This window comes from Muscardinus avellanarius (assembly GCF_963383645.1).
Source record: "Muscardinus avellanarius genome assembly, chromosome: 9".
Lineage (NCBI taxonomy): Eukaryota > Metazoa > Chordata > Mammalia > Rodentia > Gliridae > Muscardinus > Muscardinus avellanarius.
The window spans coordinates 28,577,896-28,649,984 of NC_137795.1; the positions used below are offsets into that span (position 1 = coordinate 28,577,896).

Consider the following 72,089-nt stretch of genomic DNA (forward strand, 5'->3'; position numbering starts at 1 on the left):
TACTGGGGATGGAACCCAGGGGCATTCTACCTCCGAGCTACACACCCGGCTTTTTTTTTTTAATTCTTTATTTTGAAACAGGGTCTCACTGAGTTGCAAGGGGCCTCACTAAGTAGCTGAGGCTGTCTGCATACTGTGATCCTCCTATCTCAGCCTCCCGAATGCTGGGATTACAAGCGTGCGCCACCACGCCTAGCTTGGCAATTTTATTTAATCCAGCCTATGTGTTCTTTCATGACTCACATGCTATGTACTGCCAGAGTAGCTGTATTCCCTTCCTAGGGTCGTTGTAACAAACGACCACAAGCTGGGTGGCTCAAAACAACAGGAGCATATTCTCTCACAGTTCTTGTGAGTAGGAGTCTAATTAAGGTGTCAGCAGGGCCATGTCCCCTCTGAAACCTATAAGGGAAGTGACTTCCTTGCCTGGTCCTACCTTCCAGTAGTTGTGGGAAATTCTTGATTTCCAGCTATGTCTCTCCAATATCTGCCTCTCTTTTCATAGGAGCACGGGGGAGCAGATCTTTCTCTGAGGCATGGGGATCTCACCAAGTTGCTCAGACTGGCCTCAAACTCCTGGGCTCCAGAGATCCTTCTTCCCCAGCCTCCTGAGGAGCTAGATTTTAGGGGCACTTCATCATAGCCAGCCTCTGTCTTCATATGCAGGTTTCCCTGTGTGTCTCTCGGTGTCTCATCTCTTCCCATAAGGCTCATCCTAATGGCCTTTTCTTTTGTATTTTGGTTATCTCTGCAATGATTCTATTTCCAAATAAGCTCATATTCTTTGAGGATTAGGACTTCGACACATCTTTCAGGGGGATATAATGCAACTCATAACCATAGCACACATACTTAGCACATGGACAGTAATCACTTCTGTAAATTTCTTCCCTTAGACTGTAAGTTCTTTGAGAGCAAAGACTTGTCTTTCTTGTTGACCACTTGATCTCTAGGACTGAAGAGAGAACCTGGCACATTATAGATGTTCAGAGAAAATCTGAATAAACGAACATTCTCAAATCCCAGATCTTCTGTGTGTTTACTTCTGCATTGAACCATCACTTATCTTCTTCAGAGCCTCCAAGTGACCTCTGGGATTCCCATCCTTTGCTCAGTGGCCACCATATCTTACTGAACTATCTCTGATCTTTCAGTGATAGATGCAACTGCCCTATCTTCCATTACTAGCACCACCCCTCTCCATCCTCTGCATTACAGCGGAGGGCTCTGGAAAGTTCTTCCAACACCCTCTTCCAGCTGCTTTTCCATACATTTTTCACACTGCAGCCTTAGTGAATAAATTAGAATGTAAGTCTCCTATGCCATTCTGCTCCTTAAAATCTGTCTTCTCCGCCGGGCGTGGTGGGGCACGCTTGTAATCCCCGCGCTTGGGAGGCGGAGACATGAGGATCAAGCAGGTTCGAAGCCAGCCGCGCTGGCTTAAGAGACCTTGTTTCCAAATAAAAATATAAAAAATAGGTCTGGGAGTGTAACCTGGGGGTAGAAGGGCTTCCAGGAACCCCAGTACCACCAAAAAAAAAAAAAAATCTGTCTTCTCACCATGTGTAGGATACATTTTAAATTTGTGAATATGATTCTGATGGCTTTTGATGATGCTGGTGTCGACCTAGCTCCAGCCTCACTTTTCACCCATCCTAACCCCCTGTCTTGGATGAGACTTAGTGGAGTTTTCAATGCATCAATTGTAATATGCTTTGGGTTCATTCAGACTCTTAAGCATACTAAACCCTCTGCCTGTACTGCTCTTCCTTTCTTGGGCCCAGTTAACATCAACATATTTTTCACATCTCAGCTAAAACTTCTCTCCTTCCAGGAAGCCTCCATGCCTTCCCTCCTTAAGTTTAGTTAGACCCCCCTGCTTTCATGGTCCCCAGGATAGGTTTTCAATGCACCTCATATTTATTTTTTGTAAACCTCCTAACATTTAATTCTTTGTTCAATGTTTTCCTTGCCATGGTGTAAGGCACACGAGGGCAGGTACCATGTGTATTTTGTCCTTGACACTCAACACATTTTTGTTTGAAAATGTCAACTGATATTTCTTGGATTTGACCTAACTGTTGGGAAGCATACTGGTGATGCATGGTTTCTAGAGGTCAGAGTATGTGGCTCTTTCCTTGCTTAGCCCTTCTCGGTTCTTGACCTCTGTGGATTCCCCCTACCCAGTGTAATTCTTTCCCTTGAGGAAGAAGTTTACGGTGGTTAGGGAAGGGACAAGCTTTATCAGAAGGCAGAACTTTTACACTGCTGGGGTTCAAAAGGGGAAATCTTTACTGAATTCCCAGTGTTGTACTGAAGTGGGATGGAGGAACCAGTGTAAGCGGTCCAGGTTGCCTTGCTCACCATCGCTCTTGATGTGGGGGAGAGGGCAGATGAAGGCTACTGCCAGTGGGAAAGGAAATATACAGGCGCTATTCCCTGCCTCCTCTAGAAGCCCTTAGAGTGTTTCTTCCAAATCCTTGATATTTTCTCTTAAGATGAAGATACATAAGTGCATAAAATTAGCAATTTCCCTTAATATTATATGTCCTCAAGAACTAAAGTATCTTGTATTTCATTATCTAAGTGTGTTTTCTTTGTTCAGCAGATGTGTTTTTGGGTCTCCTTTATTTAGTTTCTGGACCATGGGTTGAGGATAAAAAGATAAATGCAGTAGAGTCTGTTTTCTTAAGGAACCAGCATGCTGGAAAAAAAGAAAAATCCACATTTTAAGATGTGATACATCATGGTAGATGCTGTGGCTGATGGGAGTGTGCAGTGTTGGAGGAACACAGAGGAGGCAGACAGAACTTCTGGTTGTTATTTGGAAACTTGTGTGTTGCTTTTATGAAAGTGGTTGTATAATTTCAGACTTTGATTGCATCTTTAAAATGTATTCTCTATATTAAGAGGCTTTGGAATTTTCTTTTTTTGACAATAGTCAGGATTTTTATTATCGAAACAAGAGATCATGGTCAGGATTTTTACTATCAAGAGATCATAATCGAAGACAAATAAATGAGTTATTTTGACACTTTTAGATTTGAGTGCTTCTCTATGATCAGATCAGCTCCATATGTAAACACAATACTACCTCAAATAAAAACAAGTATTTTGAGACAAACAACATGTCCATGGTGACAAGAAATAAAAAGTAGTTTCTCTACTTTCTTTCCTAAGTAAGATGTAAGTTGTGTAATGCTATGAGGCTCATTTTGGTGAAATAAGCTTTTATGATAGAAATTTTGAACTCTTTCACCTTCCCTCAAAAAAAAAAAAAAATTCAGGCCATGACCTACATAGATCAAAATAAAATGATACTTACTTCACATGTACGTCAAATCTATAATATAAATATAATACCATCTTCTTTAATTCTAAGAAAGCTAAACATTTTCTAAACCCTAAAAGAGCAGCATTGCACTGCAAAAAAAAAAAAGATTAATATCCATTCATTGGTATCAAATCAATACACTTAATTTTTTCCCTTAGGCAATTTTCAACCAAATTGAAATTGAACTAATCTCACTTTAAAGTACAAGAAGGGATATGCAAGACTAGTATTTGTTCTGTGATATGTAAAAGAGAAGCATCCATCCAAGACCAGTGGCCCAACAGGCAAGAAGAACTGGCTGCAGGACAGAGCGCTCCACTGGGTTGAGCAAAGAGACAGAGGCTCCAGTTTCAGCCTAGAAGGATGGGCGTCCCCTAAGTCTAGCTGTTGACTGTGCTTAGATCTCAAACAAGCCTTAGGTACTCCCGACAGAGCTGGAAAGCAACACAAGCACAGTCACTCAAACTTGTCAGCAGGCATCTCTACGCCCAGACAGGTCAATGCTCGCATGGTTTTAGTCTGACTTTAAAACTGTACAAAATGGTTTCTTCCATAAGAAAGAAGACAGCTTTGCACCAATGTTTCTCAAAATAAATTATGTATCTAGCACTAGCCTCATAGACTTAAAAAAAATGTCACTCCCATGTCAGAGCCAAAGTAAAGGGGGAGTGAGTGAAGTGTAAGAAACTCTCCATCCAACATCCCAGGAATAGGAAGCACTCTAGTTTTGTTGTTGTTGTTGTTTGTTTGTTTGTTTGTTTTGCAGTACTAGGGATGGAACCTAGGGGCATTCTACCTCCAAGCTATACCCCCAGCCTTATTTTTTATTCTTTATTTTGAAACAGGGTCTCACTAAGTTGCAGAGGGCCTCACTAAGTAGCTGAGGCTGGCCAAGAACCTGCCATCCTCCTGTCTGAGCCTCACAAAGTGGTTACAAGTGTGCGCCACCACGCCTGGCTAGAAAGCACTCGAGAAGCCAGGGGGTGTGAGCACATTCAAGTCTCGGGTTTGAGATTATGGGTCCATGGTAGTAGTTTCTTCCCTACTATCACCGGGACATCCATCCTCCCAATGGAGGTTTGAAAGTTGTGGGATCTTCACCATCCTGGTGGCTTGGACACTGAGCAGCTCCATGGGAGAGGGCTTCTGGGCTCCTTTGTAGGCCTGGATGGCAAAACCTCCAGAGAGGCTCCATTTATCTGACAAGTTTCTATCCTCATTCCCACTTCCAGGGTCCATGGTGCCAAGATCTGGGCCTGGGAAGGCTGTAGAGGAAGCAGAAGCAAACCAGCCTTGGTCCTCTGCTTCGGGGAAGGGTGAGGGTGCTGCTCGGGGTAGACTGGGCGGTTGCGGCTGCTTCTCTTCTGTTGTCTCTCCACAATGCAGCTTTGGTTTGTGGGGTGCTTCTGCCACATGGAGAGACTTGGTCTCCTCGGTGGTAAGGCCCTTGTGAGGTGGTAGCCAGCATCTCTCAGGACTGCCTGTTGCTCAAAATGATGAATGCTGTCCTGGGTCTGTTTTGTGAGCAGAGAATGCATGATGTCATCACCACTGGGACCTTGTCTGTACTGTCAGTGACCATGGACAGGGTCACGGCAGCAGGGATACACTGGCCTCTCCTGCCTCTGCCTCGGTGAGGTGCTGATACTTGCACCCTAGAATTGCTGTCTTCCAGGGATGCTCCCTGTGTCAGATGGAGAAGGAGTCATGGCGCAGTGTCCTTGAGGGCATCATCATAGCTGAATGCTCAGCAGCACATCTTGATGGGCAGGGACATCTTGCTTAGAGGCCCATTAGGCCCAAGAGCAGGCACTTTGGGTTGTCTTGAAGCCACTGAAGACTGGAATCCACGTGCTTTTTCCATGTAGAATTCAGAGCTGAGTCCCTGCCACCACAAGGAAATGTCACCACTATGCTGATAGAGAGATATTAATGAGAAACATTTTCCAGCTGCTGCAAATTAGCCAAGTTTCCCAGGAAGAGTCCATCCATTGGTTCAGTTCTCCTGCTGCCATCTAGCTGCCTGTGGCCACAACCCCAACCCTAGAGAGGCTCTGAGGACCTGCATCTGCCGAGAGGCCCAAGCACCAGCACCTGACCACGGAGCATCTGCCTGGCTTTGGGATTTTCTACATTTCCCTTTTAGTTTCCTGGGAGTTAATGGGACCTAAAGGTTAAGAGTGGGAGACCTGGATGCAGGTAGACTTAGATTTCAAATCTGGGCTCGTGCCTTACCAGCTGGGTACTTAGGTAAATCACTTACTCTCCTACATCCAGAAAGGAATGTACATCCAGGCATGGTGGCGCATGCCTGTAACCTCAGAGACAGGAGGATTGCAGGTTCCAGGCCAGCCTCAATAATTTAACATGACCCTCAGCAGCTCAGCAAGACCCTGTTTCAAAAAAGTGGGGAAACTAGGGGGTATAGCTAATAGGTAGAATGCTCTTGAGTTTAATCCCCAGTACCAAATAAATAAATTAAAATTAAATAAAAAGGTCTGGGGGTATAGTTTAGAGATGGTATGTACCTGGGTTCAATCCATAGTACAAAAAAAAGTATGCAAGTGCTGGATTAAATCATATAATGACTACAACACATTAAGCCTGTGCCTGGAATGTGCTTGGTACTCAATTCTATCTTTCTTCATGTGATTTTAACTTTTTGGGGGTGGGTGGGTTGTGTAGGTGGTGATAAGAAACTCATATGTTTCTTATATGTTATATGTTTGTGAATGAATAAAATAAGGTAAAAATAAATGCAAAGGCTGGCAGGGTGTGGTGGTGCACGCTTGTGATCCCTGTGCCTGGGAGACTGAGCCAGGAGGATTACATAGGTTTGAAGCCAGCCTCAGCTACTTAGTGAGGCTCTCAGCAACTTAGTGAGACCCTGTTTCCAAATGAAAATATAAAATAGGTCTGGGAGTATAGCCTGGAGGTAGAAAGCCCCCGGGTTCCACCCCCAGTACCACCAGAAAAACCCAAAAAACCCAATCAAAGACAGTATATTTGGGTGCAGAATAGAGCCAGCCTGGGTTGTTGAAGCAAGGAAGGGCAGTTTGGGATTTTGTCAAATCCAGTAGTTGGGAACTGATGTAATAAGGTGTTTGTAAACTTTCTGAGTACAACAGAATTGTACCTGCACAGGCAAAGAAGCAAAACTGACCACTCTGGCATTTCTCAAACCTTGCAAGGTATCGTCGACCCTGAAAACTCAGTACTGCCATGATTCTGTATGGCAGCCTTCCTCCTGGGAGCACATCTAGAAGGCTCAGGAAGAATTGTGCTCTTTCTGTTGTGACCAGTCTGTAGCCATTCCCTCACTCTTTTTTGTTTTTTTGATGCTGAGAATTGAACTCAGGGGCATTCTACTTTTGAGCTACACTCCAGCCCTTTTTTATTTTGAGACAAGAGTCTAAGTTGCTGAGAGTCTCATTAAGTTGCTGAAGCTGGCTTTGAACCTGTGATCCTCCTGTCTCAGCCTCTCAAGTACTGGGATTAATAAGTGTGTGCCATTGCCTCCAGCCCATTTTGACTTTATTTAGCTTCACATAACACACATGAGCATAACTGCTGATTTCTTAAACAACGTGCTTTTTTACGCATAAAGATGGTTTAAACATTATAAAAATGACACAAACATTTTTTTAAAAAGTGTATAAATTGGCAATTTATTGAGGTAAGTTTATTATACATTCCAAAAAATGATCTGCCTCTGAAACAGAGGATATTCAAACTGCCTAGATTCTTATAATATCATTTAAAACCATTGTACAAAATATTTCAAGTGGTACTTTATAAAATTATAAATATCAATCACATATAAATTAACTCAAATTTCACATATTTAAATTATCAATAAATTAAAAATAATTAAAATAGTGTTCTAAAGCTCATACTGTCAGTTCTTCGTAGAGAACAACATAAGGTAGGTGCCCAGTGGACAGGGCATGTTTTCTAACCACAGGAAGGAATGCCCATGAACTGGTAATCTTGGATGCCCACACTACTGCCGAACAGCCCTCACGCCGTACTGCATGAAATACTCAAGATCGCGCAGGACGAGGCGGACTGCTGTGTTCTTCTGCCAGTCGTTCAGTGACTCCAGCTTCTTCATCCGGGCGGCTTTATCATCTGAGCTAGGTTCGACTACTTTTTCTGGATGCTCTGCCTGAAAGGGAAAGAAAAGAAGAACCACTGTTTAAATAAATACTATACAGATACTTTGCAGTGGAGGAGTGTTCTGGGCCATGGGAAATCATTCAAATTCAGGGTAAATAAGATAAACTGGGGCCACTTTCCCTGACTCACTCAGGTCAGGGGAGGTGGTTTTGCTCCAAGCCTACCCTGAGAAGGACCCTTTCATTGCACCTAAATTCTAAGCATCCTTTTATCATTCATTCTCCCAATAGATGGCACACATCCAGATGACAGTACCACGACCCTTAGATATCTTCCCTTCTAAAAACAGCTCCTGACACAGAGTTGTTGCTTAATAGATGAGTGAAGAATTCATAGCTAGAGGCAATTTACTGGGCTCTAAATCTAGTACTTTTGTCCAATCTCCCTCTCATTATTCATCTGGTATCTGTTGAGAGCCCACTGATCTGGTGATGCAGAGATGACTAGAAAGATCTTCCTGTAGACCCACTAATGGGATAAGTGACTCAACGCGGCCTCGTGCCCTAGATGTGGACCCAGAGCACCGCAGCACTGGCGACACCCGGAGCTCCTTAGAAATGGGACTCTCAGGCTCCATCCAGACCTGCTAAATCAGACGTTGCAGCAAAGCAATATCCCCAGAGGGACTCCTACGCACATTCAAGTTTGAAAGGACTTAGTTTAAGACCAACAACAAGCAATGGGTGAGGAGGAGGAGCACGGAGGGTCTCTGTCCATTGCACTTTGCTTGGCTCACCCATTTTCTGAGCCGTCTACCCTCCATGGTCTACTGTTTAGTAGTTACCTGATGGAGGACAAAACCCTTGGACTTTCCTCTTCTAGTCCTTAATATTTGGCCATTTCTCTGCATTAACTTTCAGGTAACAAGAATATCACTTGGCAGTGATTAAAATACTCAAGTCATTTCTGTGCTTTCACTTTTTTGATAATGGCTCCCAGGAAGGTATTAGATATACTTCCGCTTATCTCCTACTGATATTTTTATCTTATCTCTTTCTTTTTTATCTCTTTTGTTGTACTGGGAGTTGACCTCAGGAGGCTCATGGTTCCTCAGAGTTACACTCTCAGCCCTTTCTCTATTTTGTTTTGAAATTAGGTCTCACTTGATTCCTAAGAGCCTTGCTACACTGCTGAGACTGTCTTCAAACCTGAAATTCTCCTGTCTCAGCCTCCCAAGTACTGAAATTACAAGTGTGTGCCACCACATCCAGCCTTTGTATCTTTTAAGCTATTAGAAATGGATATTAAATCCATGTCATTAAATATAATTTTTAAATACAGACGTTCTTTGCAGAAGAGGCCCCCCAAAACTAAAAAAGTCTTAGCTATTGGGAACTATCTTTCAGATCCTCTCAGATCTGCAGCTAGCTGTCTTTGTCAAAGCAACTGCACCCCTGAGTTGTCAGGGGTCTCGGGCCTCTCTTCCCCACGCCCTGCGAAGAGTGAAAATCACTCACCTGTTGCTTCAGGACTTGGGATAGGGCTCTGGTGCTGATCCGCAGAACTCTGGCTTTTTCCTTCTTGCTTCCCTCAAGTATTTTCTCGGAGTATTCCATGTAGAAGTTAAATTCCAGGAGTGCAGAGGCGATTTTGGTCAGGCAATTGTTCTACAAGCAGAGAGAAGATGGGGAAATTGGTTGTCAGGAGACAGAAGGGATTTTAAAACTTAAAAGTCTTATAACAGTGTATCTTCTCCCTCTGTCCCCCTGGAGAATCAGACATCATGTTTTGGAACATGCACCAGCCACCCATTTTGAATATCTAGAAGCACCACTTCATCAATTCCACCCAAAGCCCGACAGATGCTAGAGTGTGGCGGTGGGGATCCCTTTTGGCTCCCTCCTCCCTGTTCTTCTTGCGATCCTACCCTTAGCAAGGTTGGCCTGAAACCTCCTTTTCTGGGGTATTCAGAAGCCAAGGCAGGTTATCTCACCCCTGGAAGGAGAGGGGTGCGAGAATGACCTCAGCAGGGAGGTTGGGCCTGGATTTTGCTAGAGGCAATCAGAGAGGAGCGCGGCCCCCAGGCCCCAAAGAACCAGATAAACTTGTCAGATTCTAATGTTCCGCAGTTGGGAAAAATCCCAACATCTCCGGCCCTGCCTGTTCAACGATAAACTGCCTTTTATTTTTTTAATTTTTTTTTATTTTTAAAAAAGCTTAAAATTGGCTTCCTCATGAAATTTACATAATGTGCTTTACATCTACCTCCTCTGTCGCCCGCCTGGATCCACCTGTAAGCAGCCTCTGCATGCAGAGGGGAGAACGTAGGCTAAGGAGAAGCTAAATGTCTATGTGATAAGTTCATACCTTGTTGAAGCCCTTTTGGAAGCATCCATCTGTGGCTTTGAGGTCGGGAAGGTTCAGCTTGTTTTCCAACACTATCTCCTGGCTTTTCAAACACTCTTCGTTATTGTTGCACATCTGGAAAAGAGCACCAGAACTACCATCATTCAAGTGCCCCCAAGACAGACACCACTAGAGGGCCGATTGCATTGTACCACAGTCAGGGACGTCTAGGAAACTGAACTCACAGCCTCTTGTCATCCTGGCAAGCAAAGGCTAGTGGAATTAGGCACACTTGGACTCAATCCCAGGCTCATCTCTGACTTTGAGCCTATTACTTATCCTTTAACTTCAAATTGGAAACCATTAAATACCTCCCTTACAGGTTTATTTGTGAAGATTAAATACAATAATTTATATAAAGTACCTGGCTCATAGTAGGTACTTATAAAGGACATCAAATTAGTGATTTTGAGTGAGTATAATTTAAGCCATAGAGTGCTCCGGCTGGAAGATCTGTGAGATTATCTAGTCAAATTTCATAATTTTACCGAGTCCAGAGGTGGTAGGGAATTTGCCCAAGATCACAAAGCTGGTTCAGTACAACCAGAACTCGAGTCTGGGCTCCCAATCCACCCTCCTGTGTTCTTTTCTATCAAACTGAGCCCAAACACTTTACATTTAAAGATACTCTTTGACCTACTAATGATTTTGCCACTTTGGTGGCCCCCAGGTATGCATCTTGGATAGAATGAAACTGAAGAGTCCTAACCACTGAGCTCACAGAACCTAAAAGTACTGCATCTGCTCTGAGAAGCTGAAACATCCATTTCGGGTGGCACTTTTCTGGTCCTCCCGAAGCCTAAGGCACAAAATAAAGGTTGACTAAAATGAAGGTCAACCTTCACTTGACAAATGTGACTTTCTGCACAGGAAAAGGGAATCCTGAGAAGCAGGGGCCCTCCGCTCAAGCCAAGTGGGGAGCTAAGAACGCACCCATTCTGCATTTTCCCAAAAGGGGAAGAACCTTCTGAGACCAGCAGCAGAGAAGAAAATACAGAACACAGTTTGGTCTGCTCTTTGGCCTCAAATCTAAAGTGCCCCAGAACCCAGCAGAGCCCTCCTAATTCCGGACCCCCTGTCCACATCCAGGGCAAGGAGAGTGCATGACCACCTTTCTCGTTCCATCACCGTCGTCAGCCTACCCACCTCCTTTCTAAGCGCCAAGGCTTCCGAGAGCATATATCTCATCTGATTTTCGATTTTTTGCGGAGGCATGTGGGTCGTTCCGCTTGCAGTGGTAGCACCATTGGAAGATTCTTTCTGAACTTCTGTGGTGGGGAAGGCAGTAGCCACCACCAGAAGCAGCCCCAGGAAGGCAAGTGGACGGAAGGTGCCTGTGCCGGAGGGAAGGGAAAGCAGAGTGAGCTGACAGCCCAGCTGGGAGCCTGCTGTTGGCCGCTGGCCAGGAGCCAGCCCTCACTCACCGCGCCTCCTCCTCCCTCCCTCCAGAGCTCAGCAGCCCGTCAGCTGGCGCTTCCAGGGCTAGGAATTTCCTTCACTTACTTGTGGAGAAGAACTTCATGGCTGGTCCTGGAGGGCAGATGGAGGTCTCTTGTGGTCCTGGTGGGCTCAAGAGCAGAATGAACCTCAGACATCCCCAGTCTCATATTTATTGGGAGTTGAGACTCTGATTTTGAGACTCATGGGAAAATCCCACATTTGATAAAATCTTTGTTGGAGGGTGGGGGTGGGGCCAGAGTAGGTGGGGCTGATTGGAAACCTAATTAAGATTGTGCAATGTGACGTCGTTGAGCATCGAAAGATTCACAACTTGGTTTGGGGGAAGGGGGGGGGGAAGCGTGGCTTAGGTCATCACTGAGGCTAGCTAAGAAGCAAGATCACTCTTCCTTTACTTTTTTACTTTTTTTTTTTTTAGTGACTCAGCACTTTAGCGTGTCCTGAGAAAGTAAAGCTGAAGTCATAAGCAATGTTTTATAAGGAGAAAAAAAAAGAAGTTAAAGTTATAATTAAAAAAGGAACAATAGTTCGATTACCAGACTGAGAAGCTAGGGTTTAGTATTCCAGTTTATTTGTATTTGTGAAAAACTCAAGAAGTGCTGACCTGAGTTTCCTCAGATCACTCCGCAGCCCCCAGCCCAGGGTTAGCCAGAAGTTAACGCTCCCCATCTTCTCAGTACTTTTGTTTTCTGGCCCTTGCCGTGACCAACGTTTGCAGAACGGTCTGGCCAGCCTGACATCTTGGGCAGTTGTTTGCAGGAGTGTCCAGGTGGATTGTGAGCACATGCATACATGGCTCCTTTCTGCCAACAAGTGGCATCTTCCAGTGTCCCCCTCACCTGTTCCAGCCTACTTTGGGGAGAGCTGAGACTGCCCTGCTCTTCCTCCCCAGCAGCCCCATGCAGCTCCTCCTGGTAAGGACTTTGATCTAGATGCCACAGGGTTGTTCTGTGCTGTTAGTGCTGTCCCCATTGCTGTCTGGGTCTCTCCACCATTGCCAGCAAATGCGCAGCCCTGGGGAGCCCCTGGGTGCATGGCGCAGTCCTGCAGGAGCCCTCAATGCTGAAGCCCACTCGGCTTAGGGTAGAAATGGATCAGAATACTCGCCTCTTCAACGAGGATGCCCAAGGAGGACCTTGTGGCATCTTCTAGAGCTTACCTTTGTATCTCTCTCTCATAACTGACTTGTTTTGAATCTGAAGGTGGCATGGCTTGAGGCTCTAGATCACACCTTTCCCTCCAAGGCCACGGGCTTCCTTATGGGGTCATAGTTGGATGGATCCCCTCTTCCCTTAGCGTGACTATCTTTATTTTTTTGGTAATGGGGCTTGAACTCAGAGGCAGTCTACCTCAGAGCTACACACCCACCCTTTTCATTTTTTATTTTGAAGCAGGGTCTCACTAAGTCGCTGAGGGTCTCACTAAATTGCAGTCCTCCTGTCTCAGCCTCCCAAATGCTGGGATTACAGATGTGTGCCTGACCTCTCTTGAAGGAGAACCCTTATCTCCTGCACATGGCCTCTGCTGCCCACCAGTCAGTCTCCGCACACCCAAAGAGCTCTGAGGATTGCTTCCAAATTAAAACTAGAACTGTTGTATGGCATGGAAAAAAACTTCATAAAACAGTGTTAACATCACAACTGTCTTCTTGGCTTTCCAGAGAAGGTCTCTTTACGATTGTTAAAAAAATGACTCTACTCAACCATTTAAAACATGGACAGAACATGCAGGGTCCACCTGCTGAGGAGAGTGAGGTCACCCATTTTCTCCCTGTTTATCTAAACAGAGAGGCCGGTCCTCGTGCCACAGTGGGGGTTTTTAGCTTGAAAACGAAAATGGAGGAGGATGGCTGAATGGTTTCACTTTTAGTGCTCTGGGTCTTCAGCAGCATAGACACCCCCGAGTCAAGTGCTCGCTCTACCCTGGGTGAAGCTACCTCCCTGCGGTCCCCTGGGGCGTGCCGCGATAGGCCTTTGCTGTATGAGTTTGCTTTTCCTTAGTTATCTATTTTTTAGAAAACATGACTTTGTAATTTTTTTTTTTGTTGTTGTTGTTCTGGAGATCGAACCCAGGGGTCTTCTACTTCTGAGCTACACCCCCAGCCCTATTTTATTTATTATTTTCAAACAGGGTCTCACTCAGTTGGCGAGGGCCTCACTGAGTGGCTGAGGCTGACCGCGAACCTGCAATCCTCCTGTCTCAGCCCCCCAAGTACTGGGAGCATAAGTGTGCACCACCATGCTCGGCTTAGACTCAGTAAATTTTAAATACTTGAATTTAGTGACTCAATATAACATACAGTTATATCTTCCCAAAAAGTGTTTCTTTTTATGCTTTTATCGGTGAATTATATAGTCTCACATTATAACGTAAGCCATGTTGACAATGACATACATGCACATAGTACTTGGTGCCCCCCACGTCCCCACCTCCCCATTTCCCTCCGTCCCAATAATACCAAGTACCCAGAGAGACAGTGGTATCTGCACATGTAGATAGCCTGTCACAGAGAGGAAAGGGTCATATGTTTTCTCCAAAAAAGTGTTTTTAAAGCAGGAGCCTGGTATCCATGATCAAATGGTCAAACAGGACCTAGGGTATACAGGGAAAAGTAAGTTCCTTCCTGGCTCCTTGTCCCAGAGCTAGCACCTAATCCCCAGTATTTTCAAGGAAAGCCTCTATTTTCCCCGTCTGGGAGAGGTTTTGTCTAGCTCCCTAGGTTCTCTCTTCTGCATTTACACGGTCGGCTTCTGTGTGTGTGCGCACTGTGGCTTTCAGTGGCCCCGGTGCCACCTCGGGAGCTCTCTGTGCAGGTGCACAGGCTTCAGCTCTCACGGCTGGGGCTGGAGGCCCAGCTCTGCCACTTGCTTGCTGTTTGACCCTGGCTAAGTTAACCCAAGAATTTGTGCGCTTGTTTTTTCATCTATAAAACTTGGATAATAATGATTCTTCCCTTAGAGGGCTGCTGTGAAGATTTAATGAGGTGGTGTAAAAAATCCCTGGGGCATAGCAATCCTGCAATAAGCACTAAATCTCTGTAACATTCCCTAGCTGCAACCTAGATCTTGGGCAATTCTTCTAGGGTGGCTCTGTCAGTTCACCTGTGGTCTCGCCTATGAAGTTACTATGTAACCAGGCCACTGTGCTGGTAATAAGCTGGTCTCCCAATAATTTCCCTCTGAAGAAATGAGAATCAATGCTCTGTTGAAAATTCCTTATGGTACACAGTGGAAAAAATGAGGGAAAGTGATTTCCCTCTTTTTGGGGGAATATTAAGATCCTCAAATTAGGTCCCTTGATTTTGATAATTAGCTTAGTTGTGTCTTGCTTATAGAACTTTTCCAAGGTCTTCTGTTGCTAAGTGTTTTGCTTTTGTCAGAAGTCCACAGCCGTCCCTGTGCATGGTCTCCGTCATTATCCAATTTCCTGAGAGTGGCTCCCTAGCTTGTGGGAGCCTAACAACCCAGCCACTGTGCAAAGACAGCCGGGGAAGGACAGTTGTATGGAATTGGGATGCGAGGGAACCCTGTCTAGCCACGTGCACACTGAGCGAGGGTCTTTGTGTCAGTGCCTTGGACTGGCATTTGCGTGTGGGAGAAATGGGGTCTTCTTGATCCCAAGGCATCAAGGCAGTATCACTTATCTACCACGACAGCCGCCTTTCTTTGCATCTCAATGGCTTTTTACCTTGGAGAATTCATCCCTCATATATCTAAACTTTTCCTGTTGTTGTTAAAGCAGTCTTAAATTCAGAGCATAATTGAGAGGAAGGTACAGAGATTTCCCAAATGCCCTCAAATCGCCCTCATGTTTTAATATGTTTAAATTGTCCGCAAGTACTTTCCTTGCTGGCTTGGCATCTTTGTTGATTTGAAGTGACTGCCAGTGAAAACCAAGAAAGGAAGGACCAATGGAAGCGTGTGTAGAGGAAGAGGATGGCTTTCCTTCCTCACCACCTTGTGTAGGGCTGGCTGTGTCCCTGAGTCACCGCCCAAGTCTGCTTTCCTACATGGTGGGGGGACCACTCCAGAGAGGCCATTGGTGCACTGGAGGTGATGGGGGGTCAAGGCCTGCCGAGGAGAAGCAGTCTTCTCCCTCCAAGCTGTGTATGGAAGTGGGATGCGAGGGAACCCTGTCTAGCCATGTGCACATCTTGTCCATGTTCTGGGGTTGGAGATGGGAGTATCCGGAGGAAAAAAGGGAAGTTACTGGGTGCTAGGGAACTTGCAGTTGCTGTTAGAATGTAGTTTCACTCCTCATGGAGGCAGAAGTTTGTAGACTGAAAGAGTGAGTGCTTTCACATCTCCTGGGATCGAGTCCCACTGAACAAATGCCAGGCGTGAAGCTCTGGGAAGTAGCCTACTTTGGGACAAGTTTTGATATTATTTGGAGAGAATATAGAAGGGATGGATGGTGTGAATTTTTGAAAAGAGCTGGGTGGTCTTGGAGGGCAGCAAGGCCCAGTGATCAAAGCTCCCGAGAATTGCCAGCCTGATGGTCCTATCCTGGTCCTGACCTCTGCCCCAGCCGTGATGTGCCACTACAGCTCCTGGTGACTTCTTGGTCTGGCCTCAGTTTTTCTGAGGGGAAAGGTGCAGTGGACTGGACTCGGCTCCCCAAGGCTGGGAGGGGTGCGTCTGCTGTGTTTCATCTGTTCTGTGTCCTCGCCGCTTTGCAGTGTGCTGAGTTTCTTCCCCTTCCAAGTGGAAAACCCCATGGATCTCAAGAGGGAAGGGGCCTCTTTGGGGGTGACAATGTAAACTCCCCTGTCTTGGTATCTTCCTGCCCCTCCTTTCACCTGGTAGTCCAGGTCTGCATGGAAGAGGGCGCTGATCTCAAGACATTGATAAGCCAGTGCTCCAAAGCTGGTTGATGATAAGAAATTCTTCGTGATTCTGAAGGAGCCCCAGGACACAGCAGGGGTGATCCCTCAGACTGATTTTCTGAGCTTTATCTTGTCTCCATCTATGGAGTCTGCTGGCTTTCTATATCGTTGCTTCTGCTTTACAATTAGGAAACTGTACCTCTGAGCAACTAACCAGTTTCTTGTCCCAGTCATTTGAACCATCTTTGGTTTCTCCAGAGATCTCAGTTCTCTGAGTTCAGTGTCAAGCAGAAACTAAGCATGCAAAGCGTTTGTCTATTTCCCTTCACTCTTTTCCCTTAAAATTAAGGTAGTAAAAATTTATTTCAAAGTATCACATGTAACAGCAAGACCAGGGGATTCTGTGGGGCTGGTTATGATGTATTTCACCTCCCTTCCCTGCCCTTTTGGCTATTTGCTAAAAAGAGAATGTCTTAGTTCCTCTGAATAAAGTCTCCTGTGTGTTCCCAGCAAGCAGAATTCATGACGGTAGAGGCAGCCTCTCTAGTCTTCACAGTGGAAAGGTTCCCATGAGATGCTGTGGACCTGTTGAGCACTCTGTACTTCTGAGACATTGGGTTTTATTATTTCTGAAGAAAGGTCCACCTGGATGGGTTTGAAATGTTACAGAAGCAGGTAAGCAGGGCAAAGAAATACAGGTGATCTTTTTAAGCTACTTAATTCTATGTTCTATGTAGACATGTATGTGAGGGTGTGTGGCCCAGATCCTGACCTACAGATCTATCATGGACACAGCTCCGTGGGGTGCTGCCCATGGGGTGTCAGTGTGGCCTTAGAGGTCTGGGTGCCCAGGAAGCTGGGGCTGGCTGCCTTGTGGCCGGCCACTCCTCCTGTGCTGCTGGGTCTTCATAACAGTTCAAGTCTGGGCTGCAGTATTGTGTCCCTGAGTGCGCTGGGGGATGATTTCCCCAGGTCTTATCTTCATGGAAACCACGTTTCTTGTGTGGATGAGATGGTGGCAGAAGGGAAGGCATGATTTGCTATACTAGTCTGCTTGGCCAGTGACCAGAATGCCTGGAAGTGGCTTCTTATTCCTAAAGGGTTTTATTTTTTTTTTGGGAGGGGGGGTTGCTTGGTGCTTAAGCAATTTCTCTAACTGCTTCAGATTCCCCTATGTCTCTGGATCAGCCAGCAAAGAGGCTGTTGTACATTTCCGTTTCTATTTTGTTTGCTTGCAGTGGGTCCAGAAAGGTGATGGAAGATGCCAGGTGTGTAGTCTGGGGCAGGCCAGGCTCAAATGTGGACTTAGGTCCTAGTTGTTTCTGCCTGATACTGTGTGTAGGCCAGGCTTGTGAAAGTCCCACTGGTCCTATTGATTTGACGCGGATTGCAGGATTCAGAAGAAGGTTGTGGTTTTACATATTGCCAACAAAATTTTTTGGCTAAATGTATGGTTTTCCTGGATTAGGCTTGTCTTTTTACTGCCTTGTCAAGTCCTTGGTTTCTCGTGTTTTATGAGTGTAGCTGTTGGCACATTTGAGCACTGAGGGGAGGAGTAGCTGGAGGAGTTAGAGTAAGGTAGGCTCCCATCTCCAGGCTCGACTAGGGAGATACTCCCTCAAGTCTTCCTTAGCTCCAGCCTTCTGTTGACATTCTGAGATTCTGTGGCTCTACAGTAGCCATACCGAATAATCCAGAAGCTACCTTTAATGGAGCTGTAAGAATTAGAAACTCTAAAATAAAGAAAAATATTCCTTTTTTTTTTCAGTACTGGGGATGGAAGCCAGGAGCATTCTACCTCCAAACTATACCTCCAGCCCTATTTTTTTATTCTTTATTTTGAAACAGGGTCTCACTGAGTTGCAAAGGGCCTCACTAAGTAGCTGAAGCTGTCCATGAACCCGGATTCTCCTGTCTCAGCCTCCCAAATGCTGGGATTATAAGCATGTGCCACCACGCCCGATGAGAAAGAATTCTTGAAAGCCCAAAAGTCTGATGCTTGTGGTTCTTCTGCAAAGAGCAGTTAGTAGACCTACTTTGTCTGGTGAGGGTCCTGTCTATTTTGATGTGCCCAGGATCTTGGTGACCATAGGCAGATTAAACTGATTCAGAAAAGGCCAGAACATCTACATTGAGACGTTCAAAGCAAGGGAGTAGCAGACTTCTTAATTACTGTGTAAATAAGAACAGATGGGTCCTCAAGGTTTAGTATTTTTTGTTTAAAAAAGAATTACACAAGTAGTATATATTCAATGTAGAAAATAGAAGCAAAAGGGAGAAATAATCTTATCTCCCAACTGTAATAACTATTGGTTCGGTACAATCATTTTAGTCATATATACGTATAAATAGGTATAGACAGGAAGCACTAGTGTTTCAAACTCAGAGTGTTTGTGACCTCCTTTTCCTTTTTAAATTTCTTTTTGTGTATAACATTCTGGAAAACTAGAGTTTTCTGATTTGTCTGGCTCACCTCGGCTGGGGCTGGTGAACGAACATCTGGCTTTGGGGACCTGAGTAAGTCAGAAGAGGGGAGGCCAAAAGTGATGTAAACGATCCTATCAACGAACAAGACAGATGACATGAGGGCGACGTCAAGTGAGGTTTATAGATGACCTCTGCGTGTGTGTACCATTCACTTTATAAAGCACGGGGAAAGACAGCGTGCATTTAAACAATCCTTGGGGTTCCTGAGGGGTTATAAACATTTGCTGTTTATGGAGTAAAGTTATCTCTAAATAAATAATTTTTGCTGATTATTTGGCATCATGCAAGTGAATCGGCAGTGTGACTGAAATTTGCTTTTCACCTGATTCTGGGACACGGCCAAGCCCTGGTTGAACCTCGCAGTGGTATCAGCTGCTCACTGCTCTTCATTCACTGTATGGAGATCTGTTGTGGGCAATGGGAGCAACGTGTTTCCGCATTGTATATGCCTCCTTTCTTGTCGTATCTTGTATCTTGAAATTTTTTATTGGGGCCTGTTTCACAAGCCCCAAAAATTTTGATAAGGAGTTTTCAGTCTTGAGGTATTTCTCTCTTTTCTATTTCAGGTCCTAATTGTGTCTCCCTGGGGGACCGTTCACCTATTATGATAGGCTGTTTGTGCAAGAGAAACTGCTTTACCAGAGGCAGGTGAAGCAAGAGCCACGACTGGGAAGATAGTAAGCAAGATAGCCTCCCTTGACGATGGTCAGGGAGGTGTGCGGGTCGCAGCTGAAGTGGCCTTGGCTGAGTATTTCAGTCACTTTACCTCTTCTAGATTTCTTTAAAAAATGTAATCGTAAGACTTTGGGATAATCTGAATATACTGAGTTAAGTCCTGAGAGGATGTCTGGCCCTTAGATTCTATAACACAGTATTGTTTCTTTTTAAAGTACTTTGAGTACTTAGGATTGACATGGAGGATCATGCTGGTGGTTGTTGGATACCAATTTCTGGGTTAGTTGCTTTATGAACATTCATTCATTTAAATGTCACTCCATGGAAGTGGCTGTTGTTAGCTTCACTTTATGGATGAGAATCTGAGATTTAGAGAGGTTTAATGATTTATCTAAGGCCATGCAGACTCCAAGAATCATGAAGAAATTGGCTATTGTTTGGGAGAAGAGGAAAAATGTAGTGGGTAGATTAGACATAGTGCTTCCAGAGAATAATGCTGGCCACCCAGAAAAATTTCAGATACACACAAATATTTTTTAGTATGAATATATTCCAATACTAATACTTATTCTAAACAGTATTATTTGTTCTTCTAAAATTCAAATTTAACTGGCTATCCTGTATTTTTAGTTGTTAAATTCAGCAACCTTTGCTTGGTAGGACCAGCTTATCATGGGGGTAAGGGATGCTAACGCTAGGCAGAAGGGAAGAAAATAGGAAGATGGTTTGAGCAGGGCGGTGAGGTGATAAAAGCAGCTAATCGGAGTGAGCAAGAAGACTCCAGGGGATTGGAGTTAGGGAGGGTGGACTTGGAGACTGTGACACCATCTCAGCGTAAGACCATACGGCGCCCAGGCAGAAACGTCTGTGGCTGATCATTTAGGCTCAAGGAAGCCAGTTCTGTCCATCTGGACCCAAGTTTGCATTCAGTGACTCCTAAAGACAGCTTGCGACTAGATAAAAAGGGAATTTCTTTTATATGATGAAAATGGCCATTGCTACAAATCAGAGCCTTCCCCTTGTCTCCATTTGGTCTCCAGCAAGTTAAATACCTTCTAAGATGTCAATGAGCCCAAGGACCTAGAGGGATATTTGGAAGGCAAAATCAGTTCAATCCAGAGATTAGTTATTATGTGGATACTATTTGGGGAGTGTGAGAAGAGGAGCTGTCACAGGTATTAAGGACTATTGTATCTTCTCTTGGCAATTGGTCAGGAGAGGGATTGTTCTGGGCAATTCATGCTGCTTCTGTGCTTTAAAAATGTAGGCTGCTACTTGTATAAGCAAATAGACACAGGCTACAGCTGAGCAAGGGAAGAGCTGGGATGTGCAGGGCAGAAATGATCTACACACTTAGATGCCCTTGGAGTTTCTTCAGCCAGGAACTGGATCGTGCCTTTGTAGACCAGGGCAGAGGCTGAGGCCAGCTTTTTAGAGCCATATGTTATGTTAGAGGCTGCAGATTAGCCACACTGAGGATATTTGACATCACAAGGCAGCGTGCTGCTCAGAGGACCTGGAATTTCTGATTTGTCACTGTCTTACCTCAACCAAAGCCGATGAATGAACAGGCTGGCTTTGGCCTGAGCAAGACATAATGAGGAGAGCCCAAATGGTTATTTTAGAGTCCCCAAAGGATTGTGTGTTCTTGGATCATGAGTTTAGCTTTCAACTGTACCAGAATGACAAGGAATCAGTCTTCCTAATATTATTCTTGGCATTGCGTCTTATACTGCATTCTCCTTCTGATTCATCTCTGCTACAGTTGGTTGCATATTTCTAAGCTGTTGCATTAGAAAAACAAACTGCCATTACATGCAATCCTCTGACCTCTTCTAACAGTATCCACGAATGACAGGAACCTGGTTGATACTTGACTGCGTTGTAGCCAAATTTGAGAATATTGAGTAAAATAAGAAATCCCTGATAGAAACTTGGTTCTGTTACATGGCATAGCTCCCAGGCAGGTCACAAAGGGCTCTTCCCTCCCTCCCTCCCACAAAGCGGTCTTTTCAGAATCACTTCAGTGCAGAGTAGAATGACATCCCGTGGATGCCATGACATCTCTCTGTTCTGAACTTCTATCAAGACCCAGATCCTGCCTGGATCCTCCCGGAAGCCTCCACTGATCCATTTCCAGGAATAGCGAGGGTTCTCTCCTGGGCTCCCTCCCAGGGGGTCATGTACTATGCTAAGCTGTTTCCAGGCAGCACTGTGATGGCACAAGTTTGGAAGCCAACTGCCTGGGTTGGCTTGTTCTGTAATTTGTAAGCTGTGATCGACTGGGAAGTTATTTCACACTGGGCTTCTTTTTTCTCGTTTGTAAGATGGGGGTGGGAATGGTGGCTTGTCACATGATTGTTAGAACCTTTGTTTGCTTAACAGTCTGCATAGCTTATAAACACAAGTTATTCTTGGTATTATTTCTCCACAATTGACTGGGAGTCTCTCGAGGGCTCCATCTTTCTCATGCCAAGGAAGAGACCGGTTGGTGCTCAGGGATTATGAATAAACGAGGGTGAGGCTTCCTTGTAATTGATGTGTTGAAAATGATCATCAAAAATTTAGAAGAACAGCTTACTTCATAAAAGTTTCTTTGTGTGCCTTTTAAGAGATATGCAATATTAAGTTAATTTGATTTGCAAATTATAAGCATACATGATAATGCCTTATCTAAACTTAACATATATACAATTATTATACTTCACAGGTAATATCATTTATTAGAAAAGGCATGGATTGCAGAGACAGACTTGGCTTAAACTCAGCTCCATCCTCCTCGCTTGTGAACCTTGTTGAGAAGCTTCGATCCCCTGTTTCTGTGTTTCCTGGTTTGTAAACCATGGCAAATAAAACTTACTATCTAGAGTGGTTTAAAAATTAAACGAAGTCATAGCCATTAAGCACAGTTATTAGAATATATCAAATTGTCATATGCTAAGTGTTGCTGTTGTTAGGTTGTTATATTAGATGAAGTTTGGGCAAGAGAAAAAGGGAAAAAGAGAAAAAGAAAAATAAAGCATCAAAGTAGACAAAGCAAGAAGGGAAACAATGGCTAAAAAACCCCAGAAATGGGGCCAGGCATGGTGGCGCACGCTTGTAATCCCTGCGCTTAGGAGGCAGACACAGGAAGATTACGCAGGTTCGAAGCCAGCCGCACGCGCTGGTTTAGGAGACCCTGTTTCCATATAAAAATGTAAAAATAGGTCTGGGAGTGTAGCCCGGAGGTAGAAGGGCTTCCAGGAACCCCAGTACCACCAAAAACAAAACAAAAACAAAACAAAACAACAACAACAAAAAACCCAGAAATGGCCACTTAAAAACAAAGGCAAATAAAGTGGCTTTTACTAAAAGGTAGTCAGTGAAAGGTAAGTCATTTCCACCATGCCCAAACTATTAAGGATCTGCTGGCTTCTGGTGATTCCTCCTAGAAATATTCTATGGATTTATGAGCAAACAGTTGTATTTCCTATGATTTATTTTTATTCTTCCACATACACAGCGATGACTAAATTGCACTGCTCTACCTCTTGATCTCTTTATGGCATGTGTTTTAGCAATCATTTCTTATCACGGAATACAAGGCTGCCTCTTCCTTTTTAAGCCTTCTATTCCATTTTCTTGACCAGGGCCTCAGTGATGGAATTTTAGGTTGTTTCCGATCTTTTGTTATTACAGCTAACGCTGTAATGAATAATCTTGTACATGTGAGATTTCACACTTGTGAGTGTACCAGCTTCTTAGAAATGGAATTGCTGACTCAAGGGATAGGAGCAGATTTGACAGACAGATAATGATAGAGGCTGAACCCATGCACCGCTCATGCTGTTGTCTACGCAGAATGCTATCACTCTTCTTGATCTTTGCCAGACTGATATCATATCTCATTGTGGTTTTAATATGCATCTCTCTTATTACTAGATATTATCAGAAATTTGAGAATCATTTTTATTTCAGTGTGTGTGTGTGTGTGTGTGTGTGTGTGTGTGTGTGTTACTGGAGATTGAACCCAGGAGCATTCTATATCTGAGCTACATCCCCCGCCTTTTTTTGAGGTACTGGGGATGGAACCCAGGGTAATTCTACCTTCGAGCTATACCTCCAGCCCTATTTTTTATTCTTTATTTTGAAACAGGGTCTCACTAAGTGTTGGAGGGCCTCACTTGGTAGCCAAGGCTGGCCATAAACCGTGATCTTCCTGTCTCAGCCTCCCAAGTACTGGGATTACAAGCGTGTGCCACCACACCCAGCTTCCCAGTCTTTTTAATATTTTTTAGTTTTATTTTGAGGCAGGGTCTTGTTAGATTGCTCAGGCTGTCCTCTTATCTTAGCCTCTGAAGTAGCAATTTTCTGTAAACTTGATGGAGCTCCTGATATACTCCAAAGGCAAACTTTTGTTTTCACATATGTTTTAATTTTCATTCATATTTAGATTTAGTTTAAAATGTGTTCATTTTTGCCATGCAGAAAGTTTTCATTTATGTAAAGCCAGATTTGTATCTTTTCTTTTATGGTTTTTTTATGGTTGGTGACAGACTTAAAAAAGCTTATTTAGTCTACTCTGATATTGTAAAAATATTTCCCAGTTTTTTTTTTTTTGCTGCAAAACTGGGGGATGGAACCCAGGGGCATTCTACTTCCAAGCTACACCCCCAGCCCTATTTTTTATTCTTTATTTTGAAACAGGGTCTCACTGAGTTGCAAAGTCTCACTAAGTAGCTGAGGCTGTCCAAAAACCGTGATCCTCCTGTCTCAGCCTCCCAAATGCTGGGATTATAAGAATCAGGTATCTTTAAATAATTGGCTTCAAAATATCGGGCAAATACAGACTATACTTATCACATGACAAAATAAACTATTCTTGTTACATACTGATATACATACATATACACAGAAAAAAATGTCTCTCTGGAAAGTAGAAAAAATGTCTCTCTGGAAAGTAGAATAAACAACTTTTTTTTTCTTTTGAATTTTCCTTTGTTTTTCAGGTGTTTGGCACTGATTACATATTACTCTGGTATCCAGAAAAATATTAATTAAATAAATGTTTATTTTTGCCTTTTTAAACTTTTTTTTTTTGGTACTGGGAACTGAACCCAGGGGCATTCTATTTCCAAGAATTTTTTTAAACATCTGATAATAGGATCTTACTAAGTTGCTGAGAGTTTTGCTAAGTTGCTGAGGATGGCCTGGAACTTTCAATCCTTCTGTCTCAGCCTCCCAAGTATTGGGGTTATGGGCAAGCGCCACAAAGCCTGGCTAACATTCTTTGAAAGTATCCCTTGGTTCCTAGATCTCTCAGAATACTAGTTAGGCTGCCTGTTTGGCTTGGAACTAGTTTGTGTAGCTTCTACCCTGATAGCTTTCACAATGTCCTAATGAATTCCTTGTTGCTACATCTAGTGAAAGAATTTTAGCCTTAAACTTACCTAATCTGTGCTATCTGAAGCTCCTGACTGCCCCTTCCTGCTGGGCCTCAGTCCCTCCTCTCTCCCCGCTGCACCTCCTTTCTTTGTGGGGCCTGCTCAGTCATTGCCTTTGCTGATCCTTGTAACAGGTATAGGTAACATTTTGGAAGGCTCTGTGTAGATCATTTAATTTATTCCTCATCACAATTTTTTTTGTGTGTGTGGCATTCCAGAGGTATTCTACCTTTGAGCTACATCCCCAGCTTTGTTGTATGTCTTATTTGGAAACAGGGTCTTGCTAGGTTGATAAATCCCACTACTTGCTGAGGTTGTCCTCAAACCTGCGGTCCTCCTGTTCAGCCTCCCAAGTGCAGGGACTACAGATGTGGGGCACCATATCTGGCTCCTCACCACAATTTTTTAAGGGAGCTATGGTTATCAACTGAATTTTTCAGGTGAGAAACCAGAGTATTAGAAGAATTAAGAAACATTTCTATATGTAAGCCAGGCGTGGTGGTGCATGCTTATAATCCCAGTACTCGGGAGGCTGAGATGGGAGGATCACAGGTTCACAGCCAGCCTCAGCTACTTAGGCGCTCCACAACTTAATGAGACCCTCTTTCCAAATAATGAACAAAAGTAGGGCTGGGGGTGTAGCTCAGAGGTAGAATGCTCCTGGGTTCCATCCTCAATACCGCAAAGAAAAAGGAAAGAAAGAAAGAAACATTCTCAAATGTGCCCAGTCAGATAAGGATAGGGCTATGATTTGAACCTCGGGGCTCTGACATTAACCACTATGGCGCTCTTCTTTCTGTGCCCTCATCCTTGTGGCTTTTCCTCTTTTATGTTCACAACTCCCAGGTGTGTGCCTCCAGCTCCAATGGCTCTCCTGCCCCTGGAGCTAGGGGCACATGCTTTAGACAGCCCCGGGATGTTCCTACCCGATGTTTTGCAGGCACTTTCAATTCATCATGCCGGTATCACTTAGGGTTCGCCATGCCTGTGTCTCCAGAGATTGTCTTTGTGGAAAGATAGAACTATTATTTTTCATAGTACTTGGCGGAAAAAGCTAGAAAATGAGAGCACAGGGGACATGGACTCAGGTGTTCTATATTTGAGCTTGGTACTTTGCTTTCATTTACTTTCAAATCATAGTCACTACTGCAGGGAACGGTTTGGTGATTCAGTTTGACTGGCATATTCTTGCTCTTTTAAGGTCAATAAATCCTGATGGAAGATTGGTTGCCTTTTCCCCACAGCCCAAAGTACTGTAACTTGCTTATCCTGATGGGAAGGCCCATTCATTTCCTTCAAGTGAACCGGGCTTCCTCTCAGGCAGTAATTGCCATCGAGGGCCTAGAATCCATTTAAATCCCTGGAGAGTCTGTGGCTCAGTCCATTGGAATTAGTAACCACAGAGAACTCAAGGTAGGACATTAAGTTTAAAAACAATTGCATTCCAGTAGGAAGAGGAATTCTCTGGCTAAACAACTGGCTTTTATGTCTTTGCAACTAGTAACATTCTCTGTAGGAGGAATATTGCCAATTTCCCAGCATGGCATTGTGGTTTTTCTAATAGTTAAAAAATTTTAAAAAGAGCACATGCTGATTGTGACTATGACAAGCCTTCTAGCCCTTTGAAAGGATTAGTGAGCAGACTGTACTCCCTTCTGCACCCTGCCACGGCTGACTCAAATGCATACAAACTGGCATCCTAATTACACGCATAGTGTTGGGTTGGGTTATTTAATACACTTAGTAATAAAATCATACAATATGCAACTTTTATTATCCAACTCTTTATTATAGATACTCCATCCAGGACAGTTAACATAGCTTTCATTGTAAATAATGTGCAATATATCATGTTTCATAATTTATTTAACCAATTTCCTCTTGATATCATCCAGATCATTTGGGGTTTTCTACCTCTACAGACAAGGCTAGAGGAAATATTCTTATACATACATACATACATACATATACACACACACACACACACACACACACACACACACATATATATACATATATGTGTGTGGATATGTGTATATATATTATATATATATATATATATATATATATATATATATATATATATACAGACACACATATATATGGTACTAGGGATTCAACCCAGGGGCCCTCTGCTGAGCTACACCCCCCAACCCTTTTTATTTTAAAACATAGTCTTTCTAAGTTACCACAAGCTGACCTTAAACCTACAACCCTCCTGTCTCAGCCTCCCAAGTACTGGGATTATAGGCATGCACCACCATGTCCAGTTTGTACATACATTTTAATATTATGAAGCATTTATTTCTACAGAGTACTAAAATTAAGCTCCAGGGTTGGCTAGTTTCTAAAACTAAATTAATATATGAGCAGAGGAAGGGAAAAGGGAAGTCATGTACTTCTGTCTGCCAGGTACTACAGTAGGTACTTTCCATAAGGTCTTTAGTTTCGTCTTGGTCTCCTGTCTCTAGTCCTGGCCCCAATCCTTCCTCTATCTAACATATGTGAACATGCTGATCTTTCCTCAAAAGTCCTGCATGGTTCCCATCACCTTCAAGGTAAAGACCAAACTCCTGACCTCCACGGTCTGGTCTTGTCTACTTCGCCTGTCTGGGCCCCTCTCCCTTTCTCATTGCCTCCAGGCACACCTGAACTCTTTGCAGCTCCCTCCTTATCTGGGCTCTCGACCCTCTAGGTCTTTGCTCTGCCTTCCTCTCTGTCCTGGTGGTCCATCCTCAGCTCTTTCTCTTATCAGCACGCACGCAGTGTTTGGCTCTCTCAGAGCCTTTTGCAGGTGGCTTGTGAGTGAGTGAGACTAGATCCTGCTGTAGGGACTTGCAGCCCTCAGATCTCAGTCACTGAACACGAGTTTATTGCTTGGCCAAGTCTGCTGTGGAATTGGGTCCTTCTCTAGAGCAGCTCTGCTCAGAGACCTGTGTGGTGGAGCCAGTGTGGCTCTCTACACTGTGATTTCACTGTCTAGAAACTTGGCTTCCTTGGGTGTGACAGGGAGGAGAGCACTAGAAGGCATTGTGCTGCCAGCTAAATGTATTCCCCAGAAGTGATCATGTTATTCCCTTTCCCAGCTCACTGGCCAGCACTGTTACAACCTGCAAGGGAGCAAAAGCTGTAATTCCATCAGGACCAGAGGAAAGGAGAATTGGGCATAGATAAGCACCAGTAGCCTGGACACAGATGAGATGGCACCAGTCTGTATGTGTCTGTTGGAATTATAATGTAGTTTTAGAACAATAGTTCACGCACATCTCTACTGCTGAAGGGTGAAGAGCTTTGTCTTGTTAATCTTTGTGTCTTTGGCATCTGGCACAGTGTCAGGTGTGTAGTAAATGGTCCAAAAAATTGTTGGGCAAACCTACATTTTATAGATGGGGACACTAAGGCCCTGAGAAAGAACTTGCACAGTGAGAATGTGGCAAAGAAGTATTCAAACTCACATCTGTCAGCTCCCCAAACCGCACTTTTAGGAAAGGTTGAAACAAGATGAGTTTTCTAGGGCTGACAATAAGCAATTTTGAATTTCATATTAGAAACACAAGAATCCTAGCGGCCTCTTTAGCATACCAACTTTGGAATGGCGAGGGGTACGGCTGGCAGGGAGCCTTCCTCCTTGTGTTCTGAAAATCACTGCTGAAGAATAAGCAAATTTATGGCCAGGCGTGGTGGCGCACGCTTGTAATCTCAGTGCTTGGGAGGCTGAGACAGGAGGTTCGCGCAGGTTTGAAGTCATAGTGAGGCTCTCAGAAACTTAGTGAGACCCTGTTTCCAAATAAATTATAAAATAGGTCTGGGGGTGTAGCCCAGAGGTATAGAGCCCCTGGGTTCCAACCCCAGTACCACAAAAAAAAAAAAAAAAAGAAAAGAAAAAGAAGCAAACTTATGGTTCAACATCTCTCAGGTAGGGATTTAAAGCAAAGAAAAGCAAGAAATAAGTCCCAGACACAGAGAGAGATACCTGCTTCACTGCCAGAGCATCTACTTAGTGAATGTGGGTTTAAAGAAAACCCCAGTCTCCATGCAACTTGTGTGGTCAGAGTGCTGTGGAAACTGAATTTTTGACCCACTGCCACGTTACAGCCTCATCACTGGATCTCTTTGAGCCTTCCTTTCCTGATTTTTCTTTCTTTTTTTCTTTTTTCTTGTCTTTTCTTTTTTTTCTTGCTTTTTTTTTTCAGTACTGGGGATGGAACCCAGGGGCATTCTACCTCCGAGCTACACCCCCAGCCCTTTTTTTTATTCTTTATTTTGAGACAGGGTCTCACTGAGTTGCAAAAGGCCTCACTAAATAGTAGCTGAGGCTGGCCACGAACCGCGATCCTCCTGTCTCAGCCTCCCAAATGCTGGGATTACAAGCGTGTTGCTACCACACCCGGCTTCTTCCTTTCTTTATCTCTCTCTCCCTTTTTTGTATTGGGATGATCTGTCTCCGAATTACATCCAGCTCTATTTTATATTTTATTTGGAGCCAGTGTCTTGCCAAGTTGCTGAGGGTTCACTAAGTTACTGAGACTGGCCTTGAACCTGAGATCCTCTTGTCTCTGTCTCCCAAGTACTGGGATTATAGGCGTGTGCCACCAGGCCCAGCTCTTTCCTTATCTTAAAAACAACATTATGAAACTACCTACCTCTCTGTACTGTGAGGGAGATAGAAAAGTTCTAACTTTGTGCCCTATTGGCCTAGTACCTTAACTTTCCTCATGGTCCCAGAGTATGTACCATCTGTTAATCTGTAGCAGTATTCTAGTCACACTCTTTTGATGTCACTGTTTCATGTTTGTTGATAAAAATCATTAAAAGATTCTCAATACTTTGAGAATAATTTTACCTTCTAAAGACATTTTTAAATGAAAATCATTTGCTAAGAGTACAGTAAGAATTTAATTAAAAACAATCCCCATTCCTATCCACTATATTTTCTCTTACTCTGCTTTATTTTTATCACACACCACCTACTGAGCTTATATTATCTGTTTACATGCATGTTCAGTGTTCATTTCTTCTGCTAGTATAGGAGCTTCTTAAGTACGGAGATTTTGTTCTATTCACTACTCTAATAAAAGTGCCTGGCACGTAATAACCTCTCAAAGATATTTATGGAGCCAATGAATGAGCAGGAGAATCTTTAATAACTCTCAGCACCTCGCTTAGGGAATTGTTCCGGTCGGCATGATCTAAGAGTTAATCTAAAACTGTTGTTTTAATGATATTTAAATGTTCTGGGTTCTTTTTGGTTTGGAATGAGGACTGCAGGGTTTGTCAGTGGTCTACTGATCATTAGAAAAAACATTTGGTTTCTAGCAGAGCAACATTTAAAAGAACAAATGGAAAGTGAGATTCATTTCACACCACTGGCACCTCTAGAGATGCCTATATAAAACCTTTCACATTTTCTACTATGAAAGTAATAAGGTTTCCCTCCCTGCACACACACTGGCCTCTAGTCTGGTGGCCTGGAGGTGACATAAAGCTGTCGGAGTGCCCTGCAGTAAGCTTTGGCGCAGTGGCCCCTGCTGAGCTCCCTCCCTATACTTGGACATACGGGCTGCAGCTCCTGCTCTGCTCTCAGTGACCCAGTACCCTGCTGGGTCTCATGGGTCCCTCCTTCCTGGGAGGCGGGAGGTCTGGTCCTGCCAGGCACTGGGAGCCCAGTTCTTCATGCATTCCCCTTTCACTTTGACACGGCTCCTTCAGAGGAACTGTGAAGTCTTTTAGTGCTGGGCTCCTTTGCCTTCTCCTTTCCAAGAGGCCCCTTAGGAAGCTTTCTGAGCACTCACTGGTCCCGGTGATGGGAGCGCGGGCCAGGCCTTGTCGCCTTGGCCAGCCTGTTGGTATCTGTTCTTAAGATACCACAGTGAGGACTGTGCTCCATTGGCTTGGTTGGACAAGGTCCCTCTGCAACTCTCCTGGGGCAGGCCTGGAAGCTGTCAGCAAGGTGGTCCCTTAAATACCTTAAATATCCTCCACACCGCTTCCCTGGACAACTCCTTTTATAAACCAGTCGAACCAATACTGCCACCGCCGTTTGTGCCCCTTACCAGGGCACAAGGGTCTTGTATATGCTTTCTTATCACCTGGTGGCTAAGGAGTCCTAGGCCACCAAATTCAGGCCATTTTTCTGTCTCATTACAACACGCAGAGGATTTTTTCTGCTGCCTGGATGCAACATGCCGGGAACTCTGAGGGTCAGATCTTTTCAGTCAACAGAAAGGAAAAAGAGGCAAGATCCTGCTGCTTCAACTTTTTCTTTGATCTCCCTCTCCTTCTGGGATTTGGCCCTGGAAGTCAGGATTTCTGGAACACACGTCTGGTCTCTGCCTGCCTGGCAGATCGATCTCTTCTTCACACAGCCTGGCCGGCAGTCTTGGGTTGGTGTTTCGTTTACTTTGGTTTCCTGTGTGCTAAGGGCTTCTCCAATGGCTCATCTCCCTCTGGCCCTACACCTACTCCAGTGTTATATCTCCATTCAAATGCTTAAGGCAAGTTTGGGGAGAGAAATAAGCTTGCTGATTGAAAAACATAAATTGAGAATATCTAAAAAATGCCATGTTCTTGTAAGTGTATATCTTTTAGTTTAATCAAAAGTAAATTCATACTATATACAATGTCTGTCCTTCCTGCTTCAGTTTAATATTTCTGGAGGATCTTTCAATACACACACACACACACACACACACACACACACACACACACACTTAACCTTATTCTTTTTTAAGAGTTTTATAGTTTTCCACAAACAGTAACATATTTTACCAGTCTCCTACCAATGGTCATTTCAGTCATTTCCAATAATTACATATTTCTATACAAATGATGCTATAAGTGAACATTACAATATACAGTTTTTCATACTTTTGTGAATATATCCTATGACTGTATCTCTAGCAATGTAATTACTGAACCATCTGGTATATGGATTTAAGATTTGGGTAAAAAGGTGTTATCACTTTGTTATTCTCATCTACTGATATAAAATAGTTCATGGTTTCTGCTTTAAAAAGAGGGTATGAGAGGGCCTTCCAAGGAACTAAAATTCAGAGAGGTGAAGAATTTGCCTAAGACCATATGACTAACCAGAGAAAAGTTTGGAATCGATCTAGAATTTCCCGAATCTGGTCTGGCATTCTGTCCATAAATAAATTGCCCTTAGGGATGGAGTGAGCAGAGGGGTCGTCCTACCACAGAGTTCAAATAGTCTCCAGAAAGACCCTGTAGGACCTGCCTATTCACTGACATATTTTCCCTTAAGATAATGACTTTAATAACTATGGCAGTTATTAACAGGACATGAGGATACATTTGGAAGGAAAAAAAGAAAGACATAGGAAAGAAAGGACACGTCAATTTGGTGAGCAACGGTGTAACACGGGGGTAGATTCTTGGGTATTGGGAATTGTGAAGATAAGTCAGAGAATAAATGATTTATAATCTAACAAATGCTTGCTGTCATTACTACTACAATGAACCGGGGACTGTGCTGCATGCTTCTTGTATTAGGCACTGATGAGAATGCAAAGGATGTGCTGTTGCAAACCAGCTGATCCCACTAGAAATCATCACCAACAAAGACTTTTAAAAGCTCCAAGTGCCTTACAAATCCAGGTCTACTCTGGTGATTACTTATGTGAATAATTCTTAAAAATCCCTTCCAACAACATAATGTCTTTGGGGTGTTTGATGTTTTGAAGAGCTCTCTTTAATTTTGCAAAGCTTTCTTGAGAGCCTCTCTAAATCCCATGACAAGATGGTACATCAACCTTATTCTCAAAAGTTTGATTACATGTTTTTATAGTTCCTGTAGAGTTAAAATCCTGAATAAAAAAAATGTCATTGGTACTTAGGTTAAAAAATAGCTTCAGGGTAAAACTGAGGTAGATTTGGTTTTTCTAGCGAGACTCAAAGGGAAATTTTAGGCTTGCTTTCAGGATTTTTTATTTTGTAAAATGTGAGTCCTACATGTCTCCGGTTGAGGATGTGGTGGCATCTGCCCTGAGCCGATAGAGGAAATGATGAAATAATGAAACTTAACTGTAACACTCTCCAACCAGGAGATGGAGGAGCAGCTATAGCTTTCCCCAAAGTTGGCCCTATTACATCATGGCATATCTTTAGTGATGCGATGGAAATGCTACTTGGGATCTTTGTTACTCATATCTTATAGTTTTAGAATGAATCAGACCTAGATTGGAGCCCTCATTCTGGGTTTTTACTACTGTATGATCTTAGAAAAATCTTTTAAATCTATGCTTTTTCATTGCCCAGTATAGACAAGTGTCCATAAATGTGCATGTTTATGCACATTTCCAGAGATTCTGCTTTGGAAAGAACTGAAATTCAGAGAGATGAAGTGACTTGTCTAAGACCATACGACTAACCCGAGAAAAGTTTGGAATCAACCTAGAGTTTCCTAACATTTGGTTTGGCATTCTGTCCATAAATAAGTGGCCCATTGGTGATGGAGTGAGCAGAGAGGTCCTTCTACCACAAAGAGTTCAAATAGTTTTCAGAAAGACAGACCCTAGACAGACCCACCTGTTCAGCTCCAGGGTGCACCAGCTCACTACTCCTTCTTCCCAGCTCTCCCATGCTGCTTGTTCTTTAAGTCTCAGGTGAAAAGCTTGGAGCAGTGCAAATGCCTTCTCCCTCACCTTACCTGCAGTCTTCTGGAGTTCCCGCCGGTGGCACCTTATAAGCAGATTCATCTACTTCTCTCTGTCTCCACTGCCAGCCAAACTTCTATTACCTTCCTCCTGGATCATAACCTTCTATCTGGTCTCAGAATGAATATTTCACAATGTGAATCTGCTCCCTCTCACTGATGGTTTTTGAGCCTTCTAATAGCTTCCATGGCCTTTAGGTTGGAAGTCAAGATGGTGGGTCTTCCAGAGACCTGAAGAGCGTAGCTATTGAGTATGAACGTGCACTACTGTTCTCCTAACGTGCCTCCTTTCTGTAGCTCCCTGAGTGTTTCAGGTCCTTCCTGCATGGAGCTTTTTACATGACACCCATTTGCCTAGAGCACTCTTCTATCTTCTTTTCCCTTTGCCCAGCTAGCACAGACTTGCCTTTCAGTTCTTATCTTGGGGCTCTTTGTCTTAAGAAAACCTTCTTTACTGCTTTCAGGTTTTAGGGTTCCTGTTACAGGCATAACTAGAAACCTTTTTCTCTCTGTGTATGCTTATCATAGTCTGTAATCATTACTTTCATTTGTGAGAATACTCCAATAATTTTGGTCTTTCCTATCATATTCTTAGCTTATTTTTTAAGGAATTTTTTTTTGTGTGTGTCTATTTTGGAACCAGGGATCAACCCAGAGCGCCACACCTGCAAAGCAGGCGCTTTGCCACTGAGCTACATCCTGGCCCCTTTCCTATCATATTCTATGTTCCACAAGAGCAGCTGACAGGACTGGTTTTGTTCAGTTTTATCTCCCTAGTGTCCAGCACAGTGCCTAGCATGCAGTATCTCCTCAAAAGACATTTTTGAGTGAATAAATGAAGTTTATGTTCAGCGTTTCCTTAAATGTCCCCTGATCCATTTTTCCGGGTCCTCATTACTCAAGGTCCATCTTTGATAGATTTACACTTGGATGAGCACATGTTAAGACACATATATCTTTTATATTCTGTCATTAGGTAACTTCTGTCTCCCATCTTGGCCATCTTCATCGCTATGTTCTAATTTGAGTGTCTTGGATAGGAAATAGCAGAGGCCTCATGACTGTAGCGAAGGGAAGTACTTACTAAGTCACCCTTCCTCTCTCTCTATTACTGAATACCTGGGGAAATCCCTTTAAACACGAAAACCAGGGACAGAGTCAGACGGTCGTGGACTGTCATGATTTGCACTACTGCCTGAACCCTAAGTAACTCAAGAAAGGAATTTTAAACCTATTCATTAAGGAATGAACTCATTGAATTCCTTTCCTTATGAGAATCATAGCAGTTACAGTGGTCCCTGAGACCTCTGAGTTGATCATTTCATGTGTTTCATACTATTATAATCATAACTGAAAATTGAAACTGGAGTCAGTGGTGCAGTCCTGTAGTCCCAGCAACTTAGGAGGCTGAGGCAGGAGGATCACAAAGTCGAAGTCAACCTGGGCAACTTAATGAGATCCTGTCTCAGAATAAAATGAAAAGGACTGGAAGAGTAGCTGAGTGGAAGAGTGTCCTTGGGGTTCAATCTCCAGTAACACACACACACACACACACACACACACACACACACACACACACACGCAGTAATTGATTTGAGCTACAACCTATATCTAGACAGTATCTAAGATTGGTAGATAGTTGGGATATGTGGTACAGCTCTCATCAGGTATGTGTTGAACAGGTCACAAAAAATATTGGCCAGAGATTGAAGTGGAATGGGGAGGCTCTGAGGTCTTCCCTTGGGCATCTAGGAGTGTCCCCAAGAACCAGAAATTTGGCATTGTGAAACTAGGGACTATCCAAGATAAGGCATGTAATACCTTTGCCCCTAGTGCTTAGTAAATGCTAGCAGTCCTTTTATTACTGTAAAGAGCGTTAAGGCACTGCACTCCAGTTTTGGGGAAGAAATGGCCTACACAGCTCTCTCTTTCTCCAAAGAATAGGCACATTGGAATCCACCTACCTGGTTATTAGATAACCAATGAACTATCTCCACTTTAAAAGGAGGGCATTTCTTTTCAAATTAATCCTAAGTAAAAAAAAAAACCCTCTATAACACATTATGGCAATATTGACAGAAAAGGCGCTTTCTCTGTTTACCTTTTGCTGCAAAACTGCTGCTCTGAATGAGTGGGATATGATCCTTGCGTGTCACTTTTACTACAGTTTTGCCCTTTCTTCATGGCTCTTGTCACGGTGTGTAATTGTGACTTGTGTCTTTTTCCATGTTGGTTTGGTTGAGTCTAGAAAACGGAATGTGTCTTCCTACTATACCTTAAGCTCCATGGAAACAGGAATCTGTATTTTGATGCCTTCTACAACCACTGGACCTAGAACCGTCTCTGGCACACAGCAGGAGTCAAGCAAGCACTGACAAGTATCAATTCACTCAGTCCTCCTGGCAGCCTGGAAGGCAGTTATTATCCTCATTTAAATGAGGAAGCAAGGACTCAGAGGAGTTGATTAATTTGCCAGTCAGTAGTGCAGCCAGAATTTGAAATGAATGAGTTTGACTGGGTTAATCATTACATTCATTTCTCTGCCACAAATAAATGTTTCCTAAAAAAAATGAAGGCAAGCCAGGCATGGTGACGCACGCTTGTAATTCCAGCATTTGGGAGGCTGAGACAGGAGGATCCAGGTTTGCAGACAATCTCAGCTACTTAGTGAGGCCTTCTGCAACTCAGTGAGACCCTGTTTCAAAATAAAGAATAAAAAATTGGGCTGGGGGTGTAGCTCGGAGGTAGAATGCCCCTGGGTCCCTTTCCCAGTACTGAAAAAAAAAAAAAAAACAGAAGAAGAAGAAAAGAAAAGAAAAGAATGAAGGCTCTATAGGACCTGTGTGCAGTAGCTTTGGCTAGGTGATATTATATATGAATCCGACAGAGATGTTCAGGGTTTCAGCAAGCTGGGGGTCTGAGCTCTGGTGTGCGCGTGAACTAGGGGCGGAGGAGGCTTAGAGGAGGGAGGGGACATGGGAAGTGGGTGAGTCTGGCCAGAGGATCCTCAGGAGCCCAGGTGGTCTGACCTGGTCTGCTTATACTGCTGTTCTTCTGGAGTACTAGGAAGAACCTCTGACCTAGGTCCTAGGTGGAGGCAAATGGCTCAGATGGATGAATATTTTTAAGGGATCCTGAAGCCAGGCATAGAGTCAGTGTGTTTTCGAACCGTGTGGTTGGTTGTAACCCTCTCTGATACCAATGGCAAAGTAGACAGGGTGATGGGTTCGGGGAGGCTCATACTGGCCTGTGGCATGTTGTCTCTCTTAAGAATGATCTCTGTATTTTTTTGAGATAGAGTGTTTGTATCTTCCTCAGGCTGGCCTCAAACTCCTGGGCTCACATTATCCTCCCACTTAAGTCCCCCAGGTAGCTGGGACTACACGTGCATTCCACCACCCTCGGCTGATTTCATTTTTTAACCTAGGTCTTTAAAGTTTTTTAAATTAGGTCCTTACAAATAATTGATGCGTATGAAAAAGAAACCACAAAAGGATACACTGTGAAGAGTTGGGTCTCATCCTCCTTTACTTTTCCAGATATCATTCTTGTTTCCATCAGTCTCTAAATAGTCTCATCTCTTTTCTTTTCACTTAAATGGAAACACAGTTTATCATGTGTTCTGAATTTTTTTTTCTTTTAAAAAATAGATCTATTTGGGGAAATTTCTGGGTTAATATGGTAGCTTGAACACATAATTTTGCTGGTGTGAAAACGCCATCAAAACTACAGAAAAAAAGTTTTTTAACTAACATATATAAGGATGGAACAAATAGAACAGGAATGAAAACGTCTTTACATTCTGGACAGGCAGGTGAGTGAGTGGAGACAGATGTGGCACACTGGACACGCTGAGTCTCCAGCTGCTGCAGAGAAAGCTGGGCACCACCTGTCTGATCCAGGCTCTGGGAGGCTTGGCAGCAGCTGGAACTGAACTTAGAGCAGTGAGGGGGTGGGGCTTCTGGATCCCGAGGCACAGCAGGAAGTGCGGACTCTGTAGTGAAAATAAGGGGTTACCCAACATATGCAAGAGAGAGGTTCTCCCTAGTTCAAGTGCACAGCAGAGCTAAGACCCCCAGCTTGCCGAAACCCTGAACATCTGTCGGATTCATATATCATCACCTCTTTTGAGGTTCTACTTCTTAGCTATTGTGACTAATCCTGCTGTGAATACCAGTATGCAAATATCAGTGAGACCCTGCTTTCAACTATTCTGAATATATTTTTAAAACTGGAATTGTTGGATCATATGGTCATTTGATTTTTAGCTTTGTGAGGAACTACTATGTTTTTTTTTTTTATTGTGTTCATACCACTTAGAGTACCACCAATAGCGCACAAGTGTTCCAATTTCTTTACATCTGTATCAACACTTGTTACTGTTTTTGTGTGTGTGGTACTGAGGGTGGAACCCAGGGGCTTTTCCACTTCCAGGCTACCCTCCCAGACCTATTTTATACTTTATTTGGAAACAGGGTCTCACGAAGTTGCTGAAAGCCTCACTAAGTAGCTGAGGCTGGCTTCGAACCTGTGCGATCCTCCTGTCTCAGCCTCCCAAGCAGTACAAGTGTGCGCCACCACGCCGGCTGCTCTTTTGCTTTTGAGACTGTGGTGAAACAGCTCATCATGGTGGGAGCACAGGGTGGAATGAAACTGTTCACCTCATGGCCAGGAGTCTAATGAAAAAGAGGAAGAGACCAGAGTTTCACAGTCTTCTTTGAGGGCACACCTGCAATGACCTAAAGATGAGGGCACACCTGCAATGACCTAAAGACCTCCCGCTAGGTCCCTTCCTCTTTCTCAAGTTCAATTTCTGGCCATGAGGTGAGTGTTTTTCCTCCCCTATGAACATCTTCCATGACTGCTGCCTCACCACTGGGATTTTTTTTACTTACTGTCCTGAGCTATAGGTATGTGTCACTGCACCCTGGTTATTTAGATATACATCAAATTTATCTTCTGAAAAATTATGCTAATTTATAATCTCACAAACAATATCTGCATCTCCACACTTTGATCAGCATTGAGTATTGTCAACTTTTAGCCTTCATCTTTTTGTTATTATTTGTGATCTTGAGCATCGTGAACTTTTTTTATTGGCCAGTGTTCTGTCTGTTAATGCCTTCACTCATTTTTCTTTTTCCAAATACTTCGTAAGAGGGAATAGATAACTTCTTGATAAATTACAGGGGCTATTGTGTCAAATATGTTTATAGGACAATCCAGAAATGCCTGATAAAGGAACAGGTAAGTGTGTTCATATTTATGTTAGCTACAATTTTTAGTTGTCAAATAAGTCAATTAAATAGACAGATCCGTACATGTCCCATAAAAAAGAAAATAGTCAATCCTGCTAAATTTTGATTAATGACTACAGTGATGAAAAATTATGTCATAGATAAAATAAGAAACAAGTGTACTTTCAGTTCTTTACTCTTTGCTGTCTCTTTCCTAATCCCTTTGATTAACTTCATTCTGTCTCCACAATTTGTCTTCAGTCCCAACCTTATAAAAGCATGGTCTCATCCAATCTACAAATTGAACATAAACATTCATACATATCCAAATTTTCATAAAAAAGTATAAAACAATTTCCATTTTCCACCTGTTTTTAGAAGCCGTTGCTGCTGTGAAGCTAGGATTTGCAGTTTAAATCGTGCATGGTCTAGTGAGGATATGTGCAGGTGTTAATAGTAGATATTTTGCCAAGAGAAAGAGTTGTTTCTGAAATAGCCTCTGGGGCTGATTTACCTAAATAGCTTCTCTTTCCTCAAAACTACTAGTAAAATGTCTGTATAATAATAAAGAAAAGAATGTGTCATGGGGTAGAGAGGTATGTAATGGAGATTTATGAGGCATAAGCCAGCATAGAGAGGTAATAGCTAAGAATCTAAAAATAAGTTTCCTTTGGTTGTTTATGAAACAGAGCACCAAAAAGCCCCATATAGTGCCATAGAGTATATATGTATAACTCGAATACGGGGCGCTTCCCCTCAATCACCCCAGAAAGAGGCTCATCTTCAAAACCTTTGAATGTCAAACCCTCTTGGAAGTCAGAGGCTCATGCTTCACTTAATTGAAATTATTTCCTCTTCCATCCTTTTATGGACATGGATAGAGACTCAACCACTATCCATAATCTATTAACCGTCCACAGGCTTTCTCTCTCACTACAATTCTAGATTCTTTCAACCAAAAGAATCCTCTTCTGTGGTGCATTTTTTCCTCTACATCCTCAAATAATTTCAAAGCTTCTTTATGATTTATCTCTCCATATGACAATCAACACTACTCTCCTCTAGTGTTAAAATTTGCCATGGAGCTTTCAATTACTTTTAACATTACTGGTCATAGAAATTGAAAGCAATGGTCTTGTTCTGTCATGCTGAAATACTTTACTTTTTTTTTTTTTTAATTCTGCCTCCAACCTCTAACCTCCAGCTTCAGCCACCAGTGATTACAGCCTGATTCCAGGGGAACAGTATAAATGCAGCATGGTTTATGAGCACCGGCATTGTGACAGCAGCAACTTGTTTTGCTTTGTTTTTGAACACTCAAAGATAGAATAATCCATCATTCCAACATTTTGCTCAGGTCTGCCAATCCATCCACCAGAATTTTGATGTGAAGTCTGATGGGGTCATCTACACACATGACATCTTTCAAACCTTTATTTCTAACCTTTTAAAATCACACGAAAGATCACTTGACATGGGAGGAGCATGTGCCATCAAATTAAAGCTTGATATAATTTATTTAGTCAACTCCAGCATAATTATATATACTATATTATGAATATTTTCTAGCAGAGTAATGGTACTCACTTGTACTTAAGGCACTAGTAAATCACCCATATTCTGAGATGGTTGTGAGAGTTTCCTCCCTCCCTTCCTTCCTTCCTTCCTTCCTTCCTTCCTTCCTTCCTTCCTTCTCAGATCTCTGTCTCATGTTGCCACATTATGCTGCTCAGTTCTTGTGCATTGCTAGTGAGAGTGGGGTAACCATGTCTTGAATGAAGAACCTCATTATTAACCTCTCTTGTTGAGCTCTTTGAAAGGTCTTTACAGAGTTTTTGCCAACCACCTAAAGATGCTCCCATCAAAGACGTGTGCATGAGCCGGGTGCCTGGCACTGAGAAATACCTCTTTCTTTATATACACCCTTGTTCTGCTTGGTTCTCTTTCCTCCATCAATCTGACACTGTTTTCTATTCATCGTCTTGGCTGGAAAAATGCTTCTTGCCTTTTCCCCCTTTTTCTTAAAAATGAGAAATATCCTCTCTATTTATAAAACATGTTCAATAGAGAAAATTTGGAAAACAAAGAAGTCACCACTATTATTATTGTAGTAAAGAAGTTGATCTATCTAATCTTTCTAGGCATCTTAATGAATACTAAAAATGGCTATTATACTATATTTCCTGTTCTACACATTATAAGATTTGACAATGTGTTGTATTTATCCTTTTGTATTATTCATGCCAAAATATATATTCAACAACATCTTTTTTAGCATAATAGATTTTATAGCTCAATGTTATAAATGTAGATTTTCATTTTTCTGTCCTATACGATGTGCAGTGAACATGATTGTAACAGGTATCTTTGTCCTTGTTTGAAATTTTTTTCAGAATAAATTTCTGGAAGTGAAAGTGTAGGGTTAGAGAAACTTGTCAATTCCTGGACTTTTTATTCTACTTCTTTGAACTCATTGTACTTCTTCATACCAGTGCCACAATGTTTAAATCGTAGTAGCTTTCAAATATATCTTATCTGGCAGTGAAGGTGTCTCCTTTGTTAATATTCTTTTTCATTCTTTTTCTTTTCTTTTTTTTTTTTTTTTTGGCACGTAACCTCCCGGTGCCCTAAATTCCCAACCTGCACAACAGGAAAGGAGATCCCATCCCCTTGACAGCTGCAACAACCACAGGAACACGAAGGAAAAGCATCCGGGAAACTGTAAGGCACTAATGAGGCTTTTAAGATGTTCATAAGGCCAGGCGTGGTGGCCTATGCTTTCTGGAGACTGAGACTGAGACTGAGACTGAGACTGAGACTGAGACTGAGACTGGAGGATCACGGTTCAAGGACAGCCTCAGCTACTTTTTTTTTTTTTTTTTTTTTTTGGTGGTTCTGGGGTTCCTGGAAACCATTCTAGCTCTGGGCTGCATTCCCAGGCACCTATTTTTTATATTTTTATTTGGAAACAGGGTCTCTTAAGCCAGCAAGGCCGGCTTCAAACCTGCAGGATCCTCCCGTCTCCACCTCCCAAGCGTGGGGATTACAAGCGTGTGCCACCATGCCCGGCAGCCTCAGCTACTATTTTTTTTTTAACTTTTTAATTTAATTTAATTTAATTTTAATTTTTTTTATTGGTGCACTGTATTCATACATCATAGTGGGATACAAACTTTTGTAGACATACATGCACACATCGCCCAGTCAGCCCCCACCCGATCCCCACTCCATTCCCTCCCCATCCCTCCCTCCCATGCTTGGCTTAGTGGTTGACATCTAGAAATATAGCAATTTATCCAAAATTAAAAATGATAATCTCACATAACAGTTTCATTTGTCTGATACCAAGCTTTTGATGACTTAAAGATAACATTTCAATATTTCTTTTTACTTTCTTTCTTACCAGAGAATATTTTTTTTTCTATTTTTTTAGGTGAAACTATCATATATTTATATATTTATTTTTCAGAAAAAAAATCTATCCTAATATGGAAAATGGACTCTAGATACCCAAAACGATCTTGAAAAAGAACAAAGCTAGAAGATATATATTTTCTGATTTCAAACCATATAAAGCTACAATAATTGAAACAGTGTAGTACTATTCTGAAGGCAGATATATAAACCATTGGAGTTAAATAAAAGCCTAGAGCTAAATTCTTCCCTATATTGTCAAGTTATTTTTGACAAGGTTGCCACGAATATTTGGTGGTGGAAATAATAATCTTTTAACTAAATATTGTTGAAACATAATAATTACATGGAAAAGAATAAAGTTGGACCCTTACCTAATCCCATATACAAATATTAACTCAAAATAGATAAAAGACCTAAATATAAATCTTAAGACTATAAACTTTTAGGAGAAAATCTGGGTCATAAAACCTCACAACATTGAAATTGGCAGTAATTTCTTGGTTATGATTTCATGGCACAGGCAACAGAAGAGTATACAAACTCCCTAAAAAATAAAAAAAATGTTGTATATCCAAAGACAATGTAAACAGAGTTAAAAGTTACTAATAGAATGGGATAAAATATTTCCAAATGCTATATCTGAAGGTATATTAATATTCCAACTAGAAATCCTAAAAATTAACAACAATAAAGGCAAACAATACAATTTAGAGATAGGTAAAAGACTAACATAAATAATGAGTCTCCACAGATAACCAATCTTAGTTGTCTGTTGGATGGAAACTCTTATTTCTCTGGTTCTGGTGTGTGTTACCTATTTCTTCTTTGTAGTTAATCTCTTTGAGTATTTTCTCTAGTGCTGGTTTTGAAGACATAAATTCCTTCAGTTTCTGTTTGTCATGGAAGCTTCTTATTTCTCCATCTAATTTGATAGAAAGTTTTGCTGGGTAGGAAATTTTTGGCTGGAAGTTGTTTTCTTTCAGAGTTTGGAATATGTTACTCCAAGCCTTTCTGGCTTTCATGACTTGGTTTGGGAAGTCTGGAGTGATTCTAATTGGCTTGCCTCTGAATGTCACTTGGCCCTTTGTTTTTGTTGCCTTTAAGATTCTCTGCTTGGCATCCACATTGGTCATTTTGACAATTATGTGGCATGGGGATCCTCTTCTCTGATCCTGTCTAAAGGGAGTTCTATAAGTTTCCTGGACCTGTGTATCAACCTCTTGCTCTATGTTTGGAAAATTTTCTGCTATTACTTCCTTGAAGAGATTGTTGATCCCTTTGGTTTCACTTTCTTTTCCCTCCTCTATTCCAATTATTCTTAGGTTAGCTCTCTTAAAATGGGCCCATATTTCTTCAATATCAGATTCCTGCTGTCGGATATTTTTTCCTAGATTAGAAACTATGCGTTCATTTTTGGAATTATCATCTTCTAAGAGCGAGATTCTGTTCTCCATGTGGTCTAATCGGTTGTTTGTGCTTTGAATTGAGGCCTTTACTTCATTAATTGCATCCTTTATCTCTTTTTGGCTCTCTCTGAGTTCTTTTCAAAGCACCTCTATTATTTCTACAGTTATTTTCCTGATTTGATCTTCTAGAAATCTCTGATTTTCTGTTTTATTGGGTTCTGATGTTGTGGGGTTGTGGGCATTCATTGCTCCAGTATTATTCCTCTTTCCCATGATTTAGGAAGTTTGTGCCTTCTCTGGGTTCTTCCCTTGGGTCACTATGACTTCACTTAAGGTGTTCTGGATCTCGAGTCTGTAGTATCTCAGACCCCACTACTCCTTTACTGGGTTGTATCACAGAGTCTCCGACCCAGAGAGTCGATAGAGGCTGCTTTAGACTGTGGGGGGTGCCAGGTTGCACGTTCTCCTATGGTGTGATATCTCTGCCACTGCCACTCCCCCACTGGGTCAATTCCCAGGGAGTACAGTACTAGGATTTCTCCTCTGTGGCCTGCAATTTGACTCACTGTTCTTGAGTATGCAGATGTAGCTGTACTAGACTCGGTGAATTCACTGCTGCTGCCGCCAGTGGTAATATGGCGCCGCTGCTATGCCCTAGGCCGTGAGGCTGGCGTATTTCTTCTTGGTTTTGATATCCACTCTGAATCCCTGCAGCGTGTGCTGAGCTCAGCCACTGGGAACTTTAGATTTTACCTGCGGCGAGAAATCCCGCCTGGCTGTTCCACAGCGGCTCACCTCGGCTTGCTGTAGCCGTCCGGTGAAGTCGCCGCTGCCACCAGCAGTATGGCGCTGCTGCCGCGGCCTCGGGCGTGAGGCCGGTGTATCTCCTCTGTGGCTCTCAGCTCTGTTCTCAGTCCGCTTTCTCTCTGGAGCCTGGTTATTTTTTTGTTTCTCTGGTGATGGTGTTTTCTGGCTATGAAAGGCGCTGATTTTGTGGTAATGGAGATTGGTTGTTAGCGGGGCTCTTAAGACCCGATTTTCTCAGTCTCCATCTTCCCGGAAGTCTCATTATTTTTTCTCCCTAATTTTATTAATTTTGGAATAATTTTTTCCAAATTTTAGAAAATGTTTTTAGAATCTTACTGGAATTTGTATTAAGTGTATAAATTGTGAAATGAGTCAACAACTTTACAATGCCTCTTTCTCATTAAATAAATTCATTTATGGCTGTTCCTGAAATGTTTTATATATTTCAGTAAAATTTTGTTGTTTCAAAAATTATCCAGGTGTTGTGGCACATGCTTGTAATCTCAGCACTTGGAAAATTGAGACACGAGGATCTCAGGTTTGAGACTTAGCCTCATCAACTTAACGAGACACTCAGCAATTTAACAACCCTGTTTCAAAAATATAAAATAAAATTGGGCTGGGGTATAGCTCTGAGGTAGATCACCTCTGGGTTCAATCCTCAGTACAATAAATAAATAAGTAAATATTTAGATTAAAAATGTACACAATGTGGTAAAGCTTTTTCCTGCGTTACAATTTATGAACAAATTCATACTGGAATGAAGCCCTATGAATGTAAATAATGTTGTGAAGTTTTCATTTTTCCCTTGATCCCTCAAATAAATGAAAGAATGCATGCTGGAGAGAATCCCTGTGAGTGTAAGGAGTGTGGTAAAGCCGTTGCATGTTACAGTTCTATTCTAAAACACGAACCAATGCACTCTATGAGAAGGCCCACGGGTGTACACAATGCAGTAATGTCTCCACTCCTCATTATTTCCTTCAAATACATTAGTAAATTCCTCCTGGATAAAGCATATGAATTTAAAGGGTTTAGCTAAAACTTCACTGGTTAGAGTGACCTTAAAGGGTAGGAACACACATTTACTGGACAGAAGCCCTGCAAATATAAACAAATTGGCAAAGCCTTCAATAAACCCACTTACCTCAAACTCATACTGCAGAAGAACCCTGTGACTGGAAGTAGGGTAATAAAAATTTCAGTTATCTTGTTAAATTCCAAAGCCTCCAACAACTCCTGTTGTAGAAAAGCTCTGCTAATGAGGTGATGGGAGATACCTGCTGCTGCCATTTCCTTCGTACAGTGTGCTGCAGGGAAGCCTTTGAATGCAACGTGGCAATGATCTGAAGTTCCGTTACCTTCAAGGACATGGAAGGCCTCATTCTACAGAGACACATATGAATTTAAATATGTGTGTGAGTGTAGAACATATGCGGTTAATCACTCGGTATTTCCAGTTGTGTTCAAAGCCATTCACTCAAAGTGGAAGACAAAACCTAGGATGTTGAACATGGGATGTTTCACTAAGAAATGTGCTAATGAATCCTTTTTTTCCTCCAGTTTTCTTGAAAGCATAAAAGGATTTATACTGGCCAAAAACAAAAACAAAAAGCAAAAAACCAAAACCCTATGCAAGTAAGAAGTGAGGAGAAGCTTCAAAAGTTCTCTTGCTCCTTGTGTGTTAGTCAGCTTTCTGCTACTGTTACAGAATACCTGAGGAAGTCAACTTGATAGAGGAAAGATGCATTTTGCTCATGCTTTCAGAGGTCTTGGTCCATCCTGGGAAGCTCCCTTGCTTTAAGCCTTAAGTGATGCGAGCTTCAGAAGGTTAGGTGACTTAGGCCTCAAAAGCCCCTTTCCCTCCTGTCTCGCCCCTCACCCTCCACAAAGGCAAGCTATACTAACCAGAATTCCTCTTCCCCAAGGTAGATCATAGATCCAAACCCTTTTTACCCAAATCCAGCCCTAAAACCCAGAAGTATTTCTTTAACTTCTCTTGCTTTCTGCATAACTAGCCTACCTTGTCATTAGACCCCATCTCAGAAAGGGTTCTCCCCCATTTCCTCATGGATAGACCTAACGTAAAACAACAAACTTTTGTTTGGGGTTTAAAGTGAGACATAAATATATTGGAAAAAACAGACTATTCTGAGGAATTCAGATTTTATAGGACTTTTAAAGCAAAGAAGAAATGAAGACAAAGAAGATTCCAGCAGTTTGTGCAAACTGATTGCCAAGGAAGAAATTGGCGCAGACAAGCTATCCTAAAAGGGGCTACATGGGGCTGTGATTAGTGCTCTCTCCAGGTGAAAGTTCACTTGTGGCCACCATGAGCATCATGTTAAGATGTTCTTGGTCCCAAGGTTCCTGCTTCATATAGGTGGAGGTATGCAGGAGTCCCTTAACACATTGGCTTCCTGGCCCCATTTTATGTTCTCTTGAGTACTGTGACTCTGTTCTTTAAGCTCTTTTCACATTAGATGGATAGAATGCTGCTCTGAGAGGCCAAGAAGAATCTGAACTGACAGGCCTACTGGGCTCCCCACTCAGTCTGTTTCCATTAGGTCACATTGGATCACATTAGATCACATCTTTTCATATGCTTACATTTTCACACAGCTGTCCTTGCTTCTAGGACCAAAACATATAAGTGTATAGTTTACTCTAGACTTTGGTTCTACTGTCTGAAGGTTCTGGATGTTCCATAAAATGATGGCACAATACATTTGTTACGTTCTTAAAAAAATAAAAATTTAAATAAAAATACACAGGTTCTATATATTTCCTTCGCGATTAATATCTATGTATTTTATGTTTTATTGTGTTTTGTGAATAGACTGCTTTTTCTAATTCATATAAAACTTCTGTTATTAAAATTTGCATCATAGCTTGTAATCCTAGTACTTGGGAGGCTGAGACAGAAGGATCTGGGTTTGGGACCAACCTCAGCTACTTAGTAAGGCCCTCTGCAAATTAGTGAGACCCTGTTTCAAAATAAAGAATAAAAAAAATGGGCTAGAGGTATAGCACAAAATTGGGTGGAGGTAAAATGCTCCTGGGTTCAATCCCCAGCACCAAAAAATAAAATAATTAAAATACTTTGCATTATAATGGAAGAAAGCCTTTTATTTTGTCATTTTTGCTTTACTGAAGTTTATTATTTGTACTAATGACTGTTACTTGATATTAGTATTTCTAGTAGTCATTCATAGCCTCTTTTGTGATACTTTCCAAGTTCTGGTAACATCTAGAATGTTAAGAGGTGCCTTCTCTTTTTAACATTCTGAGCAGTCTTATCTCACTTTAGTTTTTACTGACAATATTGGCTGATTGGAAGTAACCATTCCATATTTGGTCATATAACTAAGAACAGATATTTTCACTGAGCAAAATCCTCAAGGCCTTATCTCTTCCCATGTAAAATCATCCACACGCCTTGTGGTTGGAGTCGCTCAAGGGTGGAACTGTGCCATTTTGATTTCAGCATGACTTAATCTGCATTTATTACATGATGTAATTCTCCTAACTACCCTTTTAAGCTATTGCTATTCCTATTTTCAGATGAGGAAGCCAAAATTCAGCAGAATAAAAAAATTGCTTAATATTTTGTCACTCAGCAACCATGTTTCAGCCAGGTGACATTTGAATCCATTTGGTTTTTTCTCAGTGTCTTATTAATCAATAGGAACAATGGGGCTACATATTTCATTACTCCATGACATTCAAAAGAAATATGAAGAAATGTAAGTAGTCTTAACTTTGTAGCTCTCAAATTTTAGTGCTCTTCAGGAATACCTGGAGTGCCCTTAACAGGACAGATTCTTGGCTCTTCCTTCAGTAATTCCAGGAACAGGGCCTGGGGTGAGGCCCAGGGACCTATTGTTTTGAAAGATCCTCAAATCACTCTTTAAGAAATTAAGTCTTAACGGTATAATTAGGGCTATTATGTCAGTCACCATATCTCAAGACTGGAATATAGAAATTCTTTCCAGGGACAACACAGCCCTCCCTACTTGATGTTTTAGATTTTATTCTTATCTGTACTCCTACATCAATCACCAAGCCTAATGAGTTTGTTTAAATGCAGGATGAAGAAACTGGTGTTCTGGCTGAATTGGAAAAGTAAATAGTTTATAGAATAAAACATTGCTGAGTGCATCTATAACGTTAATTTTTTTTAATCCTTTTGCTAGTATCCTCATTTTACTCAAAAGTAATTAAAGAGTTTCTCCAATTATTTTATTCTTTGTCTAATGTTGCTTCAACCAAGTTCTTGTCTGGAATTCTCTGTTTTTGCCTGGTTTAAGACTATGAATTCAAGAGATTTTAAAATATCTTTAGTATTTTTATTATCAGATGTTATAAAGTGTACAAACCACTGCAGCTTCAGTTTAATCAGGAAGAAAGGCTTTGAATTTACATATAGGACAAATTTACTCTGTTGCATTAAGCAAATTGGGCTGAGTAGATGTGAAATAATTGGCTACTTGATGTTAATAAACTATTTGGCCTTACCTGTATTATTTTGGACTATAATTTTCTTATGAGAAAATTGCTTTTTACATACATATTGGATTTATCTTTGCCACATGCCCCATATTTAAAAATATTAAATATAAATTCTCACAATTTCTAAGGTTATGAATGGGAGCTGATTTTATTATAAGCCTTGAAAAGCAGCCCCTAGGAGATGCTGATGTAAAAAATATTAATCTTGCTGGGGCTTTATAAAAGAGTATTTTTTATTGATTTCAGGGGGCATCTTTAAATTTTCTTTATAAACATAATGTACCTTAATTAATACAAGTTAGAAAGCTGGATGAACCTGGTAGAATAAGAGGCTGTGAACCAACTCATGGCACAGTTCTCAGCTGGAGGGAGGCTAGAAAGGCTGAGACTAAGTTCTTTTTAAGACCAGTAGGTTCTGATGAATTGATACAAACACTGTATAATAGATGGGTGTCTATGAAGTGCAACTCCAGGGTCCCACTTAACTCTCAGGTCCAGGTAGAACCTCAAGTTCACTCATAGAGATGACTTTTCCTCATGACATACTCTTCAAAATTCCATGGGTAGCTGGGTGTGGTGGCACACACTTGTAATCCCAGTCCTTGGGAGGCTGAAACAGGAGGATCTGGGTTCATGGACAGCCTCAGCTACTTAGGCCCTCTGCAACTTAGTGAGACCCTGGGGGTGTAGCTCGGAGGCAGAATGCTTCTTGGTTCAATCCCCAGCACCACACACACACACACACACACACAAATTAATGGGCACAGTTTAGTTCCTAATTCCTTGATTTATTGGAATGATCTCTGCTCTGATGAGATGGACAAGAAGAAAGGTAGTTAGAGACATAGAGGTGGAGAGAGGAAGGAGCTCAGTGTGAAGCCACACTGGGGTTGGATGAAGTTGTCCCAGCCAGACTTGCAGGAGGAGCTGCCTCCTCTGCTTGCCCATCTTCCCTTGGCCATTCTGGTTCCTTGAACCCGACTGTCCTTTATGAGAGGTCATCATCCAAATTCCTAGAAGAAATTCACACAGGCTGATTAATCTGCTTCCTGCCTGAGCATGCAGATCACATCTTCCACATGCTTCAAGTGGAAATTTTGAGGAATGTTCTTTGCAGAGGAGTGGGTGTGATAGTGATGATAAGTAGTAATGATGGTGTCTTCTGGATCACACTCCATTTGTTACAGTAAAACTCAGGAACATTCCGCTTGTGAAAACATGACATCCAATATAATACCACTGCCAATCAACTCCCATCATCATTTCAACCTTATTTCTTGGGGAGTGGGCTCATTATAGTACTTTTGAGGGGTTAGGAAGTGATTTATTTCTGATCATTTGGCAGTTGATCAGTTCATTTATTTGACAACCTATACATCGGATAAGTACCAATATTTTTAAATTTTAAAAATACCATTTTCAATAATGTCTTGGTCTCATAACTCTGGACTCTACAGTCTTCAACGTAGCCTATTATGGCATTGTTTTGTGGTGCCCTGCACCTATCATCCCAAGGATTACAGAGGCTGAGTCAGAAAGATTGTGGGTTCTAGGCCAGTCTCAGAAACTTGGTGAGGCCCTCAAAAACTTAATAAGCAAGACCCTCAACAACTTAGTGAGACCCTATTTCAAAACAAAAAGTAAAAAGGGCTAGGGGGTAGCTCAGAGGCAGAATGCCCAAGAGTTCAATCCCCAATACCCACCTCCGCCCAAAAAAGTGAATTTATAATCTCTTTAGAATTTAGACTCTTCTTCTATCTTCCTTCATCTCTCTTTTGCCCCATTTCTTCCTTTAAATCACTAGTCTTTCATTGCACACCAGTCATTGTGAGAGACACAATGTTCTTAAGGAGCCCCTCATTGGGTGGAGCTGTCAGGACAGCAGTAGTTAGTTTTTTAGGTTGGATAGCACTGAGGGCTGCTGAAGCAAAGAGAAGGTGCCCTAACACCAACATTTCTTCCTTCTGTCTCCAGAACATAGCACTATGGCTGGGTGTGGTGGCGAATGCTTGTAATCTCAGCATTTGGTAGGTGGAGACTGAGGATTGTTACTTAGCGAGGCGCTTCGCAACTCAGCGAGACCCTAATTCAAAAGATTTTTTTAAAAAAAGACCAAAAAATAGGGCTGGGAGTGGAGCTCAGAGGTAGAATGCCCCTGGGTTTTGTCCCCAATATTGGAAAAAAAGAACTTAGCACTAATCTTTAACTTTTCACTTTTACTTAGAAGTCCAGTTCCTCAGAGTACCGTACTGTACACATTACTTCATTTCTCCTTCACTATCATTAAAAAAATCACAAATCACTGAGTGTTTTGCTATCATATCAAACTGTCACTTACTCATCTCCTTGGCCGTTTTCCTGGACTCTGAGGTCTCTGACATCTAGAGCTCCTCTGGCCCTCTTCTTGGGGAAGCTGTAGTGACCACATTACAAATGTTTCTAATGTTCCACCCCCTTAGAGGCCTCCTCAGTTTGCGTGATCTTTACCTCCTTCTCACTCAGCCTTTCTCACCAGTGCCCCTGCTTGGGCTTTGCCATCTACCAGCTGCTGACACCCACCCTGGTCACAGTTTCTGATCTACCCTCCCTTTTTTATTACATCAGCTCTAGAGTCCCAGTGGGTCTTCCAGTTCCTTCCTCCTCTCTTGCTTGCACGTTAATTGTCCTCTTGTGATTTAATTTTCCTTCCTATGCAATATAGGCTTTATCATGTATCCATCATGTGTGTGTATGTGTGTGAATGCATGCTATATTTAGTTTGTTTCAGATTACCTATTTTTATTGATGTAGAAATTACACATAGTGCCGGGCCTGGTGGTGCACGCTTGTAATCCCAGCACTTGGGAGGCTGAGACAGGAGGATCGCACAGGTTCAAAGCCAGCCACAGCTACTTAGTGAGGCTCTCAGCAATTTAGTGAGACCCTGTTTCCAAATAAAATATAAAATAGGTCTGGGAGTGTAGCCTGGAGGTAGGAAAGCCGCTGAGTTCCAACCCCAGTATCACACACACACACAAAAAAAAAAAAAAAAAAAAGAATTTACACATAGTATAAAATGTCAAGTATTATATGAAGAATTTTCACATATTTATCTCCTATGTAACTACCACCCAGACCAAGATATAGAACATTCCCATTGCTCCACTGAACGGTGTCCAGCTCTTTCCAGTCAATAATTGCCCTCCAGCTATCATCACTATCATGGCCTCTCATCAACAGAGACCAGGTCTTGCTTATTTTTTAGGTTCTTATAAATGGAAAAATGTCTACTTCTTAGAAATTAATTTAGATAAATTATATGTTATAGACCATCATATGGTGGAAACTGGGGTTTTATCTGGGGCTCTATTAGCTGCATGCACATATGTATGTTTACACACACACACACACAGCAATTATAATTATGAGGGAATAATTTTCTTCCTATATATCACTGAGACCTTTCCTTTCCCTCAGAGTTGTCTGTCCCTGGAGGCCCCTGGCATCTTGTGTCGATTAGTTCAGTGTTTTGATGCTCGGATTGTCCCTACCTCAATATGCTCTACAGAAGCGAAAGAGCCTTCATGTCTTCCTCTGACTCTACCTTGGCAGAGCGATTCAACTGGGCGCAAGCAGAGACGACTATGCAAACAGCTTTTCAGCAAACAGCCACACAGCTGTAGGGCGCACGCGCTAGACTTGGTTTGAGCACAGAAGGAAGCCTGGTTCTTCTCGATCCCTTTGTGGTTTCCAGAGGAGTTCTTCTTGTGTTCTTAGAAATCCATCCTGGGTCTCTTTTCTCCTCCACCACATTCTCCCTGGGGAATGTCTTCCTCAGGGTCTTCTGTGGCTTTGACTCCGCACATGTTTATCTCATCCCGAGCTTGGACTGAACCGCAGTGCACCCTCCTGGATATCCCCACTTGATGCCCTTGGGCATCTTCAAGTCAACAGACCCACATTCCACCAAGCCCCCTCTTTTCCAAACGTGCCCACTCTAGAGTCCAGGTCCTGATGAGGTGGAGTCCCCTCACCTCCCCTGTAAGTCCTGCTTTATCCGATTCTTGGTCAGTTCCTTTCTCTCTCATGGTCATTGCCCAAGGTCAGACCCCAACTTTCCCGATCTCGCCTTGAGCCTTCCCTGTGCAGTGCTTTGTCTATTCTACTCCTACTGCCAGGGACTGGGGAGAAAGATCTCTGATAGGAGATCTGACCATGTCATTCTCTAATTTAAAACACTTCATGAATCAGGGAGATGTTGGCTAAATGACACAGAATTTATATTAGAAGGAAGAAATTGAAGAGCTTTATTGTACACCATGGTGATTATAGTCAATGGCAACGTATGGTATTCTCTTGAGAACTGCTTAAAGAACAGACTCTGTTCTCAACAGAGAAAGTAAATATGTGAGGTAATGCATATGTTAATCAGCTCAATTTAGCCATTCCATAGTGTCTACATATTTCAAAATATCATGTTGTACATAATAAATATATACATTTGTCAATTAGAAATAACCTAAAAAAAAAAAAAAACAGAATGCCTCAGTGGCCCCTATTGTAGCCCTCAGTCTAGCTGCCAGCCTGCTCGACCTGGCCCTGCCTGTCCAGACTTAGCTCTTTGCTGTCTGGTAATACTGAACCACCTGCCGCCTCTGCCTGTGCTGGATGTGTGCCTTTGTGCTGCTGTCTGCTGTTCCTGGAATGCACTCTTTCTGATGCCTGCTGGGAAGTGGGGAGCAGCTCAGTGCCCCACATGAAGTCTTCTTTGACTTCTTACTCACCAAGCACCAGCTCCCAGGTCTGGGGACACAAGGCAAGGAATCTGCAAACAGTGCCAGGGAGCTGGAAAGCAGCCCCATAGCGCAGCGCCTGCCTGTGTCACAGCTGTCTGACTCCCTAGCAGCTCCTCAGCTGTCATTTCTCAGAAGGAAGGCAGAGGCTCCTATTTTGCTTTGCACGGAGATGGTTACTATACATTTGTTAAACAAATGAGTGCATGGATAAATAAGGGTAGCATTGTACGAGGTAGTTTGCAAATAAGTTGGGCACCATTTCTACCCTTTTAAGACTCATCTTTGGGAAGAAAGATAAAGGCTAGAAAGGTAGGAGAGCAAGCGACGATCAGCTCTTCTTTAGGAAAGCTTCGCCTCCAGTAAGTGTGGTGGGGGAAGACACTCGGGAACCACCTTCCGATTAGTCAGTGGAGTCTGACCACCGGTGAGCCTGGGGCTCTGGGATCTGGGGCCAGGGTGGCAGTGAGGGGGCCTATCCAGAGGGTGGGGAAGGGTTTTCCAGGAACTGGGTGTTTTTTGGAGAGGCTCCTGTGCATGAGTAGCACGTTGCTAGGACGGCACCTACAACAGATTTTCCTCTGTGGTGGCAGGGGAGGCAGGAGAGGAGTGAGACAGCAGAAAGATGATTCAGGGCTCAGCGACTGAGCACGGCTCACATGGCTGAGCGCCTCTCAAGGGTGCTCAGAGAGTCCACCCTCGGGGATCGCATCAAAGTCAACTGTCATATGTTTAAGAGCTAATCTATCATAATTGCAGATTAGCTGACTTCTGTCTTTTCCCTAGAGCCACTTAAAACAAAAATTAAGTCAGGAGAAGCTTAAATTGCCACACACACACACACACACACACACACACACACACACACCCTTGCACTAGCACTCTCATTCACTCATTTACAGCATTTAAGCAGAGAAGGCATGTAGATCACGCTTTTTGAGACAATTTGGGAGAGGTCATTTGATGTCATCTCCAACGTCTTCATTGTTTTCTGAAGTGAAGGTAGGCGAATGTGCAAGTGTGTAAACATGTTGGAACACATGTGTGTTCAGCCTATGTAAGCACAAAGTTTGCAATCTTCCTAATTGTGTTACCAGCTCCCTATGAAAGAAGAAGCAATTAAGGGTTAGAGAGGTTAACTGACTTGCTTTTGATCACCGAGTAGCTTTGGACGAGTTACTAAGACTTGCTGAGGCTTGATTTTCTCACTTCTAACATGGGAGCGATAATACTGATACAGGTATCATACTCCAAATTCTCTTCTGATCATCCTTCACCGTACAGAAGTGGCCTTTTTATAAAAGAGAATAGAGCCGGACGTGGTGGTGCATGCTTGTAATACCAGTACTTGGGAGGCTGAGACAGGAGGGTCACAGGTTCGCAACCAGTCTCAGCTACTTATTGAGTTCATCTGCAACTTAGTGAGACCCTGTTTCAAAATAAAAGAATAATAAATAGTGCAAGGAGTGCAGATTAGAAGTATTATGTCCCTGGGTACAATCTCCAGTACCGCAAAAACAAAATAAATAAATAAAAGAAAAAAGAAAATAATTCTCAACTTTGAGTAGTTAACTCCCAATGGTAAAAATATGTGAAAGTATGTGGGGAAATTCTTGGTTGTCACAAAGCCTGGAAGGGGATGTGACTGACTTTTAGTGGGATAGACTTACTCCTGATCATGGACTGGGTAATAACAATTTTCTTAAGGACTCTCATTAAAGGTGAAAAAGTATGAGGCATAGAAACCATTATAAAGAAACATTAACAAGTGATACCATCACCAGCAGCAGAATTTTTGCCCTTAATGATGCCCTACCTCATACTTTTCCCTGCTGTTTTTGTTGTATTCCTCTTCTCCACTTTAACTGGACTGTAAACTCTTTAAGGGGAGAGCTACATCTTAAAGTATTTTCCATTCCCCATAGCATCAATGCTATGCATAAAATATACACAAAAAGTTACTATTGACTTTAAATAGTCTTAGGAGTTAAGATATAGCCCAGAGCCTGGCATGATAGTGCATGCCTATAATCCCAGTACTTGGGAGGCTGAGAAAGGAGGATTGTAGGTTTGAGACCAGCCGCAGCAAATTAGTGAGACCTTCAGCAATTTGGTGAGACCCTGTTTTAATATTAAAAAAAAAACCATAAAATAGGGTTGAGGGATGTAGATTAGAGGTAGGATATGCCTGGTTTCCAACTTCAGTACTATAAATTATATGTGTGTGTGTGGGGGTGTGCGTGTGTGCGTGTGTGCGTGGCTTTAGGAGAAAGTTTCTAGTTCCTCCATGGATCACTGAACTGAGGACCTCCAAAATATACATTTGCATTGGCTTAATACTTTCTTAGAATCTGCAGGTTATAAGGGCCACTAAAAGTATGGGATACCCCAGTTTACCATCTGTGTAGCAGTTCTGGGTACCATCATTTTAAGAAGTCAGAGTGATTTTCACCAGAGACAGTAAGACTCCTCATTCATGTAGAAGATTTTTGGGAATGCGCCATGGGGCATTCGGGGTTTTCATGCATGAGGGGGGCACCTGTGGCTTAGTGGGCAAGTGGTCAACTTTCTGTCAGAATGAAATTGGATGGCGAAAGTTTGGAAGTAAAGAAGGTAGATTGACCACACGTCATACTTTCAGTTCTTTCTCTTTCCTCAAACCAATAAAACTAAAATTTTAGATTTCAGAATGCACCAACTCATGAGGACAGAAGAGTGAGAGAACAGGCCGATGGACAAGTGCTAACTCACCTGACACATTTGGGAGCGGCAAATGGTAAGCTGGTAGAGTAAGAAACACTGTGGATTCCTTGAGCGTAACTTCGGAAACCCACTTGGACTTTGGAATTGGCAGTGCCGGTGACCTAGGGCACTAGAGTGAAGGGGGAGGTCTAAAATTAGGTGATCGCTAGAAAAGTAGAGTACTGGACCCCTCCAACAATTTTGTGATGCTGGATCAGTGGCCCTCCCCTACTCCAGCCTTAGTAGAAGCCTGGAGATGTTGAAACACAAAGTCTTTGGCCCGGGAACTCAAGCAGAGATGGGGGCAGTAACAGAGGTATTGTCGAAGATACTCCTGGGCTCTTAGACTTGTCAGCCAAAACTCCAACTTCCAAACAGAAGTACAGAAGACTATACTCTGGCATAACTGACCAGCCCAACAAGAAATGCCTGGAATTTTGGATTTTGGAGGTCCCCTAACAAACAACTGAGCTAGATTACTCTACAGTGAAAATCAAATTGGACGAGCCACATTTAAATGCAAGAGCTCCCAAACAACTTCTTGATCTCTCTCTATAAAAGCAGAGAACCAAAGAATATCAGATCTCTGAGACCAACCTCAAATGAAAGACAAAGACCAAATAGCCAAATAAACAACAAGAAAAAGCTATCTCAGAGGGAAGAAAGATTCTGTGAGAAGGAAACATTCAAGGAAAAAAGTTATTTATATTTTTAGAGATATAAAAGGAGACATTTTAATCACAAATGAAAATAGAACGCTATAAAACACAACTAATAGAATAACAAGCTCTTAGAAATTAATAGTAGTGTAAAAATGAAATATTTCAATAGAAAATTGGAAGATGATATTGAGAAAACGTCTCAGGAATAAGAATAGAAAAAAAATTGGATCAGGGCTAATTGGGTAATCTGTGCATGTATGTCTCCACCATCTTGTGTCCTATTAAGATGTATGACTACAATGCACCAATAAAAAATTTAAAAAAGAATGGAAGAAAAAGACAGAAAATAGTGGAGGAAAGTGGTGAGATAAGACAATTAGAAAATCAGTCCAGGAAGTATAGCATTTAAATAAGGGTGCTTGAACTAGGAACAGAGAAAGCTAAAGGAAGTAAATAATCAAACAAAGTAATTGAAGTTCATTTTCCAGAACTGGAACATATGAATATCCTAACTAAAATTACATATGGAGTGCTGATCACAATTAAGAACACAGCTGGGCGTGGTGGCGCACGTTTGTAATCCCAGCATTCGGGAGGCTGAGACAGGAGGATGGAGGTTTGTGGACAGCCTCAGCTACTTAGTGAGGCCCTTTGCAACTCAATGAGACCCTGTTTCAAAATAAAGAATAAAAAATAGGGCTGGGGTGTATCTCAGAGGTAGAATGCCCCTGGGTTCAATTCCTAGTACCACACACACAAAAAAATAAGAACACAGACCCACACTCATAGCCACATTGTGAACGTTCAGGACATTGTAGAGAAGGAGAAGTTGCTGAAAGTGCTGAAAAACACAAAACAGGTCACATACAAAAGGCCAACTATCAAAATGGCTCTAGACTCATCAACAGCAACACAAGAAGCTAGAATCCACAGTGTGAGGTATCATAAAGACACATAATATTAAAAAGATTCAAGAGTCTGCACACTATTCTCAAAAAAGAGGCTGTGGAACAAGTACCAGTCAAACAATGCAGAAAACCAAAGAAGAGAAAGACTGGTGATGCAGGATGGATGCAGGAGAAAGGCGACGGGATCTCCAGGTGAGGATAAAGGGAAGTTCCAAGATGGCAGTTCTGTCAGTAGCTAGCGGGAGATCAGCAGGTGGGCAGGACTGGGATGGCCTGAAGACACCTGAGGGAAGAAGGTAAGCGGGGCCCATATGAATGGAATAGCTGTGATCAGGGAACTACAAGGTCTCACGTGGACCCCCCACACTGCAGGAAGGTTTCCAACAGGGCGAAAACAGTGCAGACTTACTAAGGAGTGGCACAAAAAGACAAATGACCACCCCCAAATAGATATGCATGAGGAAGGAGGTGCCCAGAGGCTTTCCACATGAAGAGCCCCAGCCAGTCTCACTCCAGATAGCACCCCATTCCAGACTTGTTCCTGGCACACAACTCCCTCTCCTCTCCTCTCCTCTCCTCTCCTCTCCTCTCCTCTCCTCTCCTCTCCTCTCCTCTCCTCTCCTCTCCTCTCCTCTCCTCTCCTCTGTTCTCCTCTCCTCTCCTCTCCTCTCCTCTCCTCTCCTCTCCTCTCCTCTCCTCTCCTCTCCTCTCCTCTCCTCTCCTCTCCTCCCTCTCCTCTCCTCTCTTCTTCCCTCCCCTCTCCTCCCCTCCCCTCCCATTCTCTCTCTCTCTCTTCTCATCCTCTCTCTCTCTCTCTCTCTCTCTCTCTCTCTCTCTCTCTCTCTCTTTCTCTCTCCCTCTCTTGTGGTACTTAGGGTGGAACCCAGGGGCTTTTCTACCTCTGGCTATACTCCCAGATCTATTTTATATTTTATTTGGAAACAGTCTCACTAAGTTGCAAAGGGCCTCACTCAATACCTGAGGCTGTCTGTGAACCGAGATCCTCCTGTCTCAGCCTCCTGAATGCTGGGATTACAAGCGTGTGCCACCATGCCCAGCTGGGTGTGCACTCTTACTTGTGATCAGTGCTCCCAGCTGCCAGTTCCTGTATCTTTTGAGGACTCTGTACTCTGCATTTTGTTGGTCTTCTGGTTTTGTACTGTTGGGTTAGAATTTAATTCTATGATGTGCTAAATTACATTAGCCCTGCCTGCATTCAGGCTGCACTGCACACCAGAATTACTACCACCACTCCTTTTTTTTTTTTTTAAATCCTCTCTTTCCAAATATTGGCCCTTTGGGGTTGACCTAGTTTCTTTTTTAATCTTCTGTTTTCAATCTCTCATTTTTAAATTTTTTAAATTTTCTCAGTACTAAAGATTGAACCCGGTAACACTCTATCCCTTAGTTACATCACCAGTATTTTTTATTCTGAGACAGGTTCTCACTAAGTTTCCCAGGCCAGCCTCGAACTTGTGACCCTCTTACCTCAGCCTCCCCTGTCAATGGAAGTCTTTTCATTCTCTTTGTCTTCCTTCTTATATGCACTTCTTGGGAGATATACTCACCTTCATAATTTAAGACATCTATTGAACTTTCAATCTTTCCCATCACATGCATAACCCTAAGAGTTCTCTTTATAAAAATACAGATGCTTCCCTTAGAGTGAGGTTACATCACCCAGTAAACCTATCCTAAGTTGAAAACATTTTAAGTCTGGAATGCATTTAATATATGTAACCTACCAGACGCCACAGCTTAGAAGGGCAGCGCCCCGCAGTGACTGAGGGGCTGGCTGGGAGCTGGGCCCATCACCTCTGCTGTCATGAGAGATATCCTGCTACTGCCTATCACTAGCCCAGGGAAAGATCCATATTCAAAATTTGAAGTCTAGTTTCCACTGAATGCACACTCCTCTCCTACCATTATCAAGTAAAAAAATATTAAGCTGAGGCACGATAAGTTGGAGGAAATCCTCGGTGTCCTGGATGAACATATCCGATTCTTTTATATCTCTGAGGAAATTGATATTAGCTCAAAACATTTTTTTCTATTCTTGATTTGAACCAATCCTCTTTAGATTTCTTCTTTTTTATTTTGTTCTGATCTATTTTCTTCAAAGATGTGGCTTTTCTCAAATGTTTGGTGTGTGTGTGTGTGTGTGTGTGTGTGTGTGTGTGTGAGAGAGAGAGAGAGAGAGAGAGAGAGAGAGAGAGAAAGAGAGAGAGAGAGAGAGAGAGAGAGAGAGAGAGAGAGAGAGAGAGAGAGAGAGAGAGAGACTGGAGATTGAACCCAGGGGTGCTCTACCACTGAGTTACATGCCCAGCCCTTTTTGTTTTTTATTTTGAGACAAGGCCTAAGTTATAGATGCTGGTTTCAAACTTTCCATTTTCTGCCTCAACCTCCTGAGTAGCTGGGATTATAGGTGAGCACCATTATGCCCAGCACTGGTCACTTTTTAAGTAAGAGGCACTGAACTACTGACTGAAAGTTTTATGTAGGTGGAGCTTACTAGCTGGTGGGTTCTTCTCATTTTTCCTGTGGAGGAACTTTAAATGTCAGTATATCAGGGGATGGGGGTAGGCTTCTCTTGGGGTATTTAGTTTCTCCAGAGTCAGTTTTTCTATCTCTTTTCCAGAGGACATGAATCTGCCTTCTCTGTATTCTAAGGCTGAGCCTTGCAAAGGTCAGCACTAAGCGCAGTGGTGATGTGCAGGCCTGCGTGCGTCTCCTTGTCCACTCTCACCCGCTCACCTGGCCCTATTTTCTGTTGGTATTTTACTCTGCTCACTGCGGGGCTGGAGTCCTTCTACACACAGACTTCCTTGGCAGGTTAGTGTAATTGTTTTTTAAAAAGCATTTTTGTAGCCTGACATGGCGGCACACACTTGTAATCCCAGTACTTGGGAGGCTGGGATAGGAGGGTTACAGGTTCAAGGACAGCCTCAGAAACCTAGAGAGGTTTTATGCAACTAAGTGAGACCCTGTTTCAAAATAAAAAAGAAATAGCCGGGCGTGGTGGCGCACGCTTGTAATCCCCGCGCTTGGGAGGCAGAGACAGGAGGATCGCGCAGGTTCGAAGCCAGCCGCGCGCGCTGGCTTAGGAGACCCTGTTTCCAAATAAAAATGTAAAAATAGGTCTGGGAGTGTAGCCCGGAGGTAGAAGGGCTTCCAGGAACCCCAGTACCACACACACAAAAAAACCCAAAATAAAAAAGAAATAAAGAAGGGATGGGGTTGTAGCTCAGAAACAGGACACCCCCGGTACCATACAATTTTTTAGTAATAATATTTTAATGGGTTTGGGGGAAATAAAAACAAATCTTTAACTCTTCAAGTGAAACTAGAAGCCCCACCTTGACATTTATTCATACCTACTCTGGTCAAGAGGCATTTTCTCCCTGAATTTGTATAACCGTTTAAATGGAACCTCACTCTCTTGCCTCTGGTTTAATCCAACAAATACTACTGGGATTTTTCTTCAGTGATTTAATATACAAGTGAGAGTATTTAGGTGCTGGCTTCTGGAATGTGGTTCAGTTTACCAGCGTCTGCATGAGCACTATGGGCAAGAGAAAGGAGACTGGTAGAAGATTGGAGCACAACACCTTCAAGTAAACGGGACAAAGACATGTGGGTGTGGTGGGACCCAACCCACGAGTGTGCTGAACTGACCAGCGTGTGCTCATCCTCCCGGGGGGCCGTGGCACTGCGTGTGCGCCTCGAAGAGCGGCTTTGATGACTTACGATTTGCAGTGTACTGCAGATCGCCCGTTGTCCCCCACCCCTCCTGGAGCAGGATCGCTTTAGAAAGCCTGGGTGGTGGAGCTTGTCCCTCTTGAAGGCTTGCGAGCAACTCCTGCTCTAACCAGAGGTCATCGTGCTAGCAAGTGTGAGGCCCTGGGCCCCACTCCAGCACTGCAAGAAAAAAAAAGGCAGAGTGGGCAATGGAAACTGATGATTCAGGTCAGGCAAGAGCTATGCTTTTAGAATTTTATTGCTTATAGAATTTTATTAAAAATGTTTTAAACTGAGCATGGTAGCACATTTTATCTAGTATCTTAGTTGTAAATTCTAGTACTTGGGAGGCTGAGACAGATGGATCACATGTTCACCTCAGCAACTCAGCAAGACCCTGTTTAAAAGGCATGGGAGCTGGAGGTGTAGCTTGAAGGTAGAATGCTCCAGGGTTCTATCCCCAGTACAAAAACAAAAAAACAAAACAAACAAACAAAAAAAACCTATAAAAGAAACAAAATAGCTAAAACAATAAATGGTTTACAAGCCCTATTTGGACATTTTCAAGCTTAATGAAAGGTTAATTGACAGTCTTTCTTACTTACTCACTAAGCAGGAGATACCATAAAGCAATCATTTGTGGGCTATCCTAAAGTTACAACATGATTTTGGAAGTATTAAAATTACTTTTTAAAATTGCTCTATAAATCACATTTGACGTATACAGGGAATTTTCATGAATTCAGATGGGCTATTACCCTATTAGTTCAAAATGATCTATATTTTCAAGCACATTGTCTTTTTAAATATACTTTTATTGGAGCATTACAGGCTCACATCATAATGGAAATCATGATCCTAGTGGCATGCATACAGGCACACAGGACTTTGTAGATTTTCCCTGGCTCCCTCCCATCCCTCCTTCCTCATAAACAGGGTAACGAGATCGACACTGGTATCCTCACATAGGTACGTCAAACTGATGGTGGCAATTCCTTCACTGATCCTCACTCAAGCATGTTCTAAGATGGTTTACTTATTTATTTTAAAAATAAATTATTGCTGTTTTGACTGAGCTTGAGGCATTTGCTCTTTCTCACACCCAGAGCCCAGGAAGACTGGCTTGATATCAGAGCCCTGCAGAGAGATCCCTGGGTTGGGTGGGACCTTGCTGGGGCCCAGGTTGACACTGAGGCCCCAGCTCGCTGTGATTTCTTCTCTGCTGCTTCCTGGTTTCCATCTATGGGGAGGGAGGAAAGGGAAAGTCAACTTGCCCTGGTCTTGAATGTACTAGAAAACATCTTCTAAGAGAAGTGTTTTTAGCTGGGAGTAGAATAGCCCCCCCACCCCCCGACCCAGAAGTAGTGTAGATAGGATGTGGGGTTTTTATTACAGTTCCTAAGAAGCCAGTGTAGTTTTATCCCCTTGATTTCCATAGTGTGCTTTGCATTGTTAACTTTGTAAGTGTTCAAAGAGTTTTTTTTTATTTGTGGCAATGAGATTTAAAGAATTCATTTTTAATGTTTTACTTGCTTGTATTGTGATTAGACTCCCCGTGGTGGTAAAATCTTCAGCTACTATATTGCAAAGTGCAACTACTATGACATCATCATTTGCTGATTTGTTTTTTAGGCCTTAAGAATAAAATTGACTCCCAATAGCCCAACTGCAATTTTTAATGTTCTTAGAAACCTTACCTTTTAAATAAAAGTAAGAAAAACTAACCAAATAAAGGTAAGAATAACATCAAAATACTTGTTAATTTGTACTCTCCTCAGAAGAAACAAACCTGCAATTTTTATTGAAGTAAGTTCTTTTATAAAAGTATTGGTGGGGTGTAAAATGAAAAAAAAATGAGTTTGCTTCTAAATAATTGAGAAAACTGAGTTGGGATCTGGACAGCCTGAGAGCTAGCCTGGCCCTGGGAGTCTGGAGCGAGAGCGGGTGTGAGGGGCAAGGCCCCTGCAGCATGGGGAATTCTGTGCTTCTTTATTTCCTTTTTGTAATCATTGACCATGGAAAACTTCAAGCATCTTACTAAGTCAAGAGGCTCATAAGGAACCCCTATTATAAAGGTTTATTTTTAATTTAATGCCTAAAAGCCGATAATTTGCAAGTATAAGGAGTCCTTACAAGCAGGTGGGAGTTTAAAACCACAGCAGGTCAGATTTCCTTGCTGCTCAGCTCTGCTGGTCTCCAGTGATACCAGTATAGTACAATGCCATTTTTTTCTTAACAAGAAGAAGCTTTCCTGAGGTCACACTGATCTTAAAGAACCTAGCGCAGGCTTGTGGGAATTCATCTGACATCTGATCTGCCAGGTCCATTGTCCTAAGTCGGGAATGAATGGAATTAATGGTAAAGGGCACAACAGGAGAGTCCTGTGCTAGAAAGACCCAGCCAAAAGCCCACCGTGGCCCAAGGAAAGCTGCCAGACATGAGATACACTGGATTCATGGTCTTCAGAGACGCCAGTGACCTGCAGTAGCCAAGAGACAGAAGGTGGGGTGCAATTAGAAGCTTTGTGCTCCAGGCATTGGCCTGAATCACTGCGTGTCAGGCAGATGCTCCGGGAGCAGAGGCTGAGCATTCTTTCTAGAGAGGAATGTCATTTTCGATCTACTTTATGGAAAGCCCTAAAACCCCCCAGGCCCTCTCAAAGATAGATGCAATTAGTCAGTAGTGACATTTACAGGTTTTCTCCCTCTACCCCCTTCTCAGGAATGGCAAAAGTTTTTTCTTTTTCTTTTTACTTATCTCCCTCAAGGATTCATACCTTATGAAATAAAGACAAGGTTGAATTCTATATTATATTTACTAGATTTTATTGCAAAACCAACCAACCAACCACCAACACCAACAAAAAACCTAGATGGCTAGAGCCTATTTGGGAAGGTGCTACAATTATGTTGGGCTGAAATGGAAATGATAAATGGGAAAAGCTGGACTTGGGTTTGTGAAGCTAAAAAAAAAAAAAAAAAAAAAAAAAAAAAATAGCTCCTTGGAGGTAGCAAAAGCCCGAGACTTCTCAGCCCTCCATTTGGATAACGAGTGCTTTGCATGCCATGGGAACCGAGGATATGTTTATATAAATACTACAACATCTTTTTCTAACCACAGTGGTTGGTGTCCTGGGATCACACCTGCTTTATAGATTGAGCGAACATAACCACATTTGTCTGGCAACGGAGATGTGCTAATTGAGAAAGCAACCCAACAAGGGGTAGCGTGCCAGCAAGGAGGGTAAGGCCACGCGGCCCACTCATGGGTGTGTCCTCTGTTCATACAGCCATTCATTTCTTCCCTTTTTCCCACTGCAAGGCCCTGGGCTCCCTCAACTGTTTCCCTTCCACCAAGTGACTCCCATTGTCCCTCTGGGTTTCAACCGAGCTTCACCTCCTCGGGAAAGCTTCCCCAGTGCCCTCCACCTCCATCTAACAGGAGGATTAGGCTCTTAATGAACCACAATCTGCTTTGTATAATTGACATTCAGTAGGTATTTGTGGAATGAATGAACAAGCTAATCCATTCATCCACGCATTCCTTCCTTTGTCTCTTCAGGAAGCAAGACTTTACACACAAGGGCTGTGTGAGGGTCTTGTCTGCACAGGCAGACAGTGGGAAGAGGGCACCTGAGAACTCAGACAGGTCAGACAGCACCTCCGTAGAAACCCAAGGGATCTGAGAGTGAGGTGGATTTCAGTACCTAACCAGAAAGAATAGAAAGAGTGGAAATTTTTTGCATTCATGCCAAGCTCATGTAACAATTAGAATCTGAGGTATAGTTTTCCTGGTAAGGAAACTCCAGCCTAGAGAGATTAAATGAGTTCTTTTGAAGTCATAGAGCTGACGCACTTGTTTCCCTGAGATTCCTTTGAACTAATTGCAAGTAGTTGTGGGCTGAACTATAAGATCTGGCTGTATTTTGGTGCCTTGTATTTGAAGAGGACATTTGGATAATGTCTGTTATCTATTTCTAGAAAAGTGAAAGCACACAGAGTGCAGATCCCAGAGGAAACGTCTGCAAGAAAAAGGGATCCCCTCAGAGCCTAGGACTCTCCTTTCTGGGCACAGAGGGGAGTGCCAGCGAGGGCACGAGAGCATTCTGGAAGGGGACATGCCCCTCAGCAGTTGATCTAACCACCAATGAGTTTACCAAAAAGCAAACTTTTTCATGGCAATTAATTACAGAAACTTTTAGATGATTGTCATTTGCTCTGTATAATATCATTGACCGTGTATGGTACTTTAGGAATACATACACTGCAGCCTTGCCGGATTCTCTCACATATACTGGCTCACTGGGCGTTATGATGCTCCTGTGAAGAAATTAAGGCTGAGAGTCCTTAGTCATTTGTTCACAAGTCGACTGGCAGATCAGTGGCAGAGCGGGGACTGAGCGCGGCCCCCCAAGTCAGCTGCTGTACTCCGTGTACACGGTGGCTCTGGGGAAGGAAGTGTTTCTCCAGCAAGCTGGAGTCAGAGGTTTTCAAAGTACTCAAATTTTATTTTTCCAGTTATTGAGAAATAATATCTAGAAAGTATATATGTTTAAGGTGTACAATGTGATGACTTGGTATGCATATACATTGTGAAATGGTTACCACAACAAATTAATACACCCAATACCTCACATAGTTACAATTGCCCGTGTGTGTGTGTGTGTGTGTGTGTGTGTGTGTGTGTGTGTGTGTATACACTTCAGATATATTTTCTTAGCAAAGAGGTATATACTACACTGTTATTAAGCATAGTGCTATACATTAGATCTCTAGAACTTATTCATCTATAATTGAAAACTTGTACTATTTGGCCAACATTAAATTATATTTTTCAAGTTGAATCCATGTGCCATCCTTCTCAGAGGCTTGCAGTAAGCACTGGAAACCTTTCTTCTTACCACACGTATACAATATAGTATAAAGCAGCAGGTGAGCAGCAACTAATAAGGATTGTTAGTGATTACACAATTTTTATGTCGCAAATACCAGTGCTTCCATACACACTGGTTCATTTAATCTCACAAGAAATCTGTGCAATGGATACTGTCTTTTACAGATGTGGAGATCAAGGCAGAGAGGTAAAGAAATTTAAGGTCTCACAGTGGGCTTAGTATCTGAGAACTACTTTTTTAAAATTTAGTACTGGGGATTGAACTCAGGGACATTCTACCTCCAAGCTATACCCATAGAACTTTTTATTTAATTTTTTTTTTTAAATTTTGGCTGTACTGGGGATGGAACCCAGGGGTATTTTACCTCCAAGCTACACCCTCAGCCCTATTTTTTTATTCTTTATATTGAAACAAGGTCTCACTGGTTGCAAAGGGCCTCACTAAGTAGCTGAGGCTGCCTGCAAATCACAGTCCTCCTGTCTCAGCCTCTCAAATGCTGGGGTTACAGGTGTGTACCACTATGTAGGCCCAGTTTATTTCAATTTTTGAAACAGGGTTTCACTAAGTTGCAGAAGGCCTTGCTTAGTTGCCAAAGCTCTACTAAGACCTGAAGTCCCCCTATCTCAGCTTCCCAAGTACTGGGATTACAGGCCTGTACCACCACCACATCTGGCTTCCAGCCCTTTTTATTTTTTTATGTTGAGACAGGGTCTTGCTAAGTTACCACATGCTGGTCTCGAGCTTGTGATCCTCCTATCTCAGTCTCCCAAGTTCTAGGATTACTGGCTGGTGCCATGCCTGAGATCTACCTTTCTAACCACCACGTTCAATTGACTTCTTGTCTATAAATTTGGTTTCAATTAAGCCTTTTGAGTACAAAGGGAAGTCCTCAATATTGTATTGTAGAAAATATACTGAAGAGTCGGGTGTGGTGGTGCACGCTTGTAATCCCAGCATTCGGGAGGCTGAGAAACGAGGATCACAGTTCGTGGACAGCCTCGGCTACTTAGTGAGGCCTTTTGCAACTCAGTGAAAACCTGTTTCAAAATGAAAAATTAAAAAAAATAGGGCTGGGGGTGTAGTTCAGAGGTAGAATGCCCCTGGGTTCCATTCCTAGTACCACACGCACACACACACACACAAAAAAAAGAAAGAAAGAAAGAAAGAAAGAAAGAAAGAAAGAAAGAAAGAAAGAAAGAAAGAAAGAAAAGAAAATATACTGAAAACTCTGGGGTTCAGAAATATTACTTTTCTTTCTAAAGTGAGTTTCTAAAAACAATTATACTTCTTGAATAAGTAATCCATATGCACAGTGCATTAGTCAAAATTGATAAAGGATGTGTACAAAAAAAATTCAGCCTCTCTCCACCATCTTTCTACCTCTCCATTCCAGTAGCTTCTGCTCTTACCACTTTGGGTGTTGAAAAGTCCCCTTGGAGATTTACTTTCTAATTTGTGCTTAAAGTAGACAGAAGGGAGGAGGCACTGGCCTCCGCAGTGTCCTCTGTCTGCTGAGGGCCTGGGGCCTTGCAGGGCAGTGGGCCAGGAGTCAGAGGCCTGGAGTGAGCAGCAGGGTGGGCTCTGGGAGAGATGGCCTGAGGCATGAGGAGCTCCAGGCTGGGTGGGAGGGCGGGGATTCTGAGCAAGCCTACTGCTTTTCTCCAGTTTGAGGGGCTGCCACAAAGTCTGGTCTGAAGTCTTTTGGTTTGGAAGGAACGCAGAAAGGAGAGGAAAGCCCACAATGCCTGCAAGACAGTAAATACTGCCCAGAATCTCCCCATGGCAGCTGGCCAGAAAGAAGGGCTCCTTCCCAGGCCCCCACGGCCAGCTGGCACCCCTGAGAGTGGTGGTGGAGGGTTAGCAGAAGTGAGAGGCTGCCCGGCTGCAGGGGCCTCAGGAGCAGTCCTCTCCAGTGCGTGCCGGGGGCCCCTGGTGTTGGGGGGGTTGCCAGACGACCCTCTGAAGGGCCTGCTCTCCTTCAGCTTCCTTCACGCTGCTCTTTTTTCTTCCCCTTTCCTGTGCAGTTCCTGCTTATCCTTTAAGACTTGGCCAGACAATTTCTCCTCTAAACCCCACTCCATCTACAGCCCCTGTGCATCATTACCTGAATTGTATTACAATGATATACTAAGTTTAAGACCTTAAGAATTTCTTAGGTTGAGGAGTTGTTTTTCCAGTGCTTTCAATGAATACCTTGAGGAAGTGTGGATTTTCTACAGGCTGCTCCAAGCTATACTCATCCTAGCAAAAGATCCCTCAGTGACAGTTTAATCAAATAATAACTTGGCAGACTTAGCGAAGTATTGATAGAAATGGACCTATAGAGTGTCTGCCTTTTCATTACGAGCAGGACTATAATGTCTGACAATCTCCAGTAGATTTTGATTTTAAAGTGATCATATCTGTAACAGGCTGCCCTGGGAAATGAGCTGCATTAATAGGCCATCATATCCATTTAATTCTTATTTATCCATGAGAGTACTGCCTATATTACTCATGCGTGGGCCATTTACAAAAAAATACCCAATTGAGAAATCTCATCCTGTTTCTGTGAGGGCAATGTGAGAGAATGTTGAAATGGCTTGAAGAAAAACTCCATATTGTCATTCTCCCATCTTGTTATTTTATTTTTTCCAGTGCTTTTCTCTATTTTGAATAATTTGATTTGGAGGCAACATTGAGATATAGAAAATGGGCCAAGGGAGAGGAGGTCAGTATATGCCTAATTGTTTTTAAGTGACAGAGAGAAATTAGTGAAAAATCAGTATACTTCTGGCATGTAACTCTTTCTTATTTTTATTAAGACTGACAGGGAAATAGGAAATCTGAATTCTCTGGGGAAGTTCTGCTTTGTATAGTTATAATTAAGTGAACTAAATTGTGTTTAATGATAACCAGCCTACTTATAATGGCACAAGCCAAAGGTTTTACACTGTGTCAAAAAGATAATTTCCCCCTTGGAGGGCAAGGAGACCAGAATGGGAGGGGTAGGTGGGGGAATCAATGTTTAGGTCAAACATTTGAAATTTAAGTGCAGTCTTCTTAGTCATCACTTTCATTTCTGTCTTCTAGGGAAATCTGACATAGCTAGAAAGCAATGGAAAACACTAAGGGTTGCATCAGGCACCGAAGAGGAACTGGCCATACTATGGGTTAGAAATTCTTAAGTGTGTGTGTGTGTGTGTGTGTGTGTGTCTGCGTGCGTGCGTGCATGCATGCGTGTGTGTCTGCGTGCGTGCGTGTGTGTGTGCATGCGTGCGTGCGTGTGTGTGTGTGTGTGTGTGTGTGTGTGTGTGTGTGTTAAGCTGCTATTGAAAGGTAGTGGCCTATTTTGGCAAACCCAGCAAGGGTTCCAGAGTCTAACTCATCCCCTCTTAGGGGCCCACATCAGATGGGGGAATGGGCATGTTCTGCTACTGTTCCTCTTCCTCTCAAGGGTAGGCTATAAATAAATGTTCAGGCTTTCCAGATTCACTTTGTGGAACAATGTCTACAGTATATTAATATATTTAGAATTTCACCTTAATTCTGATGGGCCAGTGGTTTTTCTTTGTTCATTTTTAACTCTGTCTAATATTAGCCCACAGTGTTACTGGCACTGTATTGTGACCCAGGGAGAAAGGAAGTTAACGATGTGGGCTCAGAGAGCTCACTGAGGGGAAACCACATAATGGTGATAACTAGCACTCACAGAGCACTTTAAAATTTAAAGGCCACTCTCTACCCTTTACCTCATCAGGTCCCTCTGTGGGCATGTCAAGTAGGTTCTACTGTCCCCGTTTTACAAATGAAAACAGTGGAACTTGGTGGAGTTAAGGGACTTCCCCAGGATCATTTTCCAGTAAATGGCAGAGTCTGATCATAGGAATAGCATTCTGACTGTAAAGTTGCATCAGTTTCCATTGATGGCTGGCGATCACAGTGTGAGGTGCGGGCATGCTGACGAGGCTTCAGGAATGATTGGGTAGCTCTTCAGCGATGGTGTCTTGGGGAGGATGCAGTGAGTGTGGGTCATTGAAGAGAACTGAGGGACGCCTGCTGTGGGGAGAAGAGTGGGCAATGACAGGGAAGGACAGACAGGGCAGGACCGAGTTTGCCACATAAGTTGTGGGAAGGAGACAGACCTTCTGAAGCAAAAGAACCATGGTTGGGAGTAATGGGAGGTGATCCAGGAGACCTCAGGGATGTGTGTAAAGGATATGGGACAGTAGCAGTGAAGTTTTCTTTTCATTGCCACAGGAGGCCCCCTGTGGAGGGACCAAGAGCACTCCTAAGAACATGTTCTGCACTGGTGCCCCAGTGGCAGAAAGGGGGTTGCCAGACAAGTTATATATGGAAGTCGTATAAGGGAAGTTCTTATGCAAAACGACTAAACACGCTCTATCACCCTGCTGAGTTACTGATAAACGTTGCACACGTGCAGAAGTTAATGGGAGTCCAGACGCTAAGAGATTGCTCAGAGAATAAAATGAGAAGATGAAGGGCTTCAATGATATCAACAAGAAACAGACAACAGCTGATGACAACCTGTCCTTCTGTCTTGGCGTAGGCTGCTTAAGCCACATGACCTTTGAGCATTTCTATATACAACACTGATGTCCCGGAGCTTGGGAGACGCCAGGCGACCTGGCCTTACCCAAAGGAAGCGAGGCCCGAAGATCTCTAGTTACATAACCTCCTAGCCACAAATCACTTATGAAACCAGTGGATTCCTAAAACTAAGATCCTTGTGCATTTGAATCACTCCAGTTACCTTGAGACCTGGAACCCTTGAGGCTGCATGTGGCGACTGCTTGTATCAGGGAGACTCCTCTGCCATAAGCATGGGCAACCAATTGATTGCAAGCTCGTGGCAGACAATCTGTGGAACCCACAGCAATAAAGTGAGAGGACTTACAGAAGCTGGAGAGGAGAGCTGAGGTACAAAAATTCTCTCCTTCCTTCCTCTGAAGCTTTCAGGCAGGCTCCAGGTAACACACATTGTTGCAAGACACATTCTGCAAGTTAGTTCTAACTGGCTGCACCCAAAGTCTCATCCAGGGAGATATTTGTCCACTTCTTGCACAGGAATTAGTTTACTGATCCATGTTGGTTAAGAACAAAGGCTCTATAACCAGGGATTGTACAAGTTTATTAAAGCTCACAGGACTTCAGTTTTCTTTGGAAAAATACAGATAAAACTGTGATGAGGACAAAACCAAGTAATGAATGTCTTGCAAGTTGACTTGCTTGGGACACAGAATATGAGATGGAGATTTGCATATGGGAAGTTTACTGGGGCATCCTTTGGGAATCAACATTTTTGGAAAGTGACGATAGCATTATTGGGCATAGGGAGAATGTGAACTGTGATGTAGTTGTTAGGCCTTGTTAATCCATGGCAGCTGTGCAGCTGCAAAAGCCCTTCAAACTCATCTTGAATTGAGACAAGAGTCAATCTCACATCACTGCATTAGTCAGTCATTGGATGATAGGCGGCCCCCAGGAAGGGGATATGATCTTAGGTGAAGAAACTCTTCAGTGCAGGGCAATCCTTGGAGAAGGATTCAGCTGACAGGTGCCAGCCACCAGTGGTGGGGGAATATGTTCGTG

General features: G+C 42.7%; 1 protein-coding gene and 1 pseudogene across 2 annotated transcripts; both read right to left on the bottom strand.

Moving 5' to 3' along the window:
* Positions 1–4,291: 4,291 nt before the first annotated feature.
* LOC308266762 (putative monooxygenase p33MONOX) lies at positions 4,292–5,111 on the bottom strand (annotated as a pseudogene). Its single transcript has one exon. The product of its transcript is annotated as a putative monooxygenase p33MONOX (transcript).
* Positions 5,112–7,337: 2,226 nt separating this feature from the next.
* IL6 (interleukin 6) lies at positions 7,338–15,356 on the bottom strand (the record flags this gene model as incomplete). The annotated part of the gene is made up of 7 exons (XM_080701174.1): positions 7,338–7,502; positions 8,971–9,120; positions 9,821–9,934; positions 11,006–11,193; positions 11,363–11,419; positions 14,419–14,531; positions 15,271–15,356. 7 exons carry the CDS (start codon positions 15,354–15,356, stop codon positions 7,338–7,340), a joined length of 873 nt encoding a protein of 290 aa, XP_080557300.1.
* Positions 15,357–72,089: the final 56,733 nt, after the last annotated feature.